At 36.0% G+C, this 72,089-nt stretch overlaps 3 protein-coding genes and 1 pseudogene across 4 annotated transcripts; 2 read left to right on the plus strand and 2 right to left on the minus strand.

Annotated features, from left to right (window-relative positions):
- Window positions 1-4,054: 4,054 nt before the first annotated feature.
- On the minus strand, window positions 4,055-5,017 carry LOC111525960 (olfactory receptor 10C1-like). Its single transcript, XM_023191640.1, has one exon. The coding sequence runs from the start codon at window positions 5,015-5,017 to the stop codon at window positions 4,055-4,057; it is 963 nt and encodes a 320-aa protein (XP_023047408.1).
- Window positions 5,018-24,970: 19,953 nt separating this feature from the next.
- LOC111525961 (putative olfactory receptor 2B8) lies at window positions 24,971-25,929 on the minus strand. The gene is given in 2 exon segments (XM_023191641.2): window positions 24,971-25,440; window positions 25,443-25,929. Coding segments are annotated over 2 exon segments (957 nt in total).
- Window positions 25,930-29,424: 3,495 nt separating this feature from the next.
- Window positions 29,425-32,168, plus strand: LOC111525904 (annotated as a pseudogene). The gene has a single exon (XR_002726230.3). The product of XR_002726230.3 is annotated as a heterogeneous nuclear ribonucleoprotein K pseudogene (transcript).
- Window positions 32,169-57,214: 25,046 nt separating this feature from the next.
- On the plus strand, window positions 57,215-58,147 carry LOC111525962 (olfactory receptor 2G3-like). The gene has a single exon (XM_023191642.2). The coding sequence runs from the start codon at window positions 57,215-57,217 to the stop codon at window positions 58,145-58,147; it is 933 nt and encodes a 310-aa protein (XP_023047410.2).
- The last annotated feature ends 13,942 nt before the right edge of the window (window positions 58,148-72,089 follow it).

Below are 72,089 nucleotides of genomic sequence, written 5' to 3' on the forward strand. Positions count from 1 at the left end.
AAACCAGGAAATTAACATGGGCAAAATACTACATGTTACATAAACCACATTATCTAATTAAAATTTTAACAGTTTTTCCACTAGTGTCCTTTTTCTATTCCAGTACGCAATCCTGAATCCCAAACTGTATTTAAGTTTTATCTCTCTTAACCTATTCCAGTCTATGACAGTTTACTAGTTTTGTCTTTCATGACCTTGAGACTTTTGAAGACTATTGGTCAGTTTTTTCATAGAACATCTCTGAATTTGGACTTATCTAATGCTTTCCCATTATTAGGTTGAAGCTATGCATTTTTTGGGCACAAATATCACCAAAGTGATCTTGTGCCCTTCTCAGTTCACTGTAACAGAGGATATAGATATGGTATTACTATGTTATCCTTGATCACTTGGCTAAGGGGGTATCTTCATGGTGTCTCCACCATAAATTTACTATTCTTTTCTTTGTAATTAATAAATACCTTGGAAGAGATCATTTGAGACTATGGAAATGTTCTCTTTCTCCTCAAACTTTTTCTCAATGATTTTAGCATCAGTGGATCTCGCCTGCAACAGTTCTCACTATGGTGTTATTCTAATGGTAATTTTCTATTTTCTCAATTCCTTCTATATTTGTTATGGAATTAAGAGAAGGGAACTATCTCCCTCTTTTTCTTTTCTTTCTTCCTTCCTTCCTTTCTTTCTCAACTGTATATTTATATACATGTGAACTCATAAATATTTATTTAAATTTTATGGACGATAATTCAATACTATCATTATTTGTTTGGCTGCAAATTGTGTCAAACACAAAACACAGATTCCAATTATTGGGAATTTTTTTCATGTTGTTTCCTGTGTCCTTTGAATATGCCCCATCCTTTCGGAAATACTTCCTTACTTTCTGGCACCACAGATTTTTCAGGCTTATTTTATATATTTTTTGCTTCATTCCTGGAATCTAACACTTCTCCAGTGATCCCTGGTTTCTTCAACTGGAGAATGATATTTAGAAACCATTATCTGGGCATTAGGTGTGTTCTTTATTACTGGGCTGTCATTGCTTCCAGGTCCCCTCAACACAGAGAGGTAGGAAATTATGTATATATAAAATATGTATACACTAACCCATACAAAAAATTACACACACATTTGTGTGCATTTTTTTCTCTCTCACACAACAGATGAATAGATAGATGTGATATAATGATGTATGTTTACATATATATGTACATATAATATATATAAAACCATGAGATCTTATCAATACTGTCAATTATAATTCAACATCACAAGGTTCATTCAACCATTCTCTCATTCTTTATTTGTAATCTTTTCCCCCAGAATGAGAAAATTTGCTCTCATCTTCTGCAATGTATCATTTATTTTGAGACTTAGTAAACACACAAAGTACTTTCAGAATAGCTAACCTTGAGAAATAGATATTAACTACAGTACAGTATTTGTGTAGAGTTCTTTTGTCTTTAGCCATATGTATTTACTAAAATTTTTTTTCCAAAGCTATCTAGGTTAGCTCTTTTATGTCCCCTTTTAACTATGGCTATGCTATTTGTTTTACATACTTTTAAAATTTTATTAGCTTATATCATTTTTGGGCTTCAGTCATATCCTGATTGGTTTTAGTTAGTTATTTATTTGGAGAGCATTTGAAACATGACTGTGGTTCTAAAGTCAGAGTTATACAGAAACATATACTCAGAGAAGTGTCACCGCTTCATCATCCCTACTAACCTCTTCACATTCCATTTGTGTTTTATAGCTTTCCCACCCATCTCTTGTATGAAACCACTTCTTAGTTTCTAGTTTTTCCTTCCTGAGTATATTTTCTTTGCTCAAATAGCAGCTATGCATATTTCATCACCGTTTTTCTTACTTGAATGGTAGTCCACTGTTGATAGATACTTTTTATACTTTGCTTTTTTCACTTAATAACAGAGTAGAAATTATTCAAAATTGGTTTATAGAGAAAACAAATTGCCAAAAACACTAACTTAAATTAACCTACATAGATCAAAGACGTGTCTTGTAATTTCTAACATAGCAAGTAACATAATGGTAAAATAATGTATTGCAAATGACCTAAATGGTGAGGAAAGTGTAATAATAAAATGATATTTGATTAAATGTAAAGAAATGCAGTAGAATGAAACATAAGCATAGATTGGACAAATAGAAAATGCATAGAAGAATGGTATCTACAAATCCCAATATAGCAGTTATAAAAAATGTAAATGGCCAAATTCTACAAATAAACACAAAAATTTTCAGAACATATTTTTAAAAATATATTAAGATAGGGGAGGGGCCAAGATGGCCAATGAAAAGCAGCTGCAGTCTATGGCACTCATGAAGAGGAATGAGAGGGGCGAGTGAATCCAGCACTTTCCACTAAAATATCCAGGCTACAATAAATTAACTCAAATATTTACATTGATTATTGCTGGGTTGCAAGAATATAACTCAATTAGGTTTTAATTTTTAGACTTTTGTATATTTTATAAATTGTCCTGAAAAGCATGTATTACATTTGTTTTAAGAAAAACCTCAACAATTTGTAAGAAAAGGGAAGGAATATATAAATAAAAAGATAAAAATAAACAAAAAAAGAAAAAGGCTTTTAAAAAGAAGTCAACAATTTAATCTTTTATATCTTTATTCACATGACATACATATTTATTGAAGATATTTCAGAAACAGAGAGAAGAAAAAAATTCATCAGTAATATAACTGCCTAAAGAAACTACTGTTGACATATCATTTGGATCCACTCAAATTTATATATAAAGTTCTTGCAAAAACAAGAGGTCATACTATACAACTATTAAAACATGCTCCATTACTTAATAAATCACATTTACATTTCTTTCTAAACTTATAAACATACTTATAAATTATCTAATAACTAAATATAATTTCTGTTTTTAATTGTAGTCTGTGTTAACTAGTCAGTTATTCTTGCCTGTTCAGATTATCTATATTGTCAATTACTATACATGCAGTATAAATAAAAACCACAGTTTTACGTTTACATTAATAAGTCAGGTTTTCATAAAATTGGGATATCCAGCAAAACATACACCTTGGTCATTAGTGAGCATCACCATTATTCCTCAATAGTAGAAATACCACATTCTGAGAGAAGATTACATCTCTCTATTTGGCAGATAACCTTAAGCAAGATCATGGAAGTATCACAATTCTCCACTGTTTCTTCTGTTACAACTATTATATGAGTAGTTATTAATTCCTCATAGATCAAATGTTAACAGAGCCCCTCTCTGAGAACTAGATGTTTAAATCCAAGGCAATGCTTCTGTAGGCGCCTAGAGCTATGGGATTGTGCTATAACCATGTTCAGTCCTCTGAAGAGCAAGTTTTTGGATGATCTCCAAATCTATTGCATCAGGATCCATCTGCACATATATACATTTTTAAATTACATTTTTAAAAGTTTATATTAATTTTAGTTCCATTTTCTTTCTCCATCTTTGCACTTTAATACTATTTCTCTTTTTAAAAACATTTTACTGTGAGAACTCTCAATAAAAATTGCCCATATTTTTCTTTTAATATTCTGTAACAAATGCTTCTGAAACTTAAGAGGGTGCTTTTTTTTAAGGTTTACATATTTTATAGTTACATGCAAATCACAAAAATAATTATTTGACTCTATGTACCAATAATTAAAGTTGAATTTTAAGACATTTTTATGGAAGGAAATAATAAACTTTCTAGAATTATTAGGTAATTAAGAATCATAGGGGACAGGCACCTTTAAAAACACACCCCATTGTGACCAAAGCAAAAGTCAGATAGGCCCCTCAGGGGCTAGAAAACGCCTAAGAGTGTAGAGTAAGAATTTGCCCGGCTTCTCAGGTGTAAACTGGTAATTTTATACTCTAAGTACAGAGATGACTCAAAAATTACCATCACTGTAACTAAAGAAGCTCCTTACAAGACATGTGGAAGAGTACACAGCTTTTTGTTTGTTTGTTAATTTTTAGGAGGTTTGTACATCTTTTCCAAGAAGCAAATTTTCAAAGCCCTCTGGTACCTAACTATGGGTCAAAATTTTTTTCTTGCCCACGGTTCTCTGGAGAGCTGCCTTAACTTCCTTGTTCCGTAAGCTGTAGATGATGGGGTTGAGCATGGATGTCACCACTGTGTAGAAGAGAGCTAGGAGTTTATCTGTTCCTGGTGAATGGCTAGCCTTGGGCCTCAAGTAGGTGACAGATCCTGAGCCGTAGAAGAGTGTTACTACAAGCAGGTGAGAAGAACAGGTGGAAAGAGCTTTATGGCGGCCTTCAGGTGAGGGCATGACCAGCACTGCAGCTAGAATTCTGCCGTAGGAAGCAATGATCAGTAAAAATGGGCTGGAAATGCAAAGGATTGCCACGACAAAGACTGCAGCTTCGTTATAAGATGTGTCCCCACAGGCGAGTGCCAGGATAGGTGGGAGGTCACAGAAGAAGTGGTCTATTTCACAGGGGCCACAGAAGTCCAAGGAGAAAATATAGTTTGTCTGGCCCAGGCCCACCATGCATCCTACTCCCCAAGAAACTATTGCCAAGTGGGCACACACTCCACGATTCATTCGTGTTGCATAGTGCAGTGGGGAGCATATGGCCATGTAGCGGTCAAACGCCATGGCTGCCAAAAGGCAGCATTCACTGATAGCAAACAATGTAAAGAAAAACATCTGTGTGGCACAACCCTCCCGAGAGATTCCTCGGACCTCACTCACCAGGCTCTGCAGCATCTTGGGTATGACTGAGCAAGTGTAGCCGATCTCCAGGAAAGACAAGTTGGCCAGGAAAAAGTACATGGGGGTGTGGAGGACTGGGTTGGTCCAGATAGCAAGAGCTATGAGAGCATTGCCTGTCAGTGATGCTAAGAACATGAGTAGGATGACGGTAAATAGAAGGAAACACTGTTCAGTGACCTCAGAGAATTTGGCAAACGCAAAGTGTTTGACAGACATGCTGTTGTCCTGCCACATGGAACAGTTAAGACTCATGACCTGGGAAAGAGAAACACCAAAGTCACTAAAAAGATTCCTTTGGATGAGGGAAATAAGTCATTATTATTTTTAGGAATTTTAGTAAATCAGAGAAATGAATTTCTTACCTGCATTATAAAATTCAAAAATTACACTCATCCCCATACCTTTTCAAACCAAATCCTATTCTGTGTTCACTATCTCAGTTGATTTGTCCAAAATATAATCACCAAGCATAAAATTTTAAAATGTTAATTTTAGCTTAATTCTCCCTTCATCCCTTCCTTTAATCAGTTGTCAAATACTACCAAATAAAGGGTCTCTTGTACATATCCATTTATCTTGACACTGACTTGCTTTCTTCATTCGTTTATTCAACAAGTATTGAGCCAGAGTATTTTTCAGTTACTGTTGTCGATCTTGGGATTCAGCAATAAACAAAAAGCGTTTCTCCCCAAATGGAAATTATACTTTAGTACAGTAAAACAAATTAGTTATTCAATAAATAAATAATTGCTATGATACAGAGAATTAAAATGAGGGCATGTCCTGATGGCCAACCAATTTAGATTAGGTGGTCAGAGAGGATTCTTGAGAATGAGAAGTGTGAGCTAAGATGTGAAAGACAAGAAGGGACAGCCATGTGAACGTTGCATCACAGCCATTCAAATCCTGTCTATATTGTACTGCTTAGATAATTTTTGTCATAGCAACTAATGTTTTTACTTTTAATATTTCTCGTCTGCCACTCTTTCTCTATCAGACTGTTCTTTGCTAAATAAAAATTACCATCGCCTGCAAGTGAAAATTCAAAGTGCTTAACAAGGTTCGTGAAAATCTATGGGCTGGGCCACTGACAATTGATAGAAACTTTTATTTCATCCCTTACCCAAATGGGCCTCATGTCACAGTTATATCAAATTACTTGCGTATTGAGTATATGCCTTGCTTACACATACTTTCTTTTCTTTGTGCTCATTTTCCCATGGGGGCTGGACATTTGCTTCACTAATTGTCCACCTAGTAAACCGCCTATCAATATTCAAGTTCCAGCATAGTTTTGTCTTCTTTCTGGAAACTCTTTCCGACTCCCCTTCACCTTCGTCCCCATAGTAGTCAGTTACATGACCCCCCTTCCAACCCCGCTGTGTTGTCACCACCCTGTAACAGCTGTGATAGCACTTTTACCACTCTGGTGACAGTTACTTGCTAATTTCTTCCTGACAATAGCCCCAGACACAGGTACTGCATCTGGGATTTCATTTATGTGTTTTTGCTTGCCATTATACCTAGCACCCTTAACAATAAAGATCTCATGTAATGAAAACAAATTTTTAATGCTAAGTTTTACTATGGCTGCCTATATATTCTGCCCATAGGTACATATTCTATTTTCTGAAATTAAATCTGGTCTCCCTCAAGAATCTCAAATGTTACAGTTATTTTTCTCTCAATCTAATAATTATCTACTCTTGACAAAATATTCCTTGCAGCTGGTGTACTGCAGTTTGGATTCCTCATGAGGTTGCTGTGATGATTAAGTTAATTCCCACAATCACTTAGGAAAGTAATTAGGTGCTCAAAAAGTACCAGGTATAGCAGTGCATATACATATATGTACTGTCACAATACGTTTATCTTCCTCTATTTTACCTATTGGGAAATTTTACAACACACTTCCTAATCGTTTCTTCTATTTAACGTCTTCATCTCTGTTTTATATCTTTGTCTATTCATCTACCATCATAGAGAGAAGAAATGCAAGAAATACAAACACACATACATACATACATAAACATGCCAGCTGAATGCTATGTCTTAGGGAAAAATAGTTGTATATTATAGATCAGTTAAATCTATTAAATTGAGTACTATTCACCTAAGCAACTTTTAACTAAAAAGTAAAGATGAAGAACAAGTGGATTGATCAAAACACTGTTAAATGTGAAGTAGCAACTCTGCATGATTGCATGGACCCTCAAGGCATATGGCTATTGGAAGAATTGCCTGCACATTGAGTAGTCTATTATAATGCATTCACACACATAGTAAAGCCTGTATAAACATTGTCCTTGCATTGCAGTTAATTTTAATATTTATATTTCTCATGAAGCAACAGAATTCGCTTCAGGCTGAGCCAAAGAAAACTGAGACAATAGCCTACCTATCTTTCTGTGTGTGTGTGTGAACACAAAAGATTTCCTTAAATGGATTAATTATTCAATAATATTTAATGCAGTTTCATAGAAAGCTCTGTATGTGGAAAGTTTGTCATCTCACTTGTCAGTTAAATGTGCAGCTATATATCTTACCCATTGTATTTCCTTACTTCCAAAGTGACTATAGTTTTTTCAGTGGCACTGATGAAAGGACAAAAAGGAAAATCCAGTCAGGAAAGAAGAATGTCTGATTGTTTCTTAACTGGTGATAAGATGAAGATTTCCTTTCAAAAAAACCCTTGTCCCATTTAGATGGTGTACAACAAATGCAAATGTCTGTGTTGGGGATGAGGGTTAGTTAGCGGGTATTGGGGAACAGGAGGCACCTAGTAGTGGGCCGGACACAGTGAGGACTGACCACAAAGGCTAATGCACTCTGCAAATCGCTTGATACTTTAAAGACTCGCAGGATGAATGAAAGCATGCATCCAATGATAAGTACAGTTTAAAATCTAACAAAGTTCAGTTATAACAACTAAAAAGTATACAATATCAGACATAGTGAATGTCTGTGAGTACTTCCAAGGAAACTGACAATGCATGGTATTCTATCTAGGAATAAATACCAAATCGTATAAAAATAAATGTATGGGACTCACTGAAAGTGAGAATACAAACAAATGTAGCAAAATTCTCCTCTCCCTTCCTATCACTCAAAATAGCACTGAACTAGGTAAAATCTGACTTTGAATTCCACTTTCTACTGTTTTTTAGGACTCCTCACCTATTGACCCTAGTCTAGGCTGCAGTTTGGATTCCTCATGAGGAATGAGGTCAGTCTATGTAGTAGAGGTCAGCTTTGTAAACATACCAAAAATGTTTTATTTTCATCACTACCTTTGGAAGAAGAACTGTCAGGGGCCTGCAGAAACATTGGTAGGTAGTAGAACAATTTGGCATGGATATTGCTTCTGTCTCTCATCTGATACGTTTTCTTGACCTAAAATTTCTGATTTATCGTTTCTTTGTAAAGAAAGAATGATGAAGCACTTTCTGTTTTTCTTGATGAATTGTTTTGATTTAAAAATGCAAACAGGCCAGGCACAGTGGCTGATCCCTGTAATCTCAGTACTTTGGGAGACTGAGGCAGGTGGATCACTTGAGGTCCAGAGTTCAAGACCAGTCTGGCCAACATAGTGAAACCCTGTCTCTACCAAAACCCACAAAAGTTAGCCGGGCATGGTGGTGATTGCCTATAGTCCCAGCTACTCAGGAGGCTGAGGTGGGAGAATTGTTTGAACTCAGGAGGCAGATGATGCAGTGAGCCAAGAACTCACCCCCACTCTCCAGCCTGGGCAACAGAGTGAGACCCTCTCTCTAAATAAATAAGTAAATAAATATGCAAACATTGTAGAAGCAAACCATGAATAAAAAGTAAGAAATGGCTATTAAAATGCAAACTTTCTGCCCTTTAAAGCCTCATATTAATGAACTCATAGGACATTGCATGGAATATTCTGTTACCATCAACCTATAAAATAATCTATATTAAGAGTCAGTAATCAAGTCATTCAAATTGGCACAGTGACATAATCTGAAATGATGGGGTTTCACACCCATTGATAAATTATGTTTTATAGAATCTTATTTAATGTTACAAAATCTTAAGTTGGCACTAAACACTGGAAAGTTTCTGAAGGTTTCAATAAGAAGATGAACTTTCAGTGATTGTTGGATTTATGAAAAAGATAGAGGAAGGAGGTAAGTTAATTTTGATAGGTCAATGACTTATCCTCATGCCACCTTACACAGACGCCAGATCTAAGATGAACACACTCTATATAGTTATACTTTGGAAATAATCCAGCACAAGTCATTCATTTTAGGTTGGCTCTGCATATTTAGAAGTGTTCCTTACCTGGCTCAGTCCCTTAGTTCGGCTGTTTTCATGGTGAAGTGTTTCTCTGTTTCCTATCAGCAGAAAGAAAACATGTGATACACTATTAAATATTGTATCCAAAACATTTAATGCACTTTCTGGCATACAAAATACAATAAATGTTAACCTTAATTATGATATAATCCTTTTAAACACTTTAGAAGTGCATATAATTTATGTAAATTAGTTATTAAAAATTATGGATAGGACTACCCATTGTTTTCTACTATTTCCCCATAGTCACTTCATCAAGGACTTAATGTTTAACTGGGTGATATCTTAACCCCTTAGAAACTGTTTTATCTTTTTGGCAGAATTACCATGTACAAGATAATCATATGTCCATTCCCCAAAAATAAGAGCTATGTCAATGTCCTATGAAATAATTAATTTAGAACAACTTATGGCAATTTTGTGACAGGAGTACTAAGAAGCTGAGTTGTACTTCAGAGAAAGAAAAAATAACTAATTTAAATAATGACTTGAACTGACAAATTCTTTAGGTATTGGCTGTACATTTTTACACCTTAACTCACTGTCTTCCACAGCCCTCTTTTCTTAAGGCATCAGCTATGTTACATACCTTTAATCATAACATTTGAGAGAAAAAAATAGATGATTTTTGCTTCCGATGAACCACTTCCTGACTTTCTCTGCACCAGCCCCTTATAACTTCCCAAATTCAGAGGATGTAAATCTGCCCCATCTTCACTCCTAAGACTGTGCTGAGAAGCCTTTGTTGCAGTCAGAGACAGTGCCTGATCTCAGGAAGACTGTGTGCCTCGTGAGAGTGCACCACATCCCTTCTAGCAATGCCCTCAGCTACACGCGCGCGCGCGCACACACACACACACACTCACAGAAAGAGAGAGAGAGGCTGTGCTAGTTACATAAGGATTACATAATTCTTCCTAAAAAGCAATGGGATATGAATACGTCATACTTCAGTTCTCTCTGTGTTTTGAATCCCTATCCTGCCACACTCCTCCCTAGAGACTTACATTGTCTTTTCACTGGAGAATATCAGGAAGCAGTTTGACTGAATCTCTCAACCACTTCCTGATTTTCATGGACAGGTCTGTCTCACTTGGGAAGCAAAAGTAGTAAATATAAAAGGCAGATTAATCAACAGTTAAGTAAAATGAATAACCTGTATTAATTGCTATCACAGGCTGTGCACACAGTACAATATGAATTAAAGTGAAATGTGCTATTGCAACCAATTCTTTGATCACTCTAAATTGTTAATATATTTAGATTTTAACTTTTGTATGAATTAAGCATAATAATCATCAAAAATAGTTAAAAAACTATACAAGCAACTATCATGTCACAATATGTTGATGAAGTTAATATTTATACTGATTATTATAAAAGATTCAAACTAATAAGTTATCATAATCTTCTAGTCACAAATGAGTTTCACAAAGCATCCACTTTTTCCTATCAAAAGTAAACAAAACAAAATAGAGAAGCAAAAGTATATATTAGGAAAGATAATGAATTCGGTAAGGTACCCAGTTTTAAAGAAAAGTGAGTATGGTAGTGAATATATATTGTTTAAATGATATAAAGGAAAAGGAATAGGGAAGAGGAAAGTGTCATTTGGGTAGGAAATTACCCTTAGTATAACCCCCTTATAAAATAAGCACAACATCCTCTTTGGAATTTTTTATTGCCCTAATCTTATATTATCTGGCTTGCTCTTTTTAGTACCTTTGAACTAGAATCTGATTGCTTGAAAATGATTAAAATGTAGTTCTTACAGTTATCATTCTCTGGATTACATATAAAGCCAAGGGATTTTTGTTAGGTTTATGGGGATAAGCAAGACAGCTATCTTCTCTAGCGTTCTCCACCTATTTAGTAACAGAATAATGAATTTACCTAGTGTGGCAAATTCATTCAGAAATAATCTATTTCTCAGCTTCTGTCGCAGCTTGGTGCATCCTACAAATCATTCTGACTGATAAACTGTAAATTGAAGTAGGTTGGGAGAGCTCCTTAAAGGGAAGGGGCATACCTTATTTTCACTCTTCATCCATTCAGCTGTCCTGGAACTCAATGTGATGCCTGAAGCGCTAGTCAACAGCCTGCATAAGGACAAGTGCCAAAGCTAAGGGATGTTGGAACAGAAAGATAGAAGGAGGCTGAAATCCAGACAAACTGAACTTTTTTGGGTGAGAGATATAAACTTCTATTTTTTTAGAAAGGTACTGGTATTTTAGGATTTGCATTATGTGCCCCAGAGGCTAACCCTTACAGATTCAGGAATAATCTCTCAAGCAGATGATTCCATTAAGTTGAGAAAAACTACTGCAATTGTGCATACTCTCTATTCTCGACACATAAAGTTAGTTCTCCCTTTCAGTCAGCACCAAAGAGCACATGTACTTGCTGGGACATGATAAAACACATCCACTAATTTGCATGAAATTAAATAATTTACTCAAGCACTGAAGGAACACTAAAGGCCAGTAGCAAGTTGAATTAATAATGGAAATTTTTGTTGATGAAGAAAAGATTGAAAGCAGAAGGATGAGAGAAGAAAATAAAGATAAGTTTTCATAGCTACTAGATATGTTTGTGCAGTTGGTGCATTGTACAAAGTTGTGTAATTAAGAGATGCCTGGCTAAAAGAAGTGCTATCGTTGCCTTTTTTCTTCTAAAATACTCTGGTGCCTTTATCGATAAGTACAATCAGGTGTTGTATGTTTTACTGACCCCTTGTCCAGTGGGTAGTTTGCAAATATTTTCTCCCATTCTGTAGGTTGTTTCTGTTGATTGTAGAGCCAATTAACAATAGAGTCCATTAACATTTATTCAACATGATAATATATTAAAATATTTATGATAATAGGATAATTTTTAAATTAAATGAAAAGCATTATATTTGTTATTTTAGAAAAGATCACATACATTACTAACTAACCGGTATGTATTTATTTTGTGTCATTGCTAGTTTGGACTTAATTTTTTTTGTTTATTTTAATTTTTTTATAACCTTTGTTTTATTGCAGCCTTTTGAAGAAAATGGGCCTAATTGGAGCATGGTAATATCTACTGGGTAAGCATTTGTGGACAAGTACACAGGTACAGCTTCTGCTGTTCAAAAGCATAAAATACTATTAATTCACTAGAGCTGGTTTTAAGTCCTTTAGAAATTTTGATATTCTGTTACATTTATTTTGCTGCCAAAACTAATGTGAAAACTTGTAAAGCTCTGTAGCTTCATGGTCTCTTGGAACATGCCACTGAGAAGGAAGAAATACCTGGCACACATGCTAACACTCTATCCTATGTTCACAGCAGACATAGTTAATCAATCCCAGCACTGGTGTTGAAGTGGGACATTGCTTCAGAATCCTCCCCATTTGGCAAAGGAGATGAAGACTCTTTGTCATTCCTTTCCTGGAATGCAAAGGATACAACCATTCTTACAAGCTGTGTAGTCAGTCTCTGCTACTTCCCAACATCAGTTTCAAGTTCTTCTCCTGGGAATTACCTCATGATTTCTAATTTTATTTGTTTCATTTTATTTTATTTATTTTTTCAATCTTTGTGGGTACATAGTAGGTGTATATATTTATGGGGTGCATGAGATGTTTTCATACAGTCATGCAATGTGAAATAATCACATCATGGAGAATGGGATATCTATTCCCTCAAGCATTTATCCTTTGAGTTACAAACAATCCAATTACACTCTTCAAGTTATTTAAAAATATACAATTAAGTTATTATTGACCATAGCCACTCTGTTGTGCTATAAAATAGTAGGTATTATTCATTCTTTCTATTCTTTTGTACTCATTAACCACTCCTAGTTCCTCCACCATCCCCTGAGACTTCTGAGCCTCTGGTAACTATCCTTCTATTCTCTATGTTCATGAGTTCAATTGTTTGGAATTTTAGATCCCACAAATAAGTGAGAACATGCAATGTTTGTCTTTCTGTGCCTGGCTTATTTCACTTAACATTATGATCTCCAGTTCCATCTATGTTGTTGCAAATAACTGGATTTCATTCTTTTTAGGTCTGAATAGAACTCCATTGTATACATGTACCACATTTTCTTTATCCATTCATCTGTTGATGGACATTTCATTTGCTTCCAAATCTTAGCTATTGCAAACAGTGCTGCAACAAACATGGGAGTGCAGATATCTCTTTGCTATACCAATTTCCTTTCTTTGGGGTATATACCCAGCAGTGGTATTGCTGGATCATATGGTAGCTCAATTTTTAGTTTTTTTCAGAAACCTCCAAACCATTTTCCATAGTGCTTGTACTAATTTACATTCCCACCAACAGTGTACCAAAGGTTCTCTTTCTCCACATCCTCACCAGCATTTGTTATTGCCCGTCTTTTGGATATAAGCTATTTTAATTGGAGTGAGATGATATCTCATTGTAGTTTTGATTTGCATTTCTGTAATTGTCAACGATATTGGGCACCTTTCCATTTATCTGTTTGTCATTTGATCTTTTTCCCATTTTTTATTAGATTATTAGATTTTTCCAGTAGAGTTGTTTGAGCTCCTTATATACTGTCATTATTAATCATTTGTCAGATGGAGAGTTTGCAAATATTTTCTCCCATTCTGTGGGTTGTTTCTTCACTTTGTTGATTGTATCCCTTGCTGTGCAGAAGCCTTTTAACTTTATGTGATCCCACTGGTCCATTTTTGCTTTGGTTTCCTGTGTTTGTCGGGGCATTGCTCAAGAAATTTTTGCCCATACCTATGTCCTAGAGATTTTCCCCAAAGTTTTCTTATAGTAGTTTCATAATTTGCAGTCTTAGATTTAAGTCTTTAATCCATTTTGTTTTGATTTTTTTATGTGGTGAGAGACAGGGGTTTAGTTTCATTCTTCTGCCTATATATATCTAGTTTTCCCAGCAGCATTTATTGAAGAGACTGTCTTTTTCTCAGTATATGTTCTTGGAACTTTTGTTGAAAATGAGTTCACAGTAGGTGTATGGATTTGTTTCTAGGTTCTCTATTCTGTTCCCTTGGTCTATGTGTCTGTTTTACACCAGTGCCCTGCTGTTTTGGTTAGTATAGCTCTGTAGTATAATTTGAAGTCAGTTTCAGGCAATGTGATTCCTTCAGTTTTGATCTTTTTCCTTAGGACAGCCTTGGCTATTCTAGGCCTTTTGTGGTTCCATATACATTTTAGAATTGTATTTTCTATTTCTGTGAAGAATGTCTTTGGTATTTTGATAGAGATTGCATTAAATCTGTAGACTACTTTGGGTAGTATGGACATTTTAACAATATTAACTCTTCCAATTCATGAACATGAATTTTTTTTCCATTTTTTGAAGTCTTGTTCAATTTCCTTCATCAGTGTTTTATAGTTTTCATAATAGAGATCTTTCACTTCTTCAGTTAACTCCTAGGTATATAATTTTGTGTATTACTATGATAAATGGGATTACTTTTTTATTTCTTTTTCACATTGTTCACTGTTGGCATATAGAAATGTTACTGATTTTTGTATGTTGATTATGTATCCTAAGACTTTATTGAATTTGTTTATCAGTTTTAGTGGTTTTCTTGTGGATTCTTTAGTTTTTTCCAAATATAAGATTATATTATCTGCAAACAAGGATAATTTGAGTTTTTCCCTTCCAGTTTGAATGCCCTTTATATCTTTCTCTTATCTGACTGCTGTAGCTTGAACTTCCAGTACTATGTTGAATAACACTGGTGACAGTGAGCATCCTTGTCATGCTTTTGATCTTACAGGAAAGGTTTTCAGTTTTTCCCCATTCAGTATAATACTAGCTGTCTGTCATATATGGCTTTTGTTATGTTGAGGTGTGTTCCTTCTATACCCAGTTGTTTGGGAGTTTTTACTATGAAGGGGTGTTGAATTTTATCAAATGTTTTATCAGCATCAATTGAAAGTAAGCATCATATAGATTTTTCCTTCATTCTGTTGATATGGTGTATTGTACTGATCAATTTCTGTATGTTGAACCATTCTTTCACCCCAGGGATAATTCCCATTTGGTCATGATGGATGATCTTGCCAATGTATTGTTGAATTTGGTTTGCTAGTATTTGGTTGAGAATTTTTCCATCAATATTAATCTGAGATATTAGCCTGTAGTTTTCTTTTTTTTTTCATGTGTCTTTGTCTGACTTCAATATCAGGGTAAAGCTAGCCTCAAATAATTAGTTTGGAAGTTTTCCCTCCTCTCTTTCTTTCTTTATTATTATTATTATTATTATTATTATTATTATTATACTTTAAGTTCTAGGGTACATGTGCAAAATGTGCAGGTTTGTTACATATGTATACTTGTGCCATGTTGGTGTGCTGCACCCATCAACTCGTCAGCACCCATAAACTTGTCATTTACATCAGGTATAACTCCCAATGCAATCCCTCCCTCCTACCCCCTCCCCATGATAGGCCCCGGTGTGTGATGTTCCCCTTCCCGAGTCCAAGTGATCTCATTGTTCAGTTCTCAACTATGAGTGAGAACACACAGTGTTTGGTTTTCTGTTCTTGTGATAGTTTGCTAAGAATGATGGTTTCCAGCTGCATCCATGTCCCTACAAAGGACGCAAACTCATCGTTTTTTATGGCTGCGCAGTATTCCATGGTGTACATGTGCCACATTTTCTTAATCCAGTCTGTCACTGATGGACATTTGGGTTGATTCCAAGTCTTTGCTATTGTGAATAGTGCCGCAATAAACATACGTGTGCATGTGTCTTTGTAGTAGCATAATTTATAATCCTTTGCATGATCAAGTGGGCTTCATCCCGGGGATGCAAGGCTGGTTCAACATTCGCAAATCAATCAACGTAATCCAGCATATAAACAGAACCAAAGACAAGAACCACATGATTATCTCAATAAATGCAGAAAAGGTCTTTGACAAAATTCAACAGCCCTTCATGCTAAAGATGCTCAATAAATTCGGTATTGATGGAACGTACCTCAAAATAATAAGAGCTATTTATGACAAACCCACAGCCAATATCATACTGAATGAGCAAAAACTCGAAGCATTCCCTTTGAAAACTGGCACAAGACAGGGATGCCCTCTCTCACCACTCCTATTCAACATAGTGTTGGAAGTTCTGGCTAGGGGCAATCAGGCAAGAGAAAGAAATCAAGGGTATTCAGTTAGGAAAGGAAGAAGTCAAATTGTCCCTGTTTGCAGGTGACATGATTGTATATTTAGAAAACCCCATCATCTCAGCCCAAAATCTCCTTAAGCTGATAAGAAACTTCAGCAAAGTCTCAGGATACAAAATTAATGTGCAAAAATCACAAGCATTCTTATATACCAGTAACAGACAAGCAGAGAGCCAAATCAGGAATGAACTTCCATTCACAATTGCTACAAAGAGAATAAAATACCTAGGAATCCAACTTACAAGGAATGTAAAGGACCTCTTCAAGGAGAACTACAAACCACTGCTCAGTGAAATCAAAGAGGACACAAACAAATGGAAGAACATACCATGCTCATGGATAGGAAGAATCAATATCGTGAAAATGGCCATACTGCCCAAGGTTATTTATAGATTCAATGCCATCCCCATCAAGCTACCAATGAGTTTCTTCACCGAATTGGAAAAAACTGCTTTAAAGTTCATATGGAACCAAAAAAGAGCCCGCATTGCCAAGACAATCCTAAGGCAAAAGAACAAAGCTGGAGGCATCACGCTACCTGACTTCAAACTATACTACAAGGCTACAGTAACCAAAACAGCATGGTACTGGTACCAAAACAGAGATATAGACCAATGGAACAGAACAGAGTCCTCAGAAATAATACCATACATCTACAGACATCTGATCTTTGACAAACCTGAGAGAAACAAGAAATGGGGAAAGGATTCCCTATTTAATAAATGGTGCTGGGAAAATTGGCTAGCCATAAGTAGAAAGTTGAAACTGGATCCTTTCCTTACTCCTTATACGAAGATTAATTCAAGATGGATTAGGGACTTAAATGTTAGACCTAATACCATAAAAACCCTAGAAGAAAACCTAGGTAGTACCATTCAGGACATAGGCATGGGCAAGGATTTCATGTCTAAAACACCAAAAGCAATGGCAGCAAAAGCCAAAATTGACAAATGGGATCTCATTAAACTAAAGAGCTTCTGCGCAGCAAAAGAAACTACCATCAGAGTGAACAGGCAACCTACAGAATGGGAGAAAATTTTTGCAATCTACTCATCTGACAAAGGGCTAATATCCAGAACCTACAAAGAACTCAAACAAATTTACAAGAAAAAAACAAACAACCCCATCAAAAAGTGGGCAAAGGATATGAACAGACATTTCTCAAAAGAAGACATTCATACAGCCAACAGACACATGAAAAAATGCTCATCACCACTGGCCATCAGAGAAATGCAAATCAAAACCACAATGAGATACCATCTCACACCAGTTAGAATGGCAATCATTCAAAAGTCAGGAAACAACCGGTGCTGGAGAGGATGTGGAGAAATAGGAACACTTTTACACTGTTGGTGGGATTGTAAACTAGTTCAACCATTATGGAAAACAGTATGGCGATTCCTCAAGGATCTAGAACTAGATGTACCATATGACCCAGCCATCCCATTACTGGGTATATACCCAAAGGATTATAACTCATGCTACTATAAAGACACATGCACATGTATGTTTATTGCAGCACTATTCACAATAGCAAAGACTTGGAATCAACCCAAATGTCCATCAGTGACAGACTGGATTAAGAAAATGTGGCACATATACACCATGGAATATTATGCAGCCATAAAAAAGGATGAGTTTGTGTCCTTTGTAGGGACATGGATGCAGCTGGAGACCATCATTCTTAGCAAACTATCACAAGAAGAGAAAACCAAACACCATGTGTTCTCACTCATAGGTGAGAACTGAACAATGAGATCACTTGGACTCGGGAAGGGGAACATCACACACCGGGGCCTATCATGGGGAGGGGGTAGTGGGGAGGGATTGCATTGGGAGTTATACCTGATGTAAATGACGAGTCTATGGGTGCTGACGAGTTGATGGGTGCAGCACACCAACATGGCACAAGTATACATATGTAACAAACCTGCACATTATGCACATGAACCCTAGAACTTAAAGTGTAATAATAATAATAAATAAATTTTAAAAATTAAAAAAAAATTTCTAGAACTTCATATACATGCAACCATGAAGTCTATAGTCTTTGGGGATCAATTTCTTTCACTTAGCAGGACATTTATTAGATTCATTCATGTTGTTGTATATATTAATATTTAATTCAATTTTCTTGCTGAGCATTGCTGAAATTCCGGCTTATCCATTGGTTTATCCATTCACCAGTTGATGTGGCTATTTCCAGTGTGAGCCTGTATAAATGAAATCACCATGAACATTTGAGTGTAAGTCATTGGGTGGACTTATGCTTTCCTTTTTCTTGGATAAATATCTAAGTATGGAAATGCTGGATCATATAATAAATATTGTTTAACTATATGAGAAATCTCCATACTGTTTTGCAAATATACTGTAATATTTTTGCCTCCCTACCATCAGTGTTTCAGATTTCCAGTAGCTACATATTCTTGCCAATATGCAGTACTGTCATGAGTCTTTTTAACTTTAATCATTCTATCTGATATGTAATGGCATCTTACTGTGTTTTAATTTGCATGTCTTTGATGTCTAATGATGTCTTTTTAATTTTAAAGAAATTAAGTATTTTGTGTTTATTTTAGATTTACAGAGAAGTTGTAAGGATATTATGGAGAGATCTTACTTATCTTTCATCTAGTTTCCCCCAATGTTAGCATCCAACAAAGCCATCATATATTTGTTACAACTAAGAATATTATATAACACAACTAAGTTATATTCTAATTAGTAAACAACAGATGGATATCTGTATCTGGATATCACCAGTTTTTCCACTAATATCCTTTATTCTGTCCCATGATCCAATTCAGGATACTGCTTATTAGCTAAGTATTTTTTATGTTATTGTAAATGAAAAGTTTTTAAAATTATCTAATTATTTATTCCTAGAATATAGGCAAAATTGAATTATTTAATGTTTTATTTCAGTTTTGGGAGTACAGGTGGTTTTGATTATATGGATAAGTTCTTTAGTCGTGATTTCTGAGATTTTAGTGCACCTGTCAGCTAAGCAATATACACTGTACCCAATGTGTAGCCTTTTATCCATCACCCCTTTCCCAACCTTCCCCAGTGAGTCCCTAAAGCCCATTGTATCATTCTTATGCTTTGCATCCTCATAGCTTAGCTCCCTCTTGTAACTGAGAATATACAATATTTGGTTTTCCATTCTTGAGGTACTTCACTAAGAATAATGGTCTCCAACTCTATCCAGGTTACTGCAAGACATTATTTTGTTCCTTTTTATGGTTAAGTAGTATTCCATAGTGTATATATACCACCTTTTCTTTGTCCACTCATGATTGATGGGAATTTAGGTTGGTTTCATAACTTTGCAATTACGAATCGTGCTGCTATAAACATGCACATGCATGTGTCTTTTTTGTATAATGACTTCTTTTCCTTTTGGTAGATACCAAGTAGTGAGACTGCTGGATCAAATGATAAATATATTTTTAGTTCTTTGAGAAACCTCAATACTGTTTTCCAGAGAAGTTGTACTAATTTACATTCTCACCACTACCATAAAAATATTCCCTTTTTACCACATCCATGCCAACATCTATTGTTTTTGGATTTTTTAATTATGTTCATTCTTGCAGGAGTAAGGTGGGATCTCATTGTGGTTTTAATTTGCAGAAAAAATTGATTTTTGCATATAGGGCTGAGTTGTTCGGACTTGCTAAAATCGTGTATTAATTATAATAGTTTTGTAGGTTTCCTAGAATTTTCTATATACATGATCATGCCATTTACAAATTAGAAACATTTTACTCTTCTTTTCCTATCTATAGGTCTTTTGCTTTGTTTTCCTGCCTTATTGGACTGGTTAGGATATCCAGAGCGGGGTTAAACAAAAATGGTGACAGTAGACATCTTTGCTTTGGGGCTAATATTAGGAAGAAAGGATTGAGCCCTTCATCACTGATTATGACATTAGGAGCAGGTTTTCTGTTAATGTCCTTAACCACATCAAGGAAATTTCTTTCTATTCCTATTTTGCTGAGATATTTTGTTATGAAATGGTGTTGGATTTTGACAAATGCTTTTTCATGATCATAGGACTTTCATTCTTTGTTACATTAATTTAGTGAATTACACTGTTTAATTTGTAGATGATGTCTACGGCCATACCAACCTGAATGCACCCAATCTCTTCTAATTTGTAGATGATAAACCAACCTTACTTTCCAATAATAAAACCCAACTTGGAAGCTGTATTATCTTTTTATGTATTTTTTTCATTTGCTAACATTTTGTATAGAGTTTTGAGTCTATGTTCATGGGAGATATTGGTCTGTCGTTCTCTATTCTTTTCTTTGCCAGGTTTTTGAATCACGGTAATGCTGGCCTCATGAAATGAGGCCCACATGATTTGACCATACTTCTGACTGCACCTCAAATACTAGAGCCATACTGGCCTTATTGCTGTTCCCAGAACACACAGGCATGTTCCTGCCCTAGTGCATCTGCACTGGAGGATCCTCCTGCCTTGAAATAATTTTCTTCATTTTCTAATTTGAGTCCTAATTTGAGTTTATTATAAATGCTTCTGTCAGCTGAGTTTAAGAAATACATCTGTACACATTCTTGCAAACACTTGAATTTATCAGTTTCTTTTAGCTTAGGCATCCTGGCAGGTAAACAGTGGTATTAAACTGTGGGCTGAATTTGCATTTCCATGATGACTAATGTAGTTGAAGTTTACTTTGTATTTTGATTGGTCATTTGAATGTCACTTTTTGGAAAGTACCTGTTGAAGACTTTAAAATATATTTTGAATTAAGATATGTGTCTTTTCCTTCTTGATTTGCAGGTATTTATATGTTCAGGTTTAACCTTAGAAGTTAAAATTATTATAACTTTCTCACACTCACAAGACATTAAATAAGTAAAAAGGCAAACTATAGATTGTATACTTTCTGTATAACAGAAATTTCTAATATTAACGAAGTTCAGTTTATTAATCATTTTCTTTATACTTAGTGCTATGTTAGCATTATTTATAAAAACTTTGCCAATTCTAAAATCATGAAGATATTCTGCAGTGTTATTTTCCAGACTGTTTCCACACTTATATTTGCAATCTAAAAAAAAAGTTTAGAGATAAATGCCAATATTAATTTTATATGAATATTCAATAGACAAAGCACTATTTATTTTTAAAAGACTGCCCTTTTCCCACTTCTTTTCACTGTCACTTTTTTAAAAATCTAGTGTCCAGATTCATGTGGACATGTTTATGGATTCTTGATTGTATTTTATTATTCTTTTTGTTTATTTTTATACCCATAATACATTATCTAATTGTTGTCTTTTTATAATAATTCTTGGTATCATGTATTGCAAATCCTACAAATTTATTCAGGAGGGAAAAATTACAGACCCATTTCTTTCATGAATATAATGCAAAATCCTAAGCAAATGTTTAGCATCTTGAATCTAGCAATATATCAAAAAGAAAATCAATCATGAACAAGTTAATTTTATTCCAGGAATTTGAACTCTGTTAAATGTTAAAAGTAGATCAATGGAGTAACTATATTAAAATAATAAAAAGAAAAATCATATGATTATTTCAGTATATTCAGAAGAAACCTCTGACAAAATGCAACAACAATGTAAGTGATCATCAATTAATGAATAGATAAAGAAAATGTGGTATAGATACACAATGGAATACTACTAAGCCTTGAAAAAGAATACAATCCTGTCATTTGCAGCAACATGAATAAACCTGAAGGACATTAATTGAAATAAGGCAGGCACAGAAAGACAAACACTGCATGATTTTACTTATACGTAGAATCTAAAAAAGTTGAATTCATGGAAACAGAGAGTAGAATGGTAGTTACCAGAGGTTGGGTAAAGTAAAGGTGCATGTGTGGATGGACTGGAGAGATGTTGATCAAAGAACACAAAATTTTAGTTAGGAGGAATAAGTTCAAGAGATTTACTGTATATCATAGTGACTACAGTTAAAAACAATATATTGTATTCTTGAAAATTTCTTAGGAGTAGATTTTAAGTGTTCGCACCACAAAAAAAAAAAGGTATAGCATGAAATAGCCATTCCACAATGTATACATACATCAAAGTATCCTATTTTACAATATGTAAATATTTACAAACTTTATGAATTAGAAATATATTTTAAGTTTAAAAAGTCATGTTCAAATAAAAACATACATAGCACACTAACAATAGATGATAGATGGTGACTTCCTTAATGTGATAAAATGTAGGTATAAAAGTCCTAAAACAAACATCATCCCGGAAATTGGGAACTAGACAAGATAGCCACTTATGTCTAACAATAATCAACATCATTTCAAAGAACAAACATTTTAATTAAAATGTATCAGGGTTATAGTACCAAGAAATGGAGCCAAAAATACTTGTCCATACATGCAATAATAGTAGTCAAAATATTTATCATTCTATACTTCTTATACACTGAAAAATCACAACGGATGCCTAATCAATCAGAAAAGACTCTGCCTAGTAGGCCTCACCTTTCTTGTTGGTTGAATGTCAGGTCTGTCAAAAGGGATTGAACTCCATTTTTTCTCTTTAATTCTGTCTGTCAGACAACTTAGCTGACTATCAATCTAAGGATAAATGATTCATTTCACTTAAGCATCAACATTTATTTTAAGAAAGATGAAATCTAAAAGAGATCAGTGTATTTGGAAAACCTAACATTAATCACAAAAGCTGTTCCCCACCTGTTCTACCAAACCACAAACCCTGTAAAATATGGAAATGCTTGAGGAAAATGGACACCGATGTTCTCCTAGAGTTGTGACTATGATATTTATATTATTTGAAACCTAATTTTCCAACTCCTATATATCCTTCTGAAATACTAGACACACATAAATGTATTTATATATTTATATATGTTATATATGTGTGTATATATAGGCTGGTATATATATACACACAAAACAAGGATATTTGTATTTTCATAGTGTTAAAATGTGTGCAGTTCATAATAGAAGAGGAAGAGTCAATTGCATATATATTGCATATATGTATAATGTATTTTATATATATTCTTTAAAGATGGTAGACACTTTATCACCTCTGTAAGCTCTTCATTTTCCATACTCTGTGGGAAGAAGTGAACTATGTATCCACTGCCCAAATATCTGTAAAGGGCAAGTATATGTCACCATTAATAAAATGACCATTGCATTACAATCTTTGAGGGTGGGTGCTTTTTGACGTTTTTCTACTGTAAATTCACACAAATGAATGTCCCATCTGTTTTTTTCTTTTCTATTCAGAATGATGAACACCATAATCTCCACAAGATGATAATAAATGATAAAAATATAATGAGATATATTGCTAGGAGAAATGTTCTTTCAGGTATTTTTTTAAAGACAAGGTCTTTCTCTCTCACCCAGGCTGGGGTGCAGTGGCATGATCATGGTTAACTGCAGCCTCAACCACTTGGGCTTAAGGGATCCTCCTGCCTCAGCCTCCCAAGTAACTGGGACTACAGGCATGCACCAAAATGCCTGCTAATTTTTTATTTTTTGTAGACATGGGGGTCCTACTATGTTGCCCAAACTGGTCTCAAACTCCTGGCTTTAAGCAATCCTCCTGCCTTGGCCTCCCAAAGTAATTGGGATTACAGGCATGAGCCACCATGTCAGGCCAAGAGTTTTTTATTATGTCAAAACCAGACACTTTAAATGAGTTGTAGGCCTTTCATCCACCAACCATTACATAATGATGTAGAGTCTCTGAAATAGGGTATTGGGGATACATATCCTATATACAGGAAGAAGGTCAGAAACTACTGGATTTCTTGTCTTTCAGTTTGAAAAGAATTGCTATTTTCCATTTGGCCTGCTGGGAATAGCTATTATGATGCTCATTAAGATTATTGAGCACCAACAATAAAATGCATACTGATTGGGCAGCAATATGTTTTTAAATCAAAGTCCATTACTGAGAGACATATGCGTCCTCCATATGTTAGCCATTAAGAAAAACTTCTGTAGAATGAGGTGTAGATAAAAAGGGATACACTAAAAGGGATGGTTAGGATTATCTAAGAGAATAAGTAGGCACAGTCATTGCACAGAACTTTCTATATTTGCACTCCTTTTTCTCCCAAAGAGTGTAGATGACTACAGCATGCATTTGGCTCACTGAGAATATATCATCCTAATAGTGACTAAAATAAAATTAGATAAAATAAAATTAGATAAGACAACTATGCTTACAATATCCAAAAGAAAGAATATGCAAGGAGAAAATGAAGTTTCTCTTGATTATTTCTGGGTGCATTCTAATGTTGTGGCGTGATTTAGTTATTTCAAAGAGTCATTTTCCTTCTTTCTAAACAAGTCTTATGATTATTTTCTTAATCATTAGTTTTAACATGCTAGGTGATAAAAAAAATTCATTTTGATTAATTTTAAAATCCATTAGGAAAAACAACATATATTAATAAAAATGTAACATTTTGTTAAAATCTATGGGCATTCATTATTTTTAGAGCTCTGTTTCATTATTTCTGGGGAAGGATAATAAATAATTTTCTTGCTATGAAATACATAGATAACAATAGTCACAATCAGCCACTGTTATCTGGGGATGGGAGGAATAATGGAAGATTGCAGTTGGCAGTTGACAGTTGACAATTGGCATTCTGGGAGTGTGGAATTTGAATTGTAAGAGGACTGCATTTTCTTAAGCCACGTTCTGACCTTGCTCTTGTTCTCTTCCTAGTAGCTTCTTCACTGCTCCCTTAACATCCTTATTTCTCAAGGTATAGATGAGGGGATTGAGCATTGGAGTTATGAGTCCATAGAAAAGTGCAAGAAGCTTGCCCTTCAATTTGGCTGTGTTGCTCTTAGGTGCCATATATGCATAACCACTAATGGCAGAGCCATAGAACATAATAACCACCAGCAGATGAGACCCACACGTATTGAAGGCCTTCTTGCGACCCTCAAAAGATTGGATGCTTACTACTGCTTTGACAATGTTGATGTAAGAAAACAGAATTAATCCAACTGGGATGACCTTTATGACCACCACAGCTGCATACATCTCCACTTCATTGATCCATGTATCAACACATGATAACTGAAGCATGGCAGGTACCTCACAGAAGAAATTCTCCACTTGGTGTTGACCACAGCGAGATAACAAGAAAGCACTGTCTGCACCAAGGAGTTGCTGAAACCTGTTACCCAAGCCACTGCTGCCAATTGCTGGCATAGTCGAGAATGCATGATAACCATGTAATGGAGTGGCTGGCAAATTGCTATATAACGATCAAAGGCCATTACTGAGAGAAGTACACATTCAGTGGATCCTAGACCAAGGAAGATGAAGAGTTGAGCTACGCATCCTATGAAGCTAATGTCTCTCTGGTGGCTCCGTATATTTATCAGCATCTGGGGAACAGTGGAAGTTGTATAGCAGAGGTCCAAAAAGGAGAGATTGGCCAGAAAGAAATACATGGGTGTATGGAGTATGGGATCAAGGCAGGATAAGATAATGATGGCTGAATTCCCAACGAGGGTCATTATGTAGAAGATGGAGATGGCCACAAGAAGAGCCATTTCTAGTCTGGGCCATTCAGAGAAGCCCACCAGAATAAAGCCATTGTTGTAATCAAAGGTGTTATTGAATCTTCTCATTGCTGTGACACTATATGCTGGTAATACCAAAGCCAGAATTTTAGAAGCCTGATTATCTTGTGGTTAGAACTAAATGTTGGCTCATAAATCTGCATGCAATAGAGAAACTGCATAAAAGAAAACAAATTCATTAGTGTGTTTCCTCTTATTACCTCAGTAAGAAAAATGAATTTTTAACAATTATATATCTATATTTTAGCAATCATATTTTAATCCACGATTTTAACTTAGTAAACTCAGAGTTTACTAAGTTTTACTTATGAGTTTACTAAGAGTTTACTAAGTAAAGAGGTTTTCAAGAATACAGATAGTAAAGACTTATTACAAAATGTTTGTTATAAAAAGGTATTGGATCTATGAAGATTAAGGAAAATGGAGACTTCATTGGAGCTCCATTAAATCTCTAATTTACTCAATATGTTTCTTAACCATTCAATTTAATTTATCTTCTTGCTGCTTTTTAGTGCATTTCTATTATAGAATATGGAAATTGCCACTGATGAAAGATACCATTGGTTAGGGAAGGTAAATTCTCCTTTCTGCTTATTGTAATTAATACGAATAAAACTCCAAGGACTGAAGGCAATACACTCATTAAATTAATTTAGTATTGTATTTAATCAAGACATTAGTAAGAGTTAACATTAGGACTAACAACACACAAAATATTCACTTATTTTGCTTATGTCAAAAACATTTATATTTATATTAAATAATGTATACTTATGAAATGGGAAATGTTCCCTTGTCCCCCTCACAGGGCGTGCGATGGAGTGTGGCTCGCTTCTTCAATGCCCTGCTGCTCAAACTTCTAGGGGAGCTTACAGATGGGCAGGCTGTGGGGCTCCAACCCGAGGGCAGTGTCTCGGAGTGAATGTTTAAGCTGAAACCCCAGTGGACCTGTGTTACAGGGTGCTCTTTCAGTTTGCCATCCATAGGCAGCTTGCGTTAGTCACCTCAATTAGACGCTCTATCTTGTGGCAAGGACAGAGGGCTTTCTGTATCCCAGGTTCTTGCCTTGGTGTACCCGAAGAATCGGATCACACGTGGGCTTGGAGAAGGAGTGTAAAGTTTTATTGAGAAGAAGTAGCTCTCAATAAATGGAGCCGGAAAGGAGATGGTCTTCCCCTGGAGTTGGGCTGCTCAGCTGCCCGATCTCCTCTGGCTGCCCTGGCCAAACTCCGCCTCATCCCGCGGATCTGCTGGCGTCTGTCGGTACGCTCTTCCGCCAGCGTGCTCGCCTCGGTGTCCTCTCGACGCCCAGTTGCTTACCGGCTACCCTCGCCATCCAGCAGCTTCTGTCTTCTTCCGCTGATGTGCTCCTCTGACGTGTGGCTCCCTGTGTGTCTGGCCGCTAGGGTCTCAGGTTTTTATAGACCCAAGATGGGGCATGGTAGGCCAGGGTGGTCTTGGAAAATGCAACATTTGAGGACAAAAGCAGGAGCGTCTGTCCTCACCTAGGTCCATGGGGGTGGAGCCCTGCCTTTCTCTACCCAGTACTTCCCTGCCATATCACTTATGTCAACATGAACTACAAAAATGTTTGTGGTTTCTACGGATGCTGTCACTGTTTCTTATTTAGCCACATATCCATGAAGAAAAAGTATCAAAACAGGCTTTCCTATAATCTTCGATATCACATAATCTTCTGTTTTCTGGGAAAATATGCCTACACAATGGATGTTATATAGCAAAGTGGAAAAAACTGTGAAGCGTACCTAAGAAAATCTCTGGTGTTTGTCTTAGATGTGGTAATTGTCAAATATATGATCATGCACACATACACATACATATCAATATACACACATTATCTGCATTCTTCATTTTCATTACGTGTAAAACATATATATAATTTCAGTGAGAATGTTTTATTGAAGCTTTGAACTATGTACAATGTATCACATAAATATAAGTATTACTATTAAAGTAGTAATAATTATCATTCATAAAATGATTCTCAGTGAAGGTCTTTTATAAGCAATTTACATATAGCATTTCATTTCATTTTTAAATAATTTTATTTATTTTCAATATAAAGTTGTAATTCTTTTTATTCACCTTTTATTGCAAATTTTTGGACAATTTTAAGTGAATTCATTCAGGTTTTTACTATTTTTAAACTGATAGATAAAATTGTATGCATTTATGAAAATCATGATATTTTGAAGTATGTATACATTGTGGAATGACTAAATCTAGCTAATAAACATATGCATTACCTTACATGGTTACCATTCTTGTGTTGAGAACGCTTAGCATCCACTCTGTCAGCATTTTTCAAAAATACGGTATATTGCTATTAACTATAGTCACCATATTATACAATAGATCTCTTTAACTTATTCCTCCTGTTTAACTGAAATTTTGTATTCATTGACCAACATCCCTCAGGTCCCCCTTGCCACCCACCAGCCCCTGGTAACTACCATTCTATGAGATCAACTTTTTAGCTTCTACCTGGGAGTGAGATTATGCAGAACTTGTCTTTTAATGCCTGATTTACTTCATTTAATTCTCACAAATTAACTAATCATATCCATTTTACAGACAAGGACACTGAGTTTTAGAAAGTTTAAATAGTTTGCCTCCAATCACAGAGGTAGTAAATGGCAGAACAGGCCTCAGACTCCTGGTATACCTCAGAGTAAACTCTATGCTTTTAACTATTATTGCATGTAGCCACCAGGATTAATGAACAAGCCTGTGGCATGTGAATAGTTAAGAACTCACTCCATAAAATGTTTTCTTTATGACATTAGATATTATCTGGTAAACAGAAAAATCTGTCATCTCCAGTTATCTGCAAGCCAGAAATTAAGGCCACTCTTCTGTCTCAACTTAGAGATAACAAAGCACATGAGGCAGAGCAGGACTGTGCCCTGGGGCAAAAGAAAGTAACCTGGTTTACGAGCCAGCACAATTGCATAATAAAACTAAATAGAAAGTAAAATTGCTGGAAGAATGAAACATTTCAACATAATTTATGAATAATTACTATCCTGAGATCCAATTATTTAAAAATTCTACGAAGTTCGTAAAATGAAGTTACTAAAGGCACAACACCAAAAAGATTACTATACAAATAATTCAAAATAAAAAATGTTAACCACCACCAAGAGTTTAAAAATAAAAGAATACTATTTTAGAATGATAATATTTTACCTAGAAATTTCTTCTAAAGAAAATATTCTAGATATGTAATCTGATGCATATAAATATTTACATGCTAGGATATGCATGATTAGTATATTCACATTATTGAAAAATTACATAAAATAATCAATATTTTAGAATAGACAATTGTTGATATTCTAAATATTTTAGAATAGAGAATTGTTGAATATGTTTTGCTTATCAATAAAACTAATTTTAAATATGTAGTGCCTTTTCATGATTCTCACAATATCTTAGTACATGAAATAGGCATAATATAAAATATGAAGTTTTAAATATATTGTTGAAATTTATGTAAATATAAGCTTATAAAAGCATGAGCAGAGAAAGGAGGAGGGCGCTCCACGCGACAGCACTGCAGACGCCATTATCCTCTGTTTCTCTGCTGCACCGACCTCGACGTCTTGCCTGTGTCCCACTTGTTCGCGGCCTATAGGCTACTGCAGCACTGGGGTGTCAGTTGTTGGTCCGACCCAGAACGCTTCAGTTGTGCTCTGCAAGGATATATAATAATTGATTGGTGTGCCCATTTAATAAAATAATATGGAAACTGAACAGCCAGAAGAAACCTTCCCTAACACTGAAACCAATGGTGAATTTGGTAAACGCCCTGCAGAAGATATGGAAGAGGAACAAGCATTTAAAAGATCTAGAAACACTGATGAGATGGTTGAATTACGCATTCTGCTTCAGAGCAAGAATGCTGGGGCAGTGATTGGAAAAGGAGGCAAGAATATTAAGGCTCTCCGTACAGACTACAATGCCAGTGTTTCAGTCCCAGACAGCAGTGGCCCCGAGCGCATATTGAGTATCAGTGCTGATATTGAAACAATTGGAGAAATTCTGAAGAAAATCATCCCTACCTTGGAAGAGGGCCTGCAGTTGCCATCACCCACTGCAACCAGCCAGCTCCCGCTCGAATCTGATGCTGTGGAATGCTTAAATTACCAACACTATAAAGGAAGTGACTTTGACTGCGAGTTGAGGCTGTTGATTCATCAGAGTCTAGCAGGAGGAATTATTGGTGTCAAAGGTGCTAAAATCAAAGAACTTCGAGAGAACACTCAAACCACCATCAAGCTTTTCCAGGAATGCTGTCCTCATTCCACTGACAGAGTTGTTCTTATTGGAGGAAAACCCGATAGGGTTGTAGAATGCATAAAGATCATCCTTGATCTTATATCTGAGTCTCCCATCAAAGGACGTGCACAGCCTTATGATCCAAATTTTTACGATGAAACCTATGATTATGGTGGTTTTACAATGATGTTTGATGACCGCCGTGGACGCCCAGTGGGATTTCCAATGCGGGGAAGAGGTGGTTTTGACAGAATGCCTCCTGGTCGGGGTGGGCGTCCCATGCCTCCATCTAGAAGAGATTATGATGATATGAGCCCTCGTCGAGGACCGCCTCCCCCTCCTCCTGGACGAGGCGGCCGGGGTGGTAGCAGAGCTCGGAATCTTCCTCTTCCTCCACCACCACCACCTAGAGGGGGAGACCTCATGGCCTATGACAGAAGAGGGAGACCTGGAGACCGTTATGACGGCATGGTTGGTTTCAGTGCTGATGAAACTTGGAACTCTGCAATAGATACATGGAGCCCATCGGAATGGCAGATGGCTTATGAACCACAGGGTGGCTCCGGATATGATTATTCCTATGCAGGGGGTCGTGGCTCATACGGTGATCTTGGTGGACCTATTATTACTACACAAGTAACTATTCCCAAAGATTTGGCTGGATCTATTATTGGCAAAGGTGGTCAGCGGATTAAACAAATCCGTCATGAGTCGGGAGCTTCGATCAAAATTGATGAGCCTTTAGAAGGATCCGAAGATCGGATCATTACCATTACAGGAACACAGGACCAGATACAGAATGCACAGTATTTGCTGCAGAACAGTGTGAAGCAGTATGCAGATGTTGAAGGATTCTAATGCAAGATATTTTTTCTTTTTTATAGTGTGAAGCAGTATTCTGGAAAGTTTTTCTAAGACTAGTGAAGAACTGAAGGAGTCCTGCATCTTTTTTTTTTTTTATCTGCTTCTGTTTAAAAAGCCAACATTCCTCTGCTTCATAGGTGTTCTGCATTTGAGGTGTAGTGAAATCTTTGCTGTTCACCAGATGTAATGTTTTAGTTCCTTACAAACAGGGTTGGGGGGGGGGGAAGGGCGTGCAAAAACTAACATTGAAATTTTGAAACAGCAGCAGAGTGAGTGGATTTTATTTTTTGTTATTGTTGGTGGTTTAAAAAAATTCCCCCCATGTAATTGTGAACACCTTGCTTTGTGGTCACTGTAACATTTGGGGGGTGGGACAGGGAGGAAAAGTAACAATAGTCCACATGTCCCTGGCATCTGTTCAGAGCAGTGTGCAGAATGTAATGCTCTTTTGTAAGAAACGTTTTATGATTTTTAAAATAAATTTAGTGAACCTATTTTTGGTGGTCATTTTTTTTTTAAGACAGTCATTTTAAAATGGTGGCTGAATTTCCCAACCCACCACCAAACTAAACACTAAGTTTGATTTTCAGCTCCTCTGTTGGACATATAAGTGCATCTCTTGTTGGACATAGGCAAAATAACTTGGCAAACTTAGTTCTGGTGATTTCTTGATGGTTTGGAAGTCTATTGCTGGGAAGAAATTCCATCATACATATTCATGCTTATAATAAGCTGGGGATTTTTTGTTTTTGCAAATGCTTGCCCCTACTTTTCAACATTTTCTATGTTAGTAGTTGTGAAGAACTAAGGTGGGGAGCAGTACTACAAGTTGAGTAATGGTATTAGTATATACCAGAATTCTGATTGGCAGCAAGTTTTATTAATCAGAATAACACTTGGTTATGGAAGTGACTAATGCTGAAAAAATTGATTATTTTTATTAGATAATTTCTCACCTATAGACTTAAACTGTCAACTTGCTCTAGTGTCTTATTAGTTAAACTTTGTAAAACATATATATACTTGTTTTTCCATTGTATGCAAATTGAAAGAAAAAGATGTACCATTTCTCTGTTGTATGTTGGATTATGTAGGAAATGTTTGTGTACAATTCAAAAAAATAAAAAGATGAAAAAAAAAAAAAGCATGAGCAAATACAACAAAAATGATAATTGGGATTATCTCTGGGTTTGACATTATTATTAATTTTCATTATATGACTGTAGTCTACTTTTCCAAACTTCATTCAGTAATTAGACATTATTTTTTTACAATTAGTTAATATAGTAGTTCCCCCTTATCCTCAGGGGATACTTTCCAAGTCTCCTAGCGGATACCTGAAACTACATATAGTACCAAACCCTGTTTTTCCCTATACTGTACATGCATACTTTGATAACGTTTAATTTATAAATTAGGCACAGTAAGATATTAACAACAGTAACTAACAATAAAATAAAACAATTATAAAAGTATACTATAATAAAAATTATGTGAATGTGCTCTCCCTCTCTTTCCCTCCCTCCCTCAAAATACCTTCTTGCACTCTACTCACCTATTTTCAGACCATGGTTGATGGTGGGTAACTGAAACCACATAAAGTGGAAGTATGGATAAGGAGGAATTACTGTATATAATAGATGTTATTGAACATGGCACCTCCCCCAAGCATGATATTTCTTATTACTGAGTTCTTGTTATAGTGTTTCCATTCCATACATTATATTTGCTCTTGTGCTTGAAATCTTCCCTCTCCAGACACGATTACATCATTCCAACAGGCAGTTACTGAGACTGGCGCCTGCATACATTCCATTTATTTCATATCAGTTTTATGCCCTTGGGCAACTGACTCAAGTAACTGTCACATGGAGGTTGTTATAGGGATTCAATAAGTTGATGTAAAACAGCACATAATTGGACAAAAAAAATTTTTGATGCTAAATGGTTGCTTTGTTGTAGTAATTATCTTTCTCTGATGGCTAATAATATTTTAGTTTAGCCATCTATTTATTTACAGTTAATCATATTCATAGTACAAATATGTAGAATTATTTGACAGATGGCAAGAAAAAATTGAAAGTTTAATTCCTTTGGGTTAATGTATTATCCTGTTAAAATTTGTACTGTTCTCTTATATATATCATTGACCATTCATATTGAGATGTGTTTGATATAAATATGATAATTTTCTTATGGAAAGAATAGATCATTCTACAGTATATGAAAACTTTGATTCATAGGTGGTCATTTGGACAGTGTAGAAGAACTTCAGACCAGAGAAAGCATCAAAGGGGAGCAAGGCAATGAAAACAGAAATGAAATAACAAAAGCCAGATTTCACCATGTTGTTAATGGCCAGATGTAACTTCTACCACTTTAAAGGATATCATTCACTACTGATTTCAGAGGAATAGAAATAAAGAAAGAGAGAAGCATCCTAATCTTAATTTTGTTATCTGAAAAAAAAAAAAAAACTATAGGAATAGCTCTTATTATACAAGGGCAGATTTCAAAGATTTGTCATCACATAGTCTAAGCAGGAGTATTCATAAAATATTTTTATATCCTACTTCATCTAAACATATCTCACAACAATAATTCAAGATGTTTTTCTCATGTTTTCTTTAGTAGTACAAAACATCTTTTCTCTTATTTTCAATACAAGATGACATCATTGTGAGCAAAATGCATGATCAAATTGCTTTTGGAAAGTATATCTCTTTGTACTGTGTATGCTACCTAACTGGTAAAACAGCAAACTCATTTGCAAAGTGCATGACAGCAAACTTTCTATATACTCTTGTGTGGTGCTGCCAAAATGAATTTATAGTACTTTTAAATCCATTGGTAATCATTTTCAAATTATATATAGGCAGAAATGTGACTCCACAGTAAGTAGGGACTCATCCACTTTATTATTTATGTCACTTCCCAAATGAATAAGCCAATGTTTAAAACCAAATCTACATTTGTGTTAGGGAAAAAAATTGGTTCAGCTTTAGAAGAACTACTCAGAATAATTTTCCTTGTCTGCCAGTTATCTATCCCATAATCAACAATCCTAGAAATTAGGAAAGAAAAATTACCTAAATTCAATATCTTACTTATATTAAATTTAAACATGAGTATTCTTTTTTATTTTACTGTAAACAAATTTTATTCTTGATTAATTCATTTTTAAATCACATGCCATGATGACATCTTTCTCTTCTAGTCACCTGTAGTCTCACCCTCCATAAGACAAACTCCTTTTTTGTCAAAATGACAATCCTCTAAGCAAAAGTTTCTGTCTCTAAGATATAGAGAAGCATAAAAAGTTAGAGTAATTTTACCTCTTTTAGAACTAGAGTTCCTTGTCCCCTGAAAGAAGTGTTTTCCAGGTTCTGTTGCGCCCCTTACCTCTTAGTTTTGCTAAGTTTTTCTACTTCTGAGGTAATGATTCACGCTCTGTAGTTCCTCCTAGGTCTCATCTTCTTTCTGTCTAAATCTCATCACAATATTGACTACTCATCTTTTGTGCTATATTTAAAAGAATGCAGGGATCCTAGAATCTTTTTCTCCTTTACTCCTCAGAGAATAGATCCCCCTTAGAATGGAATATGCTAGAAATTTTTACCTTGGGGAGCCAATCTCCCAGTTGCAATTAAACAGAACTCAGAAATAGGAACTTTGGCCACAGGGAAAAATATAAAAAATAGCATCTTAAATTGCTTACAACATAAATGGATTCTATACAATTATTCCATTCAGCTTTCCTTCCTATAGAATAAATCCTGAATTTCAGATCTGTTTCTTCTCTAGGTTATTTTCTGCCTCTATTATTTATAATTAGATACTGAAACCAATTTGTGGCTTCATGGAAAATTCCAAATCCATTCAGAATGCTCTTAATCTCTATTTATTGAAATGTCTTTCTGATAAATCAGTATTTCTTTCAGGGCTTAGTGAGAATTGTGGGCAAAATGTACACTCTCTGGATTGAGTTTTGAATCCGTAGTCCTTTTTGATAGAAATACACCCAACTCATGAATCTTAAAATGAATAGCTTTACTTTGTGCTAAGGATCTTTTATTAGAGCTTAATATGAGTTGCATCATTTAGGTTTTTTTCCAGTGCTTCATCAATGTAGTACACTGTTAAATTTTGGGAAATTTTTTCAAACCTCATAGTTGAGAAATGATGTCAGTGTTACTATATTTTGTATTTAGGTTATCATAAATGAGGTTTATATTCTTTTTTGTATGTTTCAATGCCATTTGCCTATTTATGAAATATCTGCCCATATTTGAAGACACCATTGCTCCCTTTACTGTTGGCTTATAAATCTTTCCTTTGGATATCTAAAAACTCTTTTAGGGAGTTGGCCCTTTACCGTAACTTGTCAATTATAAATATGATTTTTGTGGCTATCATTTATGGTTCAATTTTGCTTAATATGTGTTTTCCACTGAAGTATAACATATACACCAAAATGTAAAATCTATGGAGTTCAATGAATTTTTTAAGTGGATGGAACCCTGTAAACAACACACAAAGAGAGAATATATCACCCAGATCATAAACTACTCCTTGTGCCTCCTCCCAATCACCATACCCTCAAACACTATTGAAAGCATAAATTATATTTACCTGTTTTTGAAATTTTGATAATTGAATTTATTATATATATATATACACACACACACATATATATATATTAGTTTGTATCTGGTTTCCTTTGCTAAATGTTATGTCTTTGAGATTCATCTATGTTTTTGCATGTGCCATTTTTCTCATATACTTCTACATTTATGAATATATCACAATTTGTTATTCTTATATTTGGATAATTTCAGTGGGAGGCTATTACAACTAGTGTTTATGTGTACATTCTTGTAACATGCCTTTCAGTGAATAAATGTATGAATTTTTTGGGCCTATAACTACAAGTTAAAATTTTGAGTTTAAAAGTATAGGGTATATTCCGTTTTAGTAGAAACTGCCAACATGTTTCCAAAGGGGCTGAAATGATTTATACTCCGACCAGTATGTATGAGCATTCATTTCCACCACAGCCTCTCACTTGGCAATGCCAACTTAAATATATATATATACTTTCTGTTTGATGTATAAGAGGTATCTCAATATATTTTCTTGATGACTATGGGGATAGACAACTTTTTAAGTCTATCTTGAAAAAATGAATGCTCAAGTCTTTTGTCCACTTTTTCTATGAGCTTTTTATCTTATTAACTTCTGAGAGATTTTTATATATTCTGGACATGAGTATTTATAAAATATATGCACCCCAAGTATCTTTTATGCTTTGGCTTATTGCTTTACTCTTTTTAATAATGTCATTACCTTTAATGGACATTTTTAAAAATATACAAATATATAGAGAGTAGTGCAATATACCTGATATATCCATCCAACAATAATGAATATGTGGCCCATTTTGCCTAATTTACATTCCCTATTACTCCCTCAATTGTTATTTTGAAGTAAGTCTCAACTATCAATTATTTCATCCATATATTTCAGTATTCATCTCTAAAATATAGTGATTCTTTATTAAAAAAATCATTTTGCAATACAAAAAAGATAATTCTTTATATCATCAAGTACCAAACTGTGTTTTTAGTAATTGTATTTTTTTTGAAAAGGAGTTCTGCAAGTCCAGTTTGTCAACATTTTCCTTTTTGATTGGTGCTTTTTTTGTCTGATTATTGAAATCCTTCTCTACCTTAAGGCTATGAAGATATATTTCTCTATTTTGTACTAGAACTATTATTATTTGACCTTCACACTTGGATGTATAACCTGTTAGTAATTGATGTTTATGTATTATGTGGGGTAGGGGTCAATATTCATGTTTTCTACTCACTATCCAATTCACCCAACATCATTTATTGAAAATATCCTTTCCTTACTTAACTTCTGTATACCCTTATCATAAATCACATACATTTTTCCCATATACTTATGGGTCTGACTCTCAAGTCTCTACTCAGTTTTTCCTCTCCTGGCACCAATACCATATGGTCTTAATATATCTTCAAATAAGTCTGATATCTGATAGTACAAGTCCTCCAGCTTAGATTTGATTCATCAAGTTTGCTTTAACCAATGTTTGTTCTTTGCATTTCTGTATGAATTTTAAAATCAACTTAACAATTTTTTAAAAACCTGTTAAAAATTTTTATTTGGCTTTTTCCCCCAGTGGAAAATCACTTGCTCACTTTTCAAATCTAAGCCAGTTCACAGACCCAGATTCTCTCTTGAAAAGAAAAGGACAGGCCCTCTTAAAGGCATTCTGCAATGTCATAGTAAAGCTATTCGGTAGCAATTCATACAGTTTTCCTCTAACAGAGTTTAGGGCTACTTGTCAGACAATCCTACAGTGAAAAAATGGAAGTATCCACATCTGAATTTTGCCAAATTCTTTCTCTGCATCTATTAGGATAATCATATGATTTTTATTCTTTCTTTTGTTAATGTGGTGTGTCACATTATTAATTTGCCTATGTTGAACTATTCGTTCATCTCTGGGATAGACCTCTTTCCTTTTAATATTCTGTTAAATTTAGTTTGCTAGTATTTTGTTAAGGATTTTTGTTTTTTGCATCTGTGTTAATTAGGGATATTGGCCTGTAATTTTCTTTTCTTGTAGTTTCTTTGTCTGGTGTTGGTATAAGGGTAATGTTAGCCATGTAAAATGAGTTTGGAAATGTTGTTTTTAACATCATCGTCTGCCAGATATTCTGAGCATGATTTGATCTGCTCATTTGTAAGACACAATCAGTGGTAGACTATTTGAACTGGAGGACTAAAGAAGTCACAGACTCTTCTTGCTTTCTGGACCCCACTAAAATACTGAGCTTTATATGTTACACAGTAAACAAATCAGAGCCCAACATTCAAATTAGCTATATGTTGCCTCTAAATTCCAAAATAGCCAGACAAGCACTGTTCCTTTTTCAAATTTATGTGGTGCAAGATTCAGCAATTTTCACTTTACAGAAGACAATTTATTTGCTAGTATTTTGTTAAGGATTTTTAATTTAAGAAAATATTGTAAAGTGAAAATTGCTGAATCTTGCACCACACAAACTGTTCTGAATCTTTATCACCTGGAACTGTATTCAGTTGAAGACCTCTGAATTTTCATTAGTCTTATTACCATGCACCCTTGTACATTGTCTTACCAAGGCAACTATTGCAATTTCTACTTCTTGTGTACAAAAACGAACCACTGATGTCATCAATATATAGTATGGCATTCTGTAGGACAGCAAGATATCAAAGTTTTACAAGCCAGATGATAACAGAGAAACAGGTAATTTATATTACTCTGGAGTAAGATAGTGAACTTGTACTGAAAGAAAGCTTTTCCTACTGAGTCCTTTCAATTTGGAAGACAATAACATTTGTCTGCTCGATATCTAAATAGAGGGATTGGGAGTTACATTGATTTGTTCCATTAAAGAGACAATATCTGAAACAGCATCTGCAGTAAAATTATCATCTACTTAATTTTACAGTAACCCAAGTATTATTCTTTGAACTCCATCTGTAGTAGATATTCATGGTGTTCAAAGATATTTCTATCTTCCCTCCTTTTCTTGGTCATATCTGAAGATTACACTTCTTCCTTCTGCCTCAAAGTTATGAGTAGTATTGTGGCAAATTGGCCAACAAAATGTGTTAAATTATACATTTTGACCCTGGTAAAATAATTTAAGAGCAAATATGCAAACTTCCATCCTCATTTCCTTTGCCACAGTGACTGTGGGTTAACATCCTGAGACTGAGGATTCATAAGTGCAAAGAGACTTAGAATGCTGAGCTACTGCCTGGGTATTTGCTAGCACTCACTGAAGATTTTTAATGATTAAGAAGTATATTAAGCCTCTTAGTTATTAACATTGTTACTGTGAGATAATCTAGCTTACCATTAATTATGCTACAGTCCATATTTTGCACAAGTCAAAAGGTGAATTAAACAGTGATGTGATGTAAATTACTACCTGTGCGTTTTCAAACCTTTAATGGTAGCACCAATCTCTGTGATTACCCTGAAGCTTTGATTTATTATTCTGTAAGTGTAGAGAGGAGAATTTTGAGGGACTTTCTCTTACCTTTCCTCCTTCTATTCAATAAGTAGATTTTGTTATTCTTATTGCGTACTTATAAAATTCCAAAGCTAGAGGCAGATTTGTAGGCATAATTGTTATAATGTCTCAGGTCTTTCCACAAGGGAACTAGTTTTTTTTCTGTCCAACCAGACCTTGAACTGTTAACTGACTGCTATGGACTGCATGTTTGTTTCCACCTAAAATTCATTCGTTGACACCCTAACTTCCAATAGCAAGTGGGGCCTCTAGGAAGTTATTAGATTTAGATAAGGCCATGAGGATAAAGCCCCCATGATAGGATTAGTGCCATTATAAGAAAAGAAAGAGACTGGAGTTAGCTTTCTCTGCCACATAGGATATAATGAGAAGACAGTCTGCAAACTAGGCAGGGGGTCCTCATCAGACACTGAATCTTCCAGCACCCTGATCTTGGATTTCCCAATCTCCAGAACAATAAAAATTAAATTTATCTTGTTTAAGACACTGAGTCTATGGTATTTTTGTTATAGCAGCTTGAATTAACTAGGACACTGGCCTAGGTCTAAAAGTTAGTTATGGCAATGGCTCTTCAAGTGATAATTCAACATAATTCCCTATTCATCAATCTTAGCGGTTTTAATTTTATAGCTCAAATTAAACATTTACTGACCTTTTTCAGGCTTGTGAACATCCTTATCAACTAACCACCACCATGGATTCCCACAGATGAATCGTTTCTGATTTCTGTTAAACCCTTCTGATTTCTCCCGAGGCGTATTCCTTATTATGGCAGATTCACTCACCTTGCCTTTGTTGGATATGTGCTTTCACATGGCCTCTACCATACAGTGTAGAATTGTCCCTATAGAAATCAAGAAGCCTATTTCTATGACATTTTCAACCACTTTCTTAGCTAATAAAAAATCTAGTAACTACATCATTTTTAAAATGTGAATACTTCCCTCACTAATGTGCTTTAATGTTCTGGCAATGGGAGTATCATCTGGGCAATCCTGGGACATGAAAAGAAGTGAGTGAGAGGGTCAGATGTGTTAAATGTACTCCAAAATGTTTATCATCATAAATCTCCAGATTTTTTCTAAAATACACTAATTATTTCATGGCATATTAACTTCGTTTAGTACTTCACTTAATAGAAGCTATTGGTTAGTTGAGCTTTTAAATTAACCCAATGAATAAACGGTCTTAGCTTCTCCCAGCTGTTTGAGCCAGCACATACAATTAGAGTCTCTTTAAAGTGCTCTCATGTTGATAAATTGGGCTTAATCCACATTTGGTTCAGTCAAATGTTTTCTGTCTTCATGACAATCCATTCCAACATAATCCCCAAGATTTTTGTAGCTTAAAATGGCAAATTTTATAATTATTTTCTGTCTGCTGACACACAACCAGAGTCATCTCTCAGCATGCTCCAGGGAGACAGAAACATCCTACCTAGTTGTATTGTGATTAGTCATGATAAATGATATCCTCTTTAAAGGTATTGCCTCAGATAACATCACAAAAACTTCAACCAAATCATGGTCATTTCACCAAACAAAAGAAATAGGGTGACCTGAGATGAAAACAAAGATTTTTTGGGGGTGGGGGGGATTGATAGCACTCTAATTTATTTGAAACTATCTAGATATTCTCAACACTACAGGAACAGACTTGGATGGGTATTTTGCCACAAGTGCAGCAGAAAAGTTAAGATAATTCACTCCAATGCACTACAAGCTTTCATAATGTGTGCTGAAATGTCCCTCCAAAGTTTGGGAGTGCCCTTAAAGGGCAGAAAGCTAGGGACAGGACTGGGAAGCAAATAGAAGTCCTCACTGACCCAAAAGGCTGGAAGCCAGACTATAAAGCAAAGAGAAATCTCCTATAGTCCAAAAGGCTGGTAGCTTCACTACTTATATGGACTCTCACCAGAATTCAGGCCCACCCTTCCTTCAAAATATTTGAAGCCAGTGGTTAACTGGATTTAACCAAATTTGCAACAGATTTAAGCTTAGCTACACAACAGACAATCTCATTTCCCCATACTCATATCCTGATAAATACGGAATGTGTCCTATCCTAGGGATAAATATTACTTATTATTTATTTCTTTCCCTACAATTAGTTTTTACACAATGGTATAGACTGTTTGTGTCACTCCGAATTTATATATTGAAGCCCTTACCCCAGTGTGATGATATTTGAAGGTAGAGTCTTTGGGAAGTTAAATTAGGTTTAGATGCAGTCATGAGAGTGGGGCCCCCATGTTAGGGTTAGTGTTTTTATAAGAAAAGGAAGAAAGATCAGAGCTTTATCTACATAATGTGAGAATACAGTGAAAGGTCTGTCAGCAAGAGAGAATTCACCAAAAACTAAATTTTCAGGCATCTTAAATTTGGACATTCCAGCCTCTAGAATTGTGAGAAATAAATGTCTGTTGTTTAAGCCACCCAAGATATGGTATTTTGTTATAACATCCTGAGCTAAGATATATTTTTGTACCAGGAGTGGGATGTAGCTGAAAATGTAGAAGTGGTTTTAAAACTGGAAAAGGGGTAGAAATTGAAGAAATTTGGGGGTGCATGCTATAAATATGCACATTAATAGCTATTCTGTTTAGGGCTTATAAAGAATATAAGACTGCAGGAGAAAAGCTTCCATTTGCTTATAGAATACATAAATAATTATAAACAGAATGTTGGCAGAAATACGTATGGTAAAGGTCATTCTGGTGAAGGCTTAGACAGAAATGAAGAATATGCTATTGGACAATTGAGCAAAAGTGATTCTTTTTATAAAGTGGTAAAGAACTTGGCTGAATTATATTCATGTTATATTGTTTTGTGGAATGTAAAACCAGTAAGTGATGAAATTAAAAGTGAAAATAGCTGACATTTTTAATCAAAGTGTTGAAGGAGTTACTTTGTTCATCCTGACTGCTTCTACTAAAATGCAAGAAAAAAGAGTGAGATAAATGAATCAAAAAAGGAATTGTTAAACAAAAAGGAGCTGGAACTTAAAAAATTGGAAAGTTCTCAGCCTATCCACACTGCAAAAGATGAGAAAGCATGTTGAGAAAAAAAAAAAAAAAAAACACCAAAGGTGTGGCTGGACCATCACTCAATAAAGAGATTATGGGATTATATAAGCAGAAACACTATCGGTCTGAACTGAAAGATATGGGAATGGGATAAAATGAAGGAAGTCTCTCAGACTTCTTAGATTCTGTGGGACTAGACTATAGAGCTATTCAGATGTGAATGTGTGATATTACTCTTCAAGACAAGGGAAGAAAAGACCCTAAAGGTGTTTTAGAGATTATCAGGGCTGCCTCCTCAGTTTTAAAGGTTGGGGCTATCATCTCAGTTTCAAAGGGCAGTTGGTGTCAGAGTGGCTGCCAGAGCCTTTTGGGTACAATGCAGAGTCACGGGGACATGACCCCTTTCCTGCAGAGCTACAGAGGTCCGACTACCTACTATCCCAGTTTGTCCAGAAAGTGGGACTCTCATCCCAGTAGACCCAGAAGGCAAAGTATGAAACCAAAGAAGATTATCCTTTAAGATCTAATGGTAGTTGCATTACAAGGTTTTAGATTTGCTTGGAACCTGCCACTCGTTTCTTTTTTCCAATTGTTGGAATGAGAATGCCTATTCTATGTCTAATCTACCATTGTATTTTGGAAGTGCGTAATTTATCTAGTTTCACGGACTTATAACTGGGGATGAATTTTCCCTCAGGATCAATCATATCTTGAGCCTCATCTATATCTGATTTAGTTGATATTTAGATGAGACTGGACTTCCAATTTTAGAGTTGATCTTGGAATAAGACTTTGGGGGCTACTGAAATAAGATCAATTTTTTTTTGCATATAAGAAGTACATTAATTTGGGAGACAAAAGACAGAATGCTATGGACTGACTGTATGTGTTCCCCCAAAATTCATATGTTGAAGCCCTAACCCTCAATGTGATGGGGCCTTTGGAAAGTAATTAGGTTTAAATCCGGTCACGAGGGTGGGGCTGTATAAGGGGATTAGTGACCTCATAAAAGGAAGAGGGACCATAAAAAGAAGAGCACACTGTTTCCCTACCACGTGAGGGAACAGCTAGTGAAAAGGCAGTTGTCTGCAAGTCAAGAAGAAGGACCTCATCAGAAACTGCACCTCCTACTCCCTTATCTTAAACCTCCTGGCCTCCAGAACTTTGAGAAATAAGTGTCTGTTGTTTAATCCACCCAGCCTGTGGTATTTTGTTAGAGCAGCCCAAGCTGACCAAGACACACAATGCCTGGCATAAAATAAAAATCAAACACTATGAGGCACACTAACAAGCAAGAAAAATAGAAACAGTACACACCTGTAATGCCAACTACTAGGGAGGCTGGGGCAGGAGAATCGCTTGAACCTGGGAGGCAGAGGTTGCAGTGAGCCGAGATCATGCCACTGCACTCCAGCCTGGGTAACAGAGTGAGACTCCGTCTCAAAAAAAAAAAGAAGAACAAGAAAGGAAAAGAAAGAAACAGGAATCATTCGAAGCTAAAAAGAGGAAATATTCAAGTGAAGTATACTCAGACATGGTTCAGATATTAGAATCATCAGACAAGAATGTTTTAAATATGTTTTAACATTTTGCTGATAAAAGCATATAAGATTTATGAACAAACGGGAGATCTCAACAAAGAGATTAGCACTGTACAGAAGAACTAAATGGAAATGTTAGATATGAAAAATAACATACCAGAAATAATATAAGAAATAAATAATTAATTTGGTGGGCTTAACAATAGGCTGGACTCAGTAGGGGAAAGAATTCATGAACTGAAATGCAGGTTAACCAAAATTATCCAAACTTTAACCCAAAGAGAAAAAAGAAAAAGTATCCAAGTTATGTAGGATATGATCAACTCCTCTGACACATGAGTACTTGGAGCTCCAGAGTATAAGAAAACGAAATAAACAGAAAAAAAAAATCTTAAGAGATAATGGTTGGGAATTTTCCAAAACTAATTAATGACACCACCATAAATCCAAGAAGTTCACCAAGCCCAAAGCAAAATAAATAAGAAAATCACACAATCACCCTTTACCAAAATGATGAAAACAAACGTTAAACAGAAAATCTTACAAGAAACAAGAGAAAAGGAAATACCGACTACAGGATAACAGTGATGACAATACCGGCTGACAATGAAAGTCAGAAAATAAAATGTCATCATTAAGGTGCTGGGCAAGTTGTCAACCTAGGATCTAATATACAGCGAAAATACTTTTCAAAATGAATGCAAAATACATTTTCAGCTTTTTAAAAAGCTGAAACAATTCATCTTCAGAAGAATAGCACTACAGGAAATTATAAAGGAGTCTTTCAAGCTAAAGGGAAATCTTAACATACAGAATGAATGAAAAACACAAGTTTTAATATGTGGATAAATATATATAAGATCTGTTTATGTGTATGTGTATAAATTTGCTTGAAGACTATAGGCTGTTGAAAACAAAAATAATATAAATGTGGAAAAAAGTGAGTGTAATATCTGATATATATTAAGGTAAAATATGTGAATGCCAATAAATCACAAAGAAGGACAAATGGAATTGGAATTGTTCTGCTTTAGGTTTTTACATTGTTTCTGGAGTAGAATAATATTTTTGATGGTATACTTTGATAAGGATGCATTTTTTAATCATTAAAGCAATTTTTTAAAAGACATAAAGTGTTAACTAAAAAGTTAATAAAGGAGATAAAGTGTTAAAAACATAATCAATTCACCCAAAGGAATGCAGCAAAGGAAGAATAGAAGAAATGCAGAATAAATGGGGCGAGTAGAAAAGAAACAACAAAATAGTAACTTGAACCCAAATTACTGATTAAAATGGAAAAATCACTCCAAACTAAAGGCAGAGATTGTTAAGTTGAATAAAATAGTAAAACCCAGCTATAACCTGTCTTCCAGAAACACTTTAAATATAAAAACACAGATAAATAGAAAGTACAAGGATTGGGAAAAATATGCCATGCAAACACAAAGTATTAGAAAGCTGATGTGGCTACATTCACATTAGACAAAGCAGACTTCAAAACAGGGAACTTTACAAGAGAAAGAAATGAGATATCAGATAGAGTAAAATCATCAATACATCATGTATACATAACAGTCAAAAATGAGTATGCAAGTACAGAAAGACTGTGGTGGTCTAGGTTCTGCCAGCTCATGGTTCCTCCCAATTTGCTATTTTGTCATGTATTTTCTGTATTTCTGCACTTCTATTTTGTGTTCTAATTTCATGGTGTCAGCCACATTTTGTGGTTGGCTTTTTAACAATAATGACATTATATTTGGTCACGATCCTTACCTCATCTATGGCAACAATTTGGTGGAAATTGATCTTCACATGACATTTATTTTCCTGTAAATTTCTTGGTTTTATCTTGCAGAGTTTTGCATATGCCCAGTAATAGATTTTTTAATAAAAGCTATACTTTTGTGGTTATTGATTGTTAAAAAATTTATTGTTCATGAACTCAATTTTTATTTTCCTACCACTATTACAACATTCATGTTGGAAAGGAGGAAAGTCCTTGTTCTAAGACAGCAAAAATACTATGAACCAGGTAAATTTGTATGAGAGCTAGTCTTGTCTTTTCTTTATCTCAATCAACTGAAAATTTTCTGCTCTTGGTGTACTATGATAAAAATTATTTGTTCTTTCCACTCTTTAAACAATAGACCACTTGCTTCAAAAGTGGCTTATCTATGTGATTCCAACTTCTGCTTTTCCTGGGTATCACATGGAGATTCACGATAATTTATATTGCCAACCTTCATTTTTGTTCTTGTTGTAACAAGGGACAGTTGGTTTTATATTCCAGGCCTTGAGATTTGCTTAGGGAAAGCGGGCTTCTTCAGTTCAGTAGTGATGAACCTACCCTATGATCTGTCTTAAGCCCCTCTTTTTGACCCTAGCCCTACCTTCAGACGCCATTATTTAGTGGTCAAATTTTCAAGTGTATCTTAGATTATTGTGGTTTTCATTCTCCTTATTAATTTTTAAAGAGAAGAATGGGAAATACAGATATTTTACTCAACCATAAAAACACTGAAAATTTCACATTCATTGATGATCAATAGCTAAAGTTATTACAAGATAAATGTTCTCTGTTCCTATAAAATAAATGCAACAGAAAAAAAACTAGCCAAAGTATTTTTAAACTATGTCTAGTTGCAAGTACATTGGGCTACATTTTATAGCATTAATGAATCATAAAGTCAGTATTTCTAAACACTATACATACCACACTGTTTCTAAGTTTACCTCTATCAAATATTTACCACGGGTATTTTTTTATTCTTTTGATTACATTTCTCCTCTCATTCATTTTGTAGATTGCTAATATGAGCATCAATTGCTGTTCTGTGCTGAAATCATAAGTATATTTGCCAATTAAGTTTATTACAAAACTTTAGGTCATTTTTGGAAAATTGGATAAAGAGTCAAGAACCATTGACTTATATTCAGGAGATGCATCTCATGTGCAAAGACACACATAGGCTTAAAATAAAGGGAAGGAGGAATATTTACCAAAATAAAAAATAAAAAAAACAGGGGTTACAAGCCTAGTCTCTGATAAAACAGATTTTAAACCAATTACACAATGGTAAAGGGATCAATGCAACAAGAAGAGCTAACTATCCTAAATATATATGCACCCAATACAGGAACACACAGATTTATAAAGCAAGTTCTTAAGGACCTACAAAGTTACTTAGACTCCCACACAATAATACTGGGAGACTTTAACACCTCACTGTCAATATTAGACAGATCAACAAGACAGAAAATTAACAAGGATATTCAAGACTTGAACTCAGCTCTGGGCCAAGTGAACCTAATACACATCTACAGAATTCTCCACCCCAAATAAACAAAACACACATTCTTCTCAGCACCACATTGCAGTTATTCTAAAACTGACCACATAATTAGAAGTAAAACAATCCTCAGCAAATGCAAAAGAACAGAAATCATTACAAACTGTCTCTCAGACCACAGTGCAATCAAACTCACTCAAAACTGCATGACGACATAGAAACTGAACAACCTGCTCCTGAATGACTACTGGGTAAAAAATGAAATTAAGGTGGAAATAAGTAATTTATCTAAAACCAATGAGAACAAAGACACAACATACCAGAATGTCTGAGACACAGCTAAAGCAGTGTTTAGAGAAAAATTTATAGCACTAAATACCCACAGGAGAAAGTGGGAAAGATCTAAAATCGACAGCCTAACATCACAATGACAAGAACTAGAGAAGCAGAGCAAACAAATTCAAAAGCTGGCAGAAGACAAAAAATAACTAAGATCAGAGCAGAACTGAAGGAGATAGAGACATGAAAAACCTTTCAAAAATCAATGAATCCAGGAGCTGGATTTTAGAAAAGATTAACAAAATAGATAGACTGCTACCCCGACTAATAAAGAAGAAAAGAGAAAAGAATCAAATAGACACAATAAAAAATAATAAGAGTTATATCACCACTGATTCCACAGAAATACAAACTACCATCAGAGAATATTATAAGCACGTCTATGCAAATAAACTAGAAAATCAAGAAGAAATGGATAAATTCCTGGACACATACACCCTCCCAAGAATAAACCAGGAAGAAGTCAAATCACTGAATAGACCAAAAGCAAGTTCTGAAACTGAGGCAGTAATTAATAGCCTACCAACCAAAAAAGCCCAGGACCAGATGGATTCACAGCCGAATTCCACCAGAGGTACAAAATGGAACTGATACCATTCCTTCTGAAACTATTTCAAATAATAGAAAAAGAGGGATTCTTCCCTAACTCATTTTATGAGGTCAGCATCATCCTGACACCAAAACCTGGCAGAGACACACACACACAAAAAGAAAATTTCAGGCCAATATATCATGGCAAATCGAATCCAGCAGCACATCAAAAAGCTTATCCACCACGATCAAGTTAGCTTCATCCCTGGGATGCAAGCCTGGTTCAACACAAGCAAATCAATAAACGTAATCCATTACATAAACAGAACGAATGACAAAAACCACATGATTGTCTTAATAGATGCAGAAAAGGCCTTTGATAAAATTCAATACCCCTTCATGCTAAAAACTCTCAATAAACTAGGTATTGATGGAACACACACACACATATATATATATATATAAGACCTATTCAAATTTTGTTACATATATAGAGAATATGTCTATTATAGTATAAAGTGAAAATTAAATACGTAACTCTTCTATAATGAGGCACATCACCCTGCAAAAACCAATAATGTCATTATAAGACAAATTATGCTGCATTATATCATACAAATGAAATGCAATATATTCAATGCTCTGCCACTTTTAATTATCAATATATCTTGACCCTGTTTCTATATGAGTATATACAAACTTGTGCAATTATGTTGAATGTATATAATATTCATTTAACTAGCTCCTTCTTGATGATCATGTGTGCTGTTTCCAACTTTTTACATTAAAATAATGTTTTGCAAATATTTTAGGATGCATGCAGTATAAATTCCCAGAAGTGAAATTACTGATAGTTCAAAATATTATTATGTACATTTTATTGTGAAAGACAACAGCAAATAGTCTTCCAAAAAGAATTTATACTTCTCCACACAGATTATGAAACTGACGATTTTCTAAACATTTGCAACATTGTTGATTCTTAACAATCACTTAAATATAAGCCATTTCAGGAAGAAAAGATGCCTCAACTTTTCAATTTCAACTTACTAATTAGAATAGGATTGAAATTATTTTCATGTGTTTATTTCTTTTTTTTCCCAAAATGTCTTTTAGGATATTTGTCCATTTTCGTAGAAACTTTTTTAATTTGGGAGAAATAAAAAGTCAAAAAGCTATTTTTATTAAGAAAAGGAATATTTTTCTACTATGTGTATTAATGGTTTCATTTGGGTACTATCGAACCACGTGGTTTATCCATCACTGAATTTTCTATTAAAATTTATGATATATCCTTTTTCTCAAATTTTGTTTTGATAATATCTGAAAAATAATAATATGTTCACATTCTGATTAATAAATACTTTTAATCAGTTGTGATTTTTAAAGAAATGTTCATAAATTATAATGGCACTTCCATAATGGTGGTGTGGCTCATTGCCCTGTAAAACAACCATGACTGATAGAATTTTTTTAATTCCAAGTCTCTGAAAGTTGTCTTAAGAGAAAACAACAAATGAAGTAATACTTATTCATGGCCGGGCGCGGTGGCTCACGCCTGTTATCCCAGCACTTTGGGAGGCAGAGGCGAGCGGATCACTTGAGGTCAGGAGATAGAGACCAGCCTGGCCAACATGATGAAACCCCGTCTCTACTAAAAATACAAAAATTAGCCTGGCGTGATGGTGTGCACCTGTGGTCCCAGCTACTCAGGAGGCTGAGGCAGGAGAATCGCTTGAACCCAGGACTTGGAGCTTGTGGTGAGCCGATATCGCGCCACTGCACTCCAGCCTGGGCGATAGAGCGAGACTCCATCTCAAAAAAAAAAAAAAAAAAATACTTATTCAAGATAATCTATGAAATCTCAGTAAGAAGATCAAGAATCTAAGGCACTTGAGCCACAGCCTGCTTTCCTACCCAGTTCAGTGTGATGGAAGCTCCACTCTGGACAGGTGTGGCCAAGAAGAAAAGGATCCCTTCCCCCTCAGCTCCCAGTCATGAAATATAGTATCTCACTGGGAGGGGCAGAATGGCAGCATTTCTTATGACTTTCACTTCTGAGTTATCAAGGCTACATTCCCAGAGATGTAAATAAAAGATTGGGTCTACCTTCCTGCACTCCACACATAAGGTGGATACCCTATGCCAAGCATGTTAAGCCAAGAATACTGGAACTGTTATCACCCTTGCCCTAGCTCACTTGTAAACAGAGGTCCAACACTGGGAGAGGCAAGCAAAGAAAAGTAAAAGCTACCACTCTTGGCCAGAGCACTGGCCTTGGAAAAGTGGCATGGAAGGTTTTGTCTAGGGACAGGGGAAGAACACAGCATTCAATAGCTGCAAAAAAGGCTTTCAATAAAATTCAACTTCTCTGGATTCTAAAAACACTCAATAAATTAGGTATGGATGGAACATATCTAAAAATAGTAAGAGGTATTTATGACAAACCCACAGCTAATATCATACTGAATGGGCAAAAGCTGGAAACATTCCCTTTGAAAACCGGCACGAGACAAGGATGCCCTCTCTCACAACTCCTATTCAACATAGTATTGGAAGTTCTGGCCAGGGCAATCAGGCAAGAGAAAGAAAGAAAGCATATTCAATTAGGAAGAGAGGAAGTCAAATTGTATCTGTTTGCAGATGACATGATTGTATGTGATTGTATATTTAGAAAACCCCATCACCTCAGTCCAAAATCTCCTTAAGCTGATAAGCAACTTCAGCAAGGTCTCAGGATACATAATCAACATGCAAAAATCAGGCATTTCTATACTCCAATAATAGACAAACACAAAGCCAAATCATGAATGAACTCCCATTCACAATTGCTACAAAGAGAATAAAATACCTAGGAATACGACTTACAAGGGATGTGAAGGACCTCTTTTCAAGCACAACTACAAACCACTTCTCAAGGAAATAACAGAGGACACAAACAAATGGAAAAACATTCCATGATTATGGATAGAAAGAATCAATATAGTGAAAAGGGCCATACTGCCCAAAGTAATTTATAGATTCAATGCTCTCCCCATCAAGCTACCATTGACTTTCTTCACAGAATTAGAAAAACCTACTTTAAATTTCATATGGAATGAAAAAAGAGCTTCTATAGCCAGGACAATCCTAAGCAAAAAGAACAAAGCTGGAGGCATCACACTACCTGACTTCAAACTATACTGCAAGGGTACAGTAGCCAAAACAGCATGGTACTGGTACCAAAACAGATATATAGACCAATGGAACAAAACAGAGGCCTCAAAAATAATGCCACACATCTACTACCATCTGATCTTTGACAAACCTGACAAAAAACAAGCAATGGGGAAAGAATCCCCTGTTTAATAAATGGTATTGAAAAAACTGGCTGCCCATATGCAAAAACTGAAACTGGACCCCTTCCTTACACCTTATACAAAAACTAACTCAAGATAAATTAAAGGCTTAAATGTAAGGCCTAAAAACATAAAAACCCTAGAGGAAAACTTAGGCAATACCATTCAGGATGGGCAAAGACTTCACAACTAAAACACCAACAGCAATGGCAACAAAGGCCAAAATAGACAAATGGGATCTAATCAAAGTAAAGAGCTTCTGCACAGCAAAAGAAACTATCAACAGAGTGAAAAGGTAACCTACAGAATGGGAGAAAATTTTTGCAATCTATCCATCTGACAAAGGGCCAACGTCTAGAATCTACAAGGAACTTAAACAAATTTACAACAACAACAACAAAAACTCATCAAAAAGTGGGTGAAGCATATGAATCAACACTTCTCCAAAGAAGACATATATGTGACCAACAAACATGCAAAAAAGCTCGTCATCACTGGTCATTAGGGAAATGCAAATCAAAACCACAATGAGATATCATCTCATGCCAGTTAGAATGGCAATCACTAAACAGTTAGGAAACTACAGATACTGGAGAGGATATGGAGAAACAGGAACACTTTTACACTGTTTTGGGGGTGAAAATTAGTTCGACCATTGTAGAAGACAGTGTGGCAATTCCTCAAGGATCTAGAACCAGCAATACCATTTGACCCAGCATTCCCATTACTGGGTATATACCCAAAGGATTATAAATCATTCTGCTATAAAGACACAAGCACATGTATGTTTATTGCAGCACTATTTACAATAGCAAAGACTTGAAACCAACCCAAATGCCCATCAATGATAGACTGGATAAAGAAAATGTGGCACATATACCCCATGGAATACTATGTAGCCATAATAAAGGATGAGTTCATGTCCTTTGCAGGGACATGGATGAAGCTGGAAATCATCATTTTCAGCAAACTAACACAGGAACAGAAAACCAAACACTGCATGTCCTCACTCATAACTGGGAGTTGAAAAATGAGAACATATGGACACAGGGAGGGGAACATCACACACTGGGGTCTTTTAGGGGGTGGGGAGCCAGGGGAGGGATAGCATTAGGAGAAATACCTAATGTAGATGATGGGTTGACGGGTGCATCAATCACCATGGCACGTGTGTACCTACGTAACAAACTTCCACGTCTACACATGTATCTCAGAACTTAAAATATATATATAAAGGAATTGCTCCTATCCAGAATAATCAGGCAAGTGAAAGAAAAAAAATGGCATGTAAATAGGAAGAAAGTCAAGCTATCTCTGTTTGCAGACCACATGATACTAAATCTAGAAAACCCACTGCCTCAGCCTAAAAGCTCCTTCAGTTGATGAACAACTTCAGCAACATTTCAGAATACAAATCCATATACAAAAATCACTAGCATTACTATACAGCAACAGCCAAGCCAAGAGCCAAATTAGAACAGCAATCCCTTTCTAATTTGGGAATTACAATTGCCACAAAAAGGATAGAATACTTAGGGATACAGCTAAACAGGTAGGTGAAAGATCTCTACAATGAGAATTACAAAACACTGCTTAAAAAAATCAGAGAAGACACAAACAAATGGAATAACATCCCATGCTTGTGGATAGGAAGAATCAATATTATTAAAATGGCCATACTACCATTTGATAGGATAGGTATTTGATAGGAATAGTATGCTATTCCTATCAAAATACCAATGACATTCTTTGCAGAACTAGGAAAATCTATTTTAAATTTCATATGGAACCAAAACAGAGCCCGAATAATTTTTTTCTGGAATAAATTTACTTTCAGCAGTGTGTAGAATAATTTAAATAATTGAATTAATTTGTAATATTTTCAAATCTATGTTAATTCACGTGACTATTATGCAATTTTAAGATGTTGTTTTGTTGCCAAAGTTATACTTGACTAAAATAGTATTTGAACCTTGCCTTTTATTTTGTTAACCTCTGGTATATACAAAGATTTCCTACAAATGAATTTGGAAAAAGCTGAGGACTTGAATGGATATTACACATAAGATGTCTCAATGACTATAAATATAAGAAAAACTGGTCAACTTCATTAGTTAGTAGGTGAGTACAAATTAAAATCATAATGATATATTCATGACATACTACCAGAATGGCTAAAATTAAAAGAGCAGAAAACACTGTTAGCATAGATTTGGCACAACTGTAATTCTCACCATACTGTGGAGTTTAAGTTTGTGCAACCAACTTCCAGAATTAGTGGTATCTACCAAAGCCGAATATATGCATACCTCAAACCTAAGCAATTTCTCCACAGTATAGTCCCTGACAAAATGCTTACATTTCTTACCAAATACACGTACTAAAATGATTGCAGCAGCAATATTCACAAAAGACAAAAACCATAAACACCCAAATGTCTAGCCTATCAGTACTACAAAGGATTAAAAAGTTGTGGCATATTTATACAATGAAATACAATGCAGTAAAAATACAGTGCTGTATTGGTACATGCAACCACATAAATGAATCTCACAAAGATAACATTGAATAAATATTAACAAAAACAAAAGAAATAACGCTGTATGATTTTATTTACATATAGTTCAAAAAATCATAATAATGGTTACAAGGGGCAGGTATAAGTAGTATATGGAAATGAAATTGAGAGTCATTCTGGAATGTTTCTTACATTCTTTCCTTGATCAAGATGTGTTCACTTTGTAATAATTGATTAAGTTGCACCTTCATGAACTATTTTATATAGACTATTTTTTAAAATGAAAGCTTTCAAAAAAATCTAGATTCTATTGAAGATTCAGAATACTTTGCAATCATGGGGCTCAATGCATAGAAAATTGATCATCTAGAGCTCAGCAGTTGTTTTTTCTTCAGATGTGGCATGTGCAGCAAAATGTGCACCACTCTTTTATTACTGCGTATAGACCTTAGCTAAATGTTTGTTGACGTTCATCATTGCATTTCTGCAATTGTTTTTCTTACACCTGATCCACTCAGTCATTCATATCACCTGCTCGTATTGAATATGCATGAGATTTTTCTTGGACCCTAAAATATTTATAGAATTTGCCTTAGACAAATAGAGTTTCACTTCCTCTATTGAGACCTGAAAAAAAATCATAAAGGAAGCATATGAATGTGTATAGATGTATAGGTGACAGACAGGAAGTTAATGGAATCTCCCCCGGGCCCTCTGTTTTGTCTTGGAAGTCCAAGCTGTGGGACACTGGGTTGGAGGATTTAAGAATTTGTTGAAAATTTGCTATTGTGATGCAAGAGACAAACAACAAGATACACACAGAATGACCTCTGGGCAGAAGAGAGCCCATTTGAAGTTGAGAAAGACCAGAGGTGTTTAAGGGCACCATTCAAAACATTTATATATCTATCTCCAGCAACAGTCAAGTGTTCCTATTAGATATGAAGGAAAAGGCCCTGTTGGAAGGCTCCAGACCTGCCATTTTTGTCTCAGTAGAGGTGAGGTAAAGGCAAGGTGCCCCAAAATTTAAAGTTATTAAGAAGAGAATTGAAAGTTATGAGTCAATATGATAAATTAATTATATGTACTTGCATATATAAAATACTAGATTTTTGATAGAAACTTAACAGCAGAAATGAGAAAATTAAATGTTGGGAGGCTATGAGGGCAGAAGTTAAATATCTTTGCAGTTTTGCCCAGATTTAAACAATACTGAAAGATCAGACAGTCAAAAGTGTTTCTTTCAGCATAATCTCCTGGGACAGTTCATCTTTGGATACTACAGAGCCTGATATTAATTGCCATGTTGGGAGAACTGTGTCCCTGGGACCTTTTTGGATTCAGTGTCCTGTGTCCTTGCCAGTGTCTCCTGATTTGCTGATCTTCAGCCATCTCGAACCTCAAATAACAGCCCCGACAACCAATACATGAGCCTTAGGCACTGACTTGTCACTTGAAGGTAATAATGGTTTGAACTCTGTGGCTTAAACTTCCTTTTTGTATTAAAATACGATTACTAGTGCAAAAAAAAAATGTGGAAAACTTTGTCTTGTAACATATTTACTTCTTTTTATGCTTTGATTTTATTTCTATACCATGCCCATGATTCTTAACTTTTAATGGCGAACTGGTTTAAAGTGACATTCATCTGGGTGAGGGGAAGTGATATAGTGCACATGTTAAATTTCACGTCATGGTAAAATAAAATTCTTCTACAAGCCTGAAACAAACATATTCTTACAAATAAGGAGCTGGTTCATGACTGTGAATTGATCTCTCATCGCATTTCTTCAGAGGTATTGTGTGTGTGTGTGTGTGTGTGTGTTAAAAACACAGGAAAAGTCTCCTTCGATTGGGATGGGTAAATCGGCAATGAGCAAGCTGCATTAAAGAGATTAGAACAAGAGTGACATGTGCCTGGCTTTATTTCATTCCTTTGATAGAAGTAAAATGAGTACAATTTAGTGTAGCTAAATGGGTGGGAATTAACATAAATGAGAGGATCAGAAGACTTATGCATGTATGTATGTCTTTATGAGTATATATGTGTATAACTGTGAATGAATTTATTACAACTATATATATTTAGTGTATGTTATATTGAATATATCACATACCGCATATATATAAACTGGTTTGTTCCTTGGGGGTCCTTTCATGTTCTCTTTTTACTATTGTGCTCTCCTCACCCTATTTTGAGGGATCACTCAGTGTCTTCATCCTCTTATGGGGTACCCAGATGCCTCCTCTGACTTTTCCTGTGACTTCATTTCATTTCCATTGAGTTCTGCTTAAGTACAATTTTTACATAAGTGAAATAAATATTTAAAAAATCAGTGAAAATTATCTTATATCTTTTACTTTCATGATTAATTTTCAGAACAAATATTAATGCAATTTCAGGATATACAATTATTATAGGGGAAGAATTTTAGGCTGGAGTAATTTTTGCTGATGCCATGTGGAAGGTGCCTATTTGTCCTAACTATGAGGTAAAGTCAAGAACTTTGGGTATATACTTTGTATCAGTGAATATATTTTAAACTTCTGCATTTATAACTGTTTAGACTTTTAAAAAGCCAATTAAAATTTTTGATCTTTTAGTCTTCTAGAAGATAAACATTCTATGTTGGTTTGATGCCCATGGAGGCAGCTTCTTTGTCTTACTAAAGAGGACTCCTTATCCTGATCACCACTCTTTCCATTCAGAATCAACCACCTCTTCATTCAACACACAAGACCGGGAGCTGACTGCCTTCCCTAACACCACACACCAAAGAAGAGAAGGAGGGTTGCTGTGAATAAACTGCATGAGCTTACATCATCAATATGCTGGTGGACTAAATGAGTCAACTGATCCCTAAAGAAAATATGTCATTGAAAGTATGTGTCCATATAATCAAACATTAAGTTATAAATGTTAATATCATTACTCTCAATAGCCAAATGTTTGCCATTTTATAGGAAAAATAATGTCTATAATCTCCAGAAGCTAGCTAACATTCATATAAAGAAAAACCTTTAAAAAATACCCAACTCAAAATTTACAGTTGAAGAATGGAAATGCTATTTATATTAATTACTTGCATATATTAACCATTACTGAGTTTTTTCACTGAATTTGAACTATTTGTCCTAAGTTATAAATTGATTGAATGTACTTTATTCCTTTGACATTTTCTTTCTTTCTCTATTTTTTCAGTGATACATTTTATCTCAGCTTCTAATAGTTACCTGTCAGGAAAACACTGCTTCCACAATAGGCTTCATGTGTCTCTCTGTATTATGTATTTTCTTTAAGGTCTTCCTTTGTAGTTTCTATACCAAAATTTATTCCATGAGTCACTGTAACAGCTCTGAGTTAGTGTTTTGATTAAATGTTTATTAAAGGTTGATATTGTGCCCAATGGCCAACACATTATCCTCCCTGAATTCTTGTAATGTCTTGCTCCTGTTCTGAACAGGGTGATGGGCATGACCAACAGCAGTGTCAAGGGAAACGTCATCCTGGTGGGCTCCTCTGATCAGCCCCACCTGGAAAAGATACTCTTTGTGGCTGTTTTGATATCCTATCTCCTTACCCTTGTGGGAAATACAGTAATTACTCTGATCTGCTCTGTAGACCCTAAACTCAAGACACCCATGTACTTTTTTCTTACTCACCTCTCCTTAGTTGACATCTGTTTTACCACCAGTATTGTCCCTCAGCTGCTGTGGAACCTAAAAGGACCTGCCAAAACAATCACATTCCTGGGTTGTGTCATCCAGCTCTACGTCTCCCTGGCATTGGGCTCCACTGAGCGCGTCCTCCTGGCTGTAATGGCTTTTGATCGCTATGCTGCAGTTTGCAAACCTCTCCACTATACAGCTGTAATGAACCCTCGGCTGTGCCAGGCTCTGGCAGGGGTTGCGTGGCTGCGTGGAGTGGGAAACACTCTCATCCAGGGAACTGTCACCCTCTGGCTGCCTCGCTGTGGACAACAGTTGCTCCATCATTTCTTCTGTGAGGTACCCTCCATGATTAAGCTTGCATGTGTGGACATCCATGACAATGAGATTCAGCTCTTTGTTGCCTCATTGGTCTTACTCCTCTTGCCCTTAATGCTAATATTGCTGTCCTATGGACATATTGCCAAGGTGGTCATAAGGATCAAGTCAGTCCAGGCCTGGTGCAAAGCCCTAGGGACATGTGGATCCCACTTGATAGTAGTGTCCCTCTTCTATGGGACCATCTCAGCTGTCTACATCCAGCCCAACAGTTCTTATGCCCATGCTCATGGGAAGCTCATCTCCCTCTTCTATACAGTTGTGACCCCGACCCTCAATCCCCTCATCTATACACTGAGGAATAATGACGTGAAAGGAGCACTGCAAAGATTGTTTCACAGAGACTTCACATAAAAAATGAAACGGAGTACACAGTGCTCAACTTTTTTTACAAAGAAACTTTAAAGGTCATCTTGTATAATTTTAGCAGTCTATAAAGGAAGAGATGTAATATTCTCCATCTGCATTACTGTATTTCACTTGGCCTCAGAACTGTCTATCATCTCCAATCTCTTTCCAGACTTCTTTTGAGCCCATGTAAGGCAATATTTCCCCACATGTTTTAAATCTCTATGAGTCACATCATTTCTGTTTCTCGCTCTCCCTCCCTGTGCTTTCCTTTAGCCTTCCTTCCTTTCTTGCTTTTTTCCTTCCCTTCCTTTCTTTTCCACCTTTTATTTCTTCTTTTCTTCTCATTTGTGTGATGTGTTTTACAGCCATTTTCCCGGTGCTTCTACATTATATCTCTTCCCATGAATATTCTAACAATTCCTGAAAACAACTAGCTCTAAAATGTGTTTCTCATGTATCACAATAAAAAGCTTGCATTTGCTTTGTGGGGAATAGTGGAGAGATTAGACTAGAGAATTCGGATTTTAACTCTACAACTTCCTTTTTGAGTTTGTGTAAATTTCATTGGATTTTTGGACCCAATTTACTTCAGAGTTAAAAAAAAAGAGCTTGACTATTATGTTGATTAATCTATGAAAATATAAATAAAGCACCTGGTAATACGTGATCAATAAAAATCAATTAACATATTTGTGATCTACTTTTTTAGTCATAGTATTCTTCACATTTTGATCTCTTATATGCTTATTACTTTCAATTGTATCCAATAAAAATTCTTATGTAGTCTATATTTATCCACTCGTGTTTCTATACAAATGGAAAAACAAATATCTGAAAATATAAGAAAAATAAGTCAATCCGTGTTTTGTCTTTATAATATGTGAAGAACATGATTTATTTTCTCTACTAAGTTATAGAAGTGTGACACGCTTGCTTTTAATGGTGAGAGCAGAGTTGAAGGTGTCATTTCCAGAAGTACAGATACTTTAGTGTGGCAGTAAAAAATATTATTTGAACTTGGAGACACCAGAATCTATATCCTATCTCCACCATTTATTTACCAGTTGAATAACTCTGGGTAAATGATTTAATAACTCTGAACCCCAGTTTCTAAAATGGAAACATTTCTAAAATGAGGACAACCTCGAAAATTCAGTGTACTTTAGTAGATAATTAGAAGGCAGACAGTAAGGACTCAGTAAATGTCAGTTATGATTAATAAACTGTTGATTTTCTCAGTAATAATCATATCAGATTGAGTAGCCTTGAAGGCAAATATACAGATCTTTTCCAGTCATATATTGTATGGATAGTCACTAGTCATTAATACTCAACTAAGTTTGCTTGCAATAATCAAGCAGGTTCTGCTTTCTACATGTGACCAATATGTTTTTAGTTGTTTTATGAAAACATGCACTTTTGCATAGACAAGACAATAATAACAAGTCCACTATTATGTAATGATTTTGACTCAACTGTGATCTAATGATTGTCACTCAGTTATAGTATATGATTCTTGCTTTGATTTCTGTGGTTCCCCATTCCCAGAGTACAGGGGAAGATGTATTCCTCATATTCACATAAAACTCAATTTCTCAACAAAGATATTCTTATGCAAGCATTATGCAGCACACCTCATGTTTAGTCATCTAGTTTACCTTCCAGCCTATAAGCTGGATTCATCTATGATAGTCCTGATTGGCAAAGTTCTCTTGAAAGCTGTACTAGCATGAACCGTTACTCACCTGTACAATTACTCATTTTAGTGTTTGTTCTTATGTTTAATATTACCACAAGTAAAAAATATATATATATATTACCACAAGTAATCTCTCTCCCTCTATTATCCTGTTACACTTTTTAAATTTTACAACATACTTGGCCGGGCGAGGTGGTTCATGTCTGTAATCCTAGCACTTTGGGAGGCCGAGGCAGGCAAATTATCTGAGGTCAGGAGTTCAAAACCAGCCTGGCCAACATGGTGAAACTCTGTCTCTACTAAAAATACAAAAAATATCCAGGTTCAGTGGTACACACCTGTAATCCCAGTTACCTGGGAGGCTGAGGCAGGAGAATCGCTTGAACCCAGGAGTCGGAGGTTGCAGTGAACCGAGATCATGCCACTGCACTCCAGCCTGGGCTACAGAGTGAAACTCAGTCTCAAAACCAAACAAACAAACAAATAGTATACTTGCTAAATTACATCAAAATTCAATCAATAGTAAGTTTATATGACATAAAACGAACTGTGATCTCTGCCCTTTAAGAACTGCCCTTTAAATAGAAATGTGCACTAAGAACTGATGTCAACTCATAGATCAACATATCAGTGTATTCATGATTCATTCAATCAGTAATAGTTTATGTAGGTTTATCATCGTGAGTGATTAGAAGATGCTAGCACTGTCAACAAATAATATATAATATTCCTCTAGAAGGTATATTATGACTTGTAACTGTGACAGACTGGATTAAGAAAATGTGGCACATATACACCATGGAATATTATGCAGCCATGAAAAAGGATGAGTTTGCGTCCTTTGTAGGGACATGGATGCAGCTGGAAACCATCATTCTTAGCAAACTATCACAAGAACAGAAAACCAAACACCGCATGTTCTCACTCATAGGTGGGAACTGAACAATGACATCACTTGGACTCGGGAAGGGGAACATCACACATCGGGGCCTATCATGGCGGGGGAGGGGGGAGGGATTGCATTGGGAGTTATACCTGATATAAATGACAAATTGATGGGTGCTGACGAGTTGATGGGTGCAGCACACCAACATGGCACAAGTATACATATGTAACAAACCTGCACGTTATTGCATATGTACCCTAGAACTTAAAGTATAATAATAAAAAAAAGGAAGTAAAAAGAAAAAAAAAGAATTAAAAAGCAATTTAAGGTTTTACTAGATGCAAAATAAAACAAGAAGGCAAACATATTGAATATCTATGTGTTTGAGAAATTCACAGTAAAGAATAGATGGGCTACTAACTACAGATTATTATTATGAAAGAAGAAATAAAACTATAAACATATGTGGAGTAAAGAAAACTACATTCCAGATGAAAACATCCTGAATATGCTAAGGATAAGAGGTCATTATCTCTGGAAGATAGAAATCAGGTCATTGGATTCCAATGACACACATCAGGAATAAAAATAACATAGTACCTTACATTTTTATAGCTAGAACTGTATAATTTTTTCTTTAATTGAGACAGAGTCTTGTTCTGTCTCCCAGGCTGGAGTGCAGTGGTGCGATCTCGGCTCACTGCAACCTCCACCTCCCAGGTTCAAGCAATTCTTCCGCCTCAGCCTCCCAAGTAGCTGGGACTACAGGCGCGTGCCACCACACCTGGCTAATCTTTTTTTTTTTTTTTTTTTTTTATGTTTAGTAGAGACAGGGTTTCACCATGTTGGCCAGGCTGGTCTCGAGCTCCTGACTTCAGGGGATCCTACCATTTCGGCCTATCAAAATGCTAGGACTACAGGCATGAGCCACTGCACCCAGCCAACTATATAAATTTTTAACTAGGAGCTTTTCCCAAGATGGCCGAATAGGAACAGCTCTGATCTGCAGCTCTCAGTGAGATCAAGGCAGAAGGCAGGAGATTTTTGCATGTCCAACTGAGGGACCTGGCTCATCTCACTGGGACTTGTTAGACAGTGGGTGCAGCCCACAGAGGGTGAGCCAAAGCTGGGTGGGGCATCATCTCACCCTGGAAGTGCAAGGGGTTGAGGAACTCCCTCCACTAGCCAAGGGAAGCCATAAGGGATTGTGCCATGAGGAATGGTGCACTCAGGCCCAGATACTATGTTTTTCCGATGGTTTTCACAACCCGCAGACCAGGAGATTCCTTGGGTGCCTATGTCAAAGGGCCCTGGGCCCTTGACAGTGCAAGCACAAAATTGGGCTGCCAATTAGGCAGACACCAAGCTAGCTGCAGGAGTTTATTTTCATACCCCAGTGGCATCTGGAACACCAACGAGACAGAACCGTCTACTCCCCTGGAAAGGGGACAGAAGCCAGGGAGCAAAGTGGTCTTACTCAGCAGATCCCACCCCCAGGAGCCCAACAATCTAAGAACCACTGGCTTGAAGTTTTTGCAGTAAGTACAGCAGTCTGAAGTCAACCTGGGACACTCTAGTTTGGTGCAGGGAGGGGCATCCGCCATTACTGAGGCTTGAGTAGGCAGTTTTCCCTGACAGTGTAAACAATGCCACAGGGAAGATAGAACTGGGCAGAGCCCATTGCATTTCACCAAAGCCCCTGTAGGCAGACTGCCTCTCTAAATTCCTTCTCTCTGGGCAGGGCATCTCTGAAAAAAAGGCATCAGCCCCAGTCAGGGGCTTATAGATCAAATTCCCATCTCCCTGGGACAGAGCACCTGGGGAAAGAGGAAGCTGTGGGTGCAGCTTCAGCAGACTTAAACGTCCCTGCCTGCCAGCTCTGAAGAGAGCAGTGGATCTCCCAGCACAGCGTTCCAGCTATGCTTAGTGACAGACTGTCTCCTCAAGTGGGTACCTGACCCCCATGCCTGCTGACTGGGAGGCACCTCCCAGCAGAGGTCTACAGACACATTACACAGGACAGCTCCAGCTAGCATCTGGAGGGTGCCCATCTAGGACAAAGCTTCCAGAGGAAGGAACAGGCAGCAATCTCTGCTGTTCTGCAGCCTCCACTGTTGTTACCCAGGGAAATAAGGTCTGGAGTGGACCTCCAGCAAACTCCTGCAGATCTGCAGCAGAGGGCCCTGACTGTTAGAAGGAAAACTAACAAACAGAAAGGAATAGCATCAACATCAACAGAAAGGACATCTACTCAGAAACCCCATCCAAAAGTCACCAACATCAAAAACCAAAGGTATAGAAATCCACTAAGATGAGGAAAAACCAGCACAGAAAGGCTGAAAATTCCAAAATCCAGAACGCCTCTTCTCCTCCAAGGGATCACAACTCCTTGCCAGCAAGAGAACAAAACTGGATGGAGAATGAGTTTGATGAATTGACAGAAGTAGGCTTCAGAAGGTGGGTAATAACAAACTCCCCTGAACTAAAGAAGCGTGTTCTAACCCAATTCAAGGAAGCTAAGAACCTTGAAAAAGGGTTAGAGGAATTGATAACTAGAATAACCAGTTTGGAGAAGAACATAAATAACCTGATGGAGCTGAAAAATACACCACGAGAACTTCATGAATCATACACAAGTATCAATAGCCAAATCAATCTAGTGGAAAAAAGGATATCAGAGATTGAAGATCAACTTAATGAAATAAAGCATGAAGACAAGATTAGAGAAAAAAGAACAGAAAGTTACAAAGTATCCGAGAAATATGGGAATATGTGAAAAGACCAAATCTACGTGTGATTGGTGTACCTGAAAGTGACGGGGAGAGTGGAACTAAGTTGGAAAACACTCTTCAGGATATTATTCAGGAGACCTTCCCCATCCTAGCAAGACAGGCCAACATTCAAATTCAGGAAATAGAGAAAACACCACAAAGATATTCCTCGAGAAGAGCAACCCCAAGAAACATAATTGTCTGATTCACCAAGGTTGAAATGAAGGAAAAAATTTAAGGACAGCCAGAGAGAAAGGTTGGGTTACCCACAAAAAGAAGCCCATCAGACTAACAACAGATGTCTCTGCAGAAACTCTACAAGCCAGAAGAAAATGGGCCAATATGCAACACTCTAAAAGAGAAAAATTTTCCACCCAGAATTTCATATCCATCCAAAGTAAGCTTCATAAGCGAAGGAGAAATAAAATCGTTTACAGACAAGCAAATGCTGAGAGATTTTGTCACCACCAAGCCTGCCTTGCAAAAACTCCTGAACTCCTCAAAGAAAGGAAAAGCCAGTACCAGCCACTGCAAAAACATAACAAATTGTAAAGACCGTTGACACTATGAAGAAACTGCATTAGCTAATGGGCAAAATAACCAGTTAACATCATAATGACAGGATCAAATTCACACATAATAATATTAACCTTAAATGTAAATGGGCTAAAAGGCCCAATTAAAAGACACAGACTGGTAAATTGGAAAAACAGACAAGACCCATCTGTGTGCTATATTCAGGAGACCCATCTCATGTGCAAAGACACACATAGGCTCAAAATAAAGGGATGGAGGAATATTTACCAAACAAATAGAAAGAAAAAAGAAAAAAAAAAAAAAAAAGCAGGGGTTGCAATCCTAGTCTCTGTTAAAACAGACTTTAAACCAACAAACTTTAAAAAGACAGAGAAGGGCATTACATAATGGAAGAGAGATCAATGCAACAAGAAGAGCTAACTATTGTAAACATATATGCACCCAATACAGGAGCACCCAGATTCATAAAGGAAGTTATTAGACCTACAAAGAGACTTAGACTCCTACACAATAATAGTGGGAGATTTTAACACCCAATATCAATATTATAGGGATCAATTAGACAGAAGATTAACAAGTATATTGAGGACTTGAACTCAGTTCTGGACCAAGCAGACCTAATAGACATCTACAGAACTCTCCACCCCAAATCAGCAGAACATACATTCTTCTCAGCACCACATAGCACTTATTCTAAAATTGACCACAAAATTGGAAGTAAAACACTCCTCAGCAAATGCAAAAGAATGGAAATCATAACAAAAGTCTCTCAGACCACAGTGCAATCAAAATAGACTTCAATATTAAGAAACTCACTCAAAACTGTGAAACTACATGGAAACTAAACAACCTGCTCCTGAATGACTACTAGGTAAATAACAAAATTAATGCAGAAATAAATAAGTTATTTGAAACCAATGAGAACAAAGACACAACATACCAGAATCTCTGGGACACAGCTAAAGCAGTGTTTAGAGGGAGACTTATAGCACTAAATGCCCACAGGAGAAAGCAGGACACATCTAAAATTGACAACCTACCATCATAATTAAAAGAACTAGAGAAGCAAGAGCAAACAATGTCAAAAGCTAGCAGAAGACAAGAAATAACTAAGATCAGAGCAGAAATGAAGGAGATTGAGACACAAGAAACCCTTCAAAGGATCAATGAATCTAGGAGCTGATTTCTTGAAAAGATTAACAAAATAGATAGACTGCTGGCTAGACAAATAAGAAAAGACAGAAGAATCAAATAGACACAATACGGAATCCTTTCCCCATTTCTTGTTTTTCTGAGGTTTATCAAAGATCAGATGGCTGTAGATGTGTGGTATTATTTCTGAGGACTCTGTTCTCTTCCATTGGTCTATATCTCTGTTTTGGTACCAGTACCATGCTGTTTTGGTTACTGTAGCCTTGTAGTATCGTTTGAAGTCAGGTAGCATGATGCCTCCAGCTTTGTTCTTTTGGCTTAGGATTGTCTTGGAAATGCAGACTCTTTTTTGGTTCCGTATAAACTAAAGCAGTTTTTTCCAATTCTGTGAAGAAACTCATTGGTAGCTTGATGGGAATCTATAAATTACCTTGGGCAGTATGGCCATTTTCATGATATTGATTCTTCCTATCCATGAGCATGCTATGTTCTTCCATTTGTTTGTGTCCTCTTTGATTTCACTGAGCAGTGGTTTGTAGTTCTCCTTGAAGAGGTCCTTTATCCCTTGTAAGTTGGATTCCTAGGTATTTTATTCTCTTTGAAGCAATTGGGAATGGAAGTTCATTCCTGATTTGGCTCTCTGTTTGTCTGTTACTGGTGTATAAGAATGCTTGTGATTTTTGCACATTGATTTTGTATCCTGAGACTTTGCTGAAGTTGCTTATCAGCTTAAGGAGATTTTGGGCTGAGACAATGGGGTTTTCTAAATATAGAATCACGTCATCTGCAAACAGGGACAATTTGACTTCTTCTTTTCCTAACTGAATACCCTTGATTTCTTTCTCTTGCCTGATTGCCCTAGCCAGAACTTCCAACACTATTTCGAATTTAATAAATGGTGCTGGGAAAATTGGCTAGCCATAAGTAGAAAGCTGAAACTGGATCTTTTCCTTACTCCTTATATGAAAATTTATTCAAGATGGATTAGAGACTTAAATGTTAGACCTATTACCATAAAAACCCTAGAAGAAAACCTAGGGAATACCATTCAGGACATAGGCATGGGCAAGGACTTCATGTCTAAAACACCAAAAGCAACGGCAGCAAGAGCCAAAACTGACAAATGGGATCTAATTAAACTAAAGAGCTTCTGCACAGCAAAAGAAACTACCATCAGAGTGAACAGGCAACCTACAGAATGGGAGAAAATTTTTGCAATCTACTCATCTGACAAAGGGCTAATATCCAGAACCTACAAAGAACTCAAACAAATTTACAAGAAAAAAACAAACAACCCCATCAAAAAGTAGGCAAAGGATATGAATAGACATTTCTCAAAAGAAGACATTCATACAGCCAACAGACACATGAAAAAATGCTCATCATCAGTGGCCATCAGAGAAATGCAAATCAAAACCACAATGAGATACCATCTCACACCAGTTAGAATGGCAATCATTCAAAAGTCAGGAAACAACAGGGGCTGGAGAGGATGTGGAGAAATAGGGACACTTTTACACTGTTGGTGGGATTGTAAACTAGTTCAACCATTATGGAAAACAGTATGGCGATTCCTCAAGGATCTAGAACTAGAAGTACCATACGACCCAGCCATCCCATTACTGGGTATATACCCAAAGGATTATAAATCATGCTGCTATAAAGACACATGCACACGTATGTTTATTGCGGAACTATTCCCAATAGCAAAGACTTGGAATCAACCCAAATGTCCATCAGTGACAGACTGGATTAAGAAAATGTGGCACATATACACCATGGAATACTATGCAGCCATAAAAAAGGATGAGTTTGCGTCCTTTGTAGGGACATGGATGCAGCTGGAAACCATCATTTTCAGCAAACTATCGCAAGAACAGAAAACCAAACACCGCATGTTCTCACTCATAGGTGGGAACTGAACAATGAGATCACTTGGACTCAGGAAGGGGAACATCACACACTGGGGCCTATCACAGGGAGGGGGGAGGGGGTAGGGATTGCACTGGGAATTATACCTGATGTAAATGACGAGTTGATGGGTGCTGACGAGTTGATGGGTGCAGCACACCAACATGGCACAAGTATACATATGTAACAAACCTGCATGTTATGCATGTGTACCCTAGAACTTAAAGTATAATAAAAATAAAATAAAAGAAGAAAAAAAGAAAAAAAAACAAATAGACACAATACAAAATAAAAAAGGGGACATCACCACCAATCCCACAGAAATACAAACTGCCATCAGAGAATACTGTAAACACCTCTATGCAAATGAAGTAGAAAATCTAGAAGAAATGGATAAATTCCTGGACACATACACCCTCCCAAGACTAACCCAGGAAGAAGTCTAATCCCTGAGCAGACCAATAACAAGTTCTGAAATTGAGGCAGTAATTAATAGCCTACCAACCAAGAAAAGCCCAGGACCAGACCGATTCACACCCAAATTGTACCCGAGTCACAAAGAGGAGCTGGTACCATAGCTTCTGAAACTATTCCAAACAACAGAAAAAGAGGGACTCCTCTCTAACTCATTCTATGAAGTCAGCATCATCCTGATACCAAAACCTGGCCGAGACACAATGTAAAAGGAAAATTTCAGGCCAATGTCCCTGATGAACATCGATGCAAAATTCCTCAATAAAATACTGGCAAACCAAATCCAGCAGCATATCAAAAAGCTTATCCACCACGAGTGAGTTGGCTTCATCCCTGGGATGCAAGGCTGGTTCAACATATGCAAATCAATAAACGTAATCCATCATACAAACATAACCAATAACAAAAACCACATGATTATTTCAATAGATGCAGAAAAGATCTTTGATAAAATTCAACACCCCTTCATGCTAAAAACTCTCAATCAGGTAGGAATCAATGAAACATATCTCAAAATAATAAGAGCTATTTGTGACAAACCCACAGCCAATGTCATACTGAATGGACCAAAAGGACAAACGGAAAAACTGGAAGCATTCCCTTTGAAAACCAGCACAAGACAAGGATACCCTCTCTGACAACTCCTGTTCAACACAGTTTGAAAGTTCTGGCCAGGGCAATCAGGTAAGAGAAAGAAGTAAAGGATATTCAGTTAGGAAGAGGGAAAGTCAAATTGTCTCTGTTTGCAGATGACATGATTGTATATGATTGTATATTTAGAAAACCCCATTATCTCACCCCAAAATCTCCTTAAGCTGATAAGCAGCTTCAGCAAAGTCTCAGGATACATAATCAATGTGCAAAATCACTGGCATTTCTATATACCAATAATAGACAAACAGAGATCCAAATCATGAGCGAGCTCCCATTCACAATTGCTACAAAGAGAATAAAATACCTAGGAATACAACTTACAAGGGATGTGAAGGATCTCTTCAGAAAGAACTAAAAACCACTGCTCAAGGAAGTAAGAGAGGATACAAACAATGAAAAAACATTCCATGCTCAAGGATAGGAAGAATCAGTATTGTGAAAATGGCCATACTGCCCAAAGTAAATCATGGATTCAGTGCTATCCCCATCAAGCTACCATTGATTTTCTTCACAGAATTAGAAAAAAACTGCTCTAAATTTCATATGGAACCAAAAAAGAGCCCATATAGCCAAGACAATCATAAGCAAAAAGAACAAAGCTGGACACATCATGCTACCTGACTTCAAACTATACCTCAAGGGTACAGTAACCAAAACAGCATGGTACTGATACCAAAACAGAGATATAGACCAATGGAACAGAACAGAGGACTCAGAAATAATGCTACACATCTACAACCATCTGATTTTTGACAAAGCTGACCAAAAAAAAAAAAAAAAAAAAACATGGGGAAAGGATTCCCCATGTAATAAATGGTGTTAGGAAAACTGGCTGGCCATATGTAGGAAACTGAAACTGGACTCCTTCTTATACCTTATACAAAAATTAACTCAAGATGGATTAAAGACTTAAATGTAAGACCTAAAACCATAAAAACCCTAGAAGAAAACCTGGGCAATACCATTCAGGACACAGGTATAGGCAAACACTTCATGACTAAAACACCAAAAGCAATGGCAACAAAACCCAAAATTGACAAATGAGATCCAATTAAACTGAAGGGCTTCTGTGCAAAAGAAACTGTCATCAGAGTTAACAGGCAACCTACAGAATGGGAGAAAATTTTTGCAATCCATTCATCTGACAAGGACTAATATCCAGAATCTACAAGGAACTGAAAAAAATTTATAAGAAAAAAAAAACAACCCCATCAAAAAGTGGGCAAAAGATACGAACAGACACTGCTCAAGAGAAGACACTTATGTGGCCAACAAACATATGAGAAGAAGGTCATCATCACTGGTCATTAGAGAAATGCAAACCAAAACCACAATGAGATACCATCTCACACCACTAACTGGTGTGAGATCACTATTCTAACAATGGTGATCATTAAAAAGTCAGGAAACAACAGATGCTAGAGAGGATGTGGAGAAACAGGAATGTTTTTACACTGTTGCTGGGAGAGTAAATTAGTTCAACCATTGTGGAAGACAGTGTGGTGATTCCCCAAGGTTCTAGAACCAGAAATAGCATTTGACCAGCAATCCCATTACTGGGTATATACCCAAAGAATTATAAATCATTCTACCATAAAAACTCATGCACACGTATGTTTATTGCAACACCGTTTACAATATCTAAGAGTTGGAACCAACCCAAACACTCATCAGTGATAGAGTGGATAAAGAAAATGTGGCACACATACACCATGGAATACTATGCAGCCATAAAAAGGATGAGTTAATGTCCTTTGGAAGGACATGGATGAAGTTGGAAATGATCATTCTCAGCAAACTAATACAGGAACAGAAAACCAAACACTGCATGTTCTCACTCATAAGTGGGAATTGAACAATGAGAACACATGGACACTGGGAGGGGAACATCACACACCAGGGTCTGTCAGGGGGTGGGGCGCTAGGGAAGGGATACCATTAGAAGAAATACCTAATGCAGATGACAGTTTTATGGGTGTAGCAAACCACCACGGCATGCGTATACCTATGCAGCAAACCTGCACTTTCTGCACATATACCCCAGAACTTAAAGCATAATAAAAAAAAAAAAAATCCTGATGCTAATTATAATGAATAACAACTCCATAAATATCAAAAAGAATTAAATACAAAATCCCTTTCAGGCAAAGGCAGATGTTAAAAAGCCATTTTTTAAATGTCATTTAATTCATTCTCCTATCTCCTAGACAGAACGAAACTCAACTTTCAAAAGAACTATCAATGATCTCCCTATGCAGAGTCCCCCACTTCTGCCCTAGGAACTCATGACCAAATGACTCATGTCAGCTCAGGTTCTCAGTGCTTCTACAAGGAGAGGGCAGAAATCCACATGTATTAAGAATGTGCAATTGAAGCAATAACTCATACAACATTTGGATAATTACCCATTCATTTTGAATTATTCTGCAATTTTTGTGATAATTTCAAATGCGATGAACTCGTTTTACATAATATCAGTATCACAGGAACTTTTCCAGGACACCCATTGTAATTCATCATTAATTGGATGCATGTTCAAATATTACACACCTCCCTGCTGTCTGCTTCTCATAGCAGGAGCAGCCATTTCGTTTGCCTACTGACATGCTTACCCATTTAATTTCCAGAGATGACACAGTGTCAGCGTGACCCAGCCCCCTGTGTGTGCCCTGATGACCTAGTTTAATAAAATCTGGCCTCATGTCAAACAGACCACAGGTTTAATTCCTGGCTACAGCAGCTACATAACAGTACATATGAGAGAGTGGTGCATGGAAAACTGCACAGTATTAGGCACCATTTAAAAACGCACAACAAAGAAGCTTATATGGTTTCTATCATCTTAAGACAATTGCCCATGTGACATTTACTGAATCCACCAACCCCTTTATCCCAATAAACAATATACTAAAATTCTGAGCTCTGGATCTATGAATTTAAATATTAAAATGTGTTTGGTCTTTTTTTTTCCTCTCCTGTGTTTTCTACCTAAGGAAAAAGATGAATTAGGGAGAAGATTTAAAAAAAAAAAAAGAATGAACAAATTCTTGAATAAATGGTAGTGAAAGAAGTAAGTTAGAGAGGCATTCCAGTATAAGGGAATAGCCAAATGAAGGGTCAGGGACATAATACAGCCTGGGAAATAGGGTATCTGGCAGCAAGTACATGGGATGGGAGAAAAAATAAGGCTGTGGAGGCTGGTATAGGCTGGATTACATTTCTGTGAAAAATATTATTTACAGGCCAGAGATTAACAATCTTTTCACTCTACAAACTTTTTTTAAACGTCCAAAACTGTACAAATACCCACATGTTAGTAATTATACTTTTAATGTCTGTTGATAAATAGTGAAAAAGGTTATAATTAATTCATCAGTAATTTTCAATAATTTTTTATTTTATTCATTAAAAAAAGACATATAAGCCCTCAAACACAATTTTGGTATACAAGGTCTTGTTTATTATATATTAGTCATTGTTTTGGATCAACTCAGAGAAAAGTATACAGCCCTTTTTGAATTACTTAAAACTTAACTTTTGTTACTAATAATTGGTTATAAATTAGGGCATGCTTTATTTAAATACACTCAAGCACTGAAAAGGAATAGGTATCTGTGTTCTAGAGCAGGCTGTGGTAAACTGGTGTAACAGGCCTAATCCAAAAGCTTCCTGGTTTTGTAATAGAGTCTTATCAGAACACAGCCAGACCCATTAATTTATGGATTATCAAAGGCTACTTTCACACTGCTACGAAGACAGAGATGAGTGGCTGACAGAGCCCATATGACCACAAAGCCCAAAAGATGTATTAACTGGCCATTTAAATAAAAAAGAAGGAAAAAAGCTTGGCAATCCTGTTTT

The sequence above is a fragment of the Piliocolobus tephrosceles genome, chromosome 5 (assembly GCF_002776525.5).
Source record: "Piliocolobus tephrosceles isolate RC106 chromosome 5, ASM277652v3, whole genome shotgun sequence".
NCBI lineage: Eukaryota > Metazoa > Chordata > Mammalia > Primates > Cercopithecidae > Piliocolobus > Piliocolobus tephrosceles.

What these genes read in the sequence shown, in the direction of transcription:
- LOC111525960 (XM_023191640.1), bottom strand. Translation starts at nt 5,017, where the DNA reads ATGAGTCTTAACTGTTCCATGTGGCAGGACAACAGCATGTCTGTCAAA.
- LOC111525962 (XM_023191642.2), top strand. Translation starts at nt 57,215, where the DNA reads ATGGGCATGACCAACAGCAGTGTCAAGGGAAACGTCATCCTGGTGGGC.